Source organism: Nicotiana sylvestris, chromosome 10 (assembly GCF_000393655.2).
Source record: "Nicotiana sylvestris chromosome 10, ASM39365v2, whole genome shotgun sequence".
NCBI classification, from domain to species: Eukaryota; Viridiplantae; Streptophyta; class Magnoliopsida; order Solanales; family Solanaceae; genus Nicotiana; species Nicotiana sylvestris.
In genome coordinates, this window is record NC_091066.1 from 130,305,577 (window position 1) to 130,377,665 (window position 72,089).

At 38.7% G+C, this 72,089-nt stretch overlaps 1 protein-coding gene across 3 annotated transcripts; it reads right to left on the reverse strand.

The window, feature by feature from the left end:
• Nucleotides 1-50,035: 50,035 nt before the first annotated feature.
• On the reverse strand, nucleotides 50,036-56,047 carry LOC104239593 (serine/arginine-rich splicing factor RSZ21A-like). 3 transcript variants are annotated; one of them, XR_011403010.1, is made up of 9 exons: nucleotides 55,869-56,047; nucleotides 55,594-55,691; nucleotides 55,244-55,382; nucleotides 53,252-53,340; nucleotides 52,315-52,531; nucleotides 51,126-51,245; nucleotides 50,789-50,869; nucleotides 50,311-50,509; nucleotides 50,036-50,223 (listed from the first exon to the last, which is right to left on the reverse strand). XR_011403010.1 is itself a non-coding variant. In XM_070160424.1 (8 exons), the coding sequence occupies exons 3-8, from the start codon at nucleotides 55,342-55,344 to the stop codon at nucleotides 50,503-50,505; spliced, it is 615 nt and encodes a 204-aa protein (XP_070016525.1). In that variant the 5' UTR covers nucleotides 55,345-55,382; nucleotides 55,594-55,691; nucleotides 55,869-56,047; the 3' UTR covers nucleotides 50,231-50,502. The 3 variants fall into 3 exon arrangements, 2 of the variants coding, with proteins under 2 accessions (XP_070016525.1, XP_009792571.1); XM_070160424.1 differs by lacking the exon at nucleotides 50,036-50,223 and having other exon boundaries at nucleotides 50,231-50,509; XM_009794269.2 differs by lacking the exons at nucleotides 50,036-50,223; nucleotides 55,244-55,382 and having other exon boundaries at nucleotides 50,231-50,509; nucleotides 55,869-56,046.
• Nucleotides 56,048-72,089: the final 16,042 nt, after the last annotated feature.

The following is a 72,089-nucleotide window of genomic DNA, read 5'->3' on the forward strand; positions in this document are numbered from 1 at the left end:
AGGTTGAAAAAATATATAAAATGAGCTTAGTGTCGAAATTTCCCACTTTTACCCAGCTGTTGATATCACAATTGCGAACTCTTATTGGTAATTGCGATGTTCGTAAAAGCGAACTATTGTTTGCAAAAAGAACCACTGTTTGCAATAGCGAACAGCTGCCCAGCCCCTCTAATATCTTTTTTGCATTAAAATGGTCACATTTGCGATGAGCCCCTTAGTCGCAAAAGCGAGACAGCCTTTGCAAATGCGCAAATTGTCCAGCTCAATTTCTAGTCACATTTTTGGGCATTACCATCGCAAAAGCGAAGACCCACAGCTCGCATTTGCTACAGCCACTTCGCATATGCGAAGCTCACACTTCCCCCCAATTATCGCATTTGCGAGCCCGACTTTGCAAAAACGGGACTCGCAATTGCGAAGAGGTCATCGCATTTGCGAGACTTGTAAACCTGATGCACCAGATTTCCCATAGCAGTTCACAACTTAGCCACAACACATCCGAAACTCAAACTAGCTCCGGGTTCCAATCCGAATATCCACACAAGTATAATAACATCATACAAGCTCACGCTCTTCCTTCAATCATCAAAATAATATCAAATATCATGAATCGATCATCAAAACTCAAGATATTCAACTTTAAAACTCAATTTTAGCTAATTTTCACATAATGCGCCGAAACGCCCTCCGCGTAACTTGGGACCTCAATCAACCATGCGTACAAGTCTAAAACTTTATAAGGACATGCCGGAATCATCAAAATAGTGATCTGATATCGTTTACCAAAAATATTGATTGTGGTCAACTCAATCCCATTTTAACTCAAAAATCATATTTTCTTCAAAATTTTACGTAATCGCTTTTCCAAAAAACGACACGAACCACACATGTAATTTATAACCATAGAATAAAGTTACTGGAGTCTCGAAACATAGAAAAAATGAGCTAGTATCAAAAGTGACTTATCGGGTTGTCACATTTATCTTAGATGTAATGATAGAAATAGTTTATCTATTTATAGAATTAATTTTTTGTAAAGTCAATTCATTTTTTGGTAGTCATACGAATCTCTTTTCAGATTTAAATTAATATCAAAATTGTTCTTCCCAACACTATACATTTGTCGAACATATTTTCTACACATTTGGCGAAAATATTCTCTCTCTTCCCTCTCTCTCTATATATAGTAATCATTATTTTTATAAATTAAAACCAATATATGAATTTTTAGTACTTTATCTTTTTATATTAGAAAAAGCTCAAGATTATATACTATACGCTTAATAGTTACAAAAATTATTTAAAGTACTTTAAATTGGTAAGAGTAATAAAGATGAGATAAGAGTATACAATCTTACTTTTGTTCGCTTTATAATATATATTATTCAATAATTTTAAAATATTATTTTTTTAAAATATGTAGAAAGAAAAATAGGAGTAAAATTCCGCTTAAAATTTTTAAATTTATGTTAAAGTCACAATTATCTCGATTTCCTAATGAATATTTCTCATATATGGTTCATTCTTAATTGAATAATATGGATGTACTTCAACATGAAAATAAAAAAATGGTAGGCGAAGAATGTACTCAAGTATGGCGTTGAGGGATAATTTAATAAAATTTAAGGATGGTAGATAAAAAATGGATTTTATGGTAGTGTGTGGCTTTTGGAGAAACAAATGAATAATTTATTGACTTTTTATCTTAAAACGAAAAAAATAAAAAATTGCTAGGTAAAGTCATCAAGTCGAATAACTATTTGGGGAATTCACTCACAAATACGTTTCCATGATTTGATTCTTCCTAATGATTTAATTAGGATAACATCACAAATTTTAATCAGTAGAAGAAGTAATTAAACTAAAATAGTAGACACCCATTTCTAGCTTGTTCACCAAACTATTGGATTCTGAGCTCTTAAGTCTTAAAAATCTCATTTTTACCCTTCTTGATTTGTGTGCGCAATCCGGCCGTATTTTCGGAAAAATTTTATGTTGAAAGTTGATAAAAATAAGAATTTTTGCCTTAAAATTTGATTTTAGTTGACTTCGGTCAACGTTTTGAGTAAACGGTCCGGACCCATGTTTTGATGGTCCTAGTGGGTCCATAATGAAATATGGGACCTGGGCATATTCCCAGAATCTAATTCCAAGGTCCCTAGCTCGAAATATGAATTTTTGTTGAAAATTACAAGTTTGAAAATCTAATAGTCTTAAGGAATTGATTGATGTTTGGTCTTGTTAATACCGGGTCCGTATTTTGGTTCTGAAACCCGGTATAAGTCCAATATAATATTTATAACTTATCTGTGAAATTTGGTGAATCGAGTTGGTTTGACATGATTCAGATGTCCGGTTGAGAAAATAAAAAAATTAAAGTGTTCTTTTGAATTCCATTTGATTTGGTGCTAAATTCGTAGCTCTAGGTATTATTTTGGCAGCTTGATCGCGCGAGCAAGTTCGTATGATTTTTTAAGACTTGTGTGCATGTTTGGTTTGGAGCCTCGATGGCTCGGGTGTGTTTCGGATAGGTTACAGATTAAAAATGTGACTTAGAACACTGCTCGTGCATCAGATTTTGTTGCAGGCCTCTGACCTCGCAAATGTGAGGTAAATCATCGCATTTGCGATCTCTGAAGAGTTCGCATTTGCGGGTTTCTCATCGCAAATGCGAAGAGAAGCTGGGCCACCTTATGTTCGCATTTGCGAATTTTCCTCCTCAATTGCGATGGGGACAGGGGAGATAGTCTTCGCATTTGCGATCATTGGATCGCATTTGCGGTCAGCTCATCTCGCAATTGCGAGTATTTCTTCGCTTTTGTGAAGGAAACAGAAGTGTGAGAGACCTCGCAAATGCGATGGTTTTCTCGCATTTGCGGGTTTCGCATTTGCGAAGCCCAAGTCTCACAAATGCGACATCTGCAACTGATGAAAAGAGACTTAGACGGGATTTTTCTCCCATTCTTCAAATTTTCAAAACCTAAAACACAAATGACGATTTTTCAAAGAGTTTTTCTTTCCCAAATCATAGGTAAGTGAGTCTAAACTAGTTCCTTTCACTCTTTCACTTCATTTTACAAGATTTCAACCTAGAATCTAAGGTTTTCATGGTGGAACTGGGGGTATCTTGGTAGAAACTAGGGATTTCGAAATTTGGGGATTTACACCTCAAATTGAGGTTGGATTCCAAAACCAATTATATATCCGGGCTCAGGGGTGAATGGCTAATCGGGTTTTTTTATCCGAATTTCGGATTTGGACCAAGCGGGCCCGGATTAAGTTTTGTTGACTTTTTCAATAATGATCTAAATCGAATTGTTGTTATCGTGGGTAATTCCTAAGGCTTATTTTGAATCATTTGGTTGGCAATTTGCTAGATACTGTTGGTCCTAAGGCTAGTTTGAACGGCAAAGCCATGGTTGAGCTCTGAGTGGTCCTTGGAGCGAGGTAAATGTCGTGTCTAACTTTGACTCGAGGGATTAGAAACCCCTGACTTATGTGCTATATGAAATCCATGTGAGTGGCGCATAGGTGAGGTGACGAATACCTATGTGCCGCCAATTTATCTATTATTTCTTGTTTCTTTCCTGTTCTTCTCATATTGTCTCTTTCCCTATCATAACTACTGCATGCTCTACTTGTATTTCCATGCTTATTTGTTATCTGATAGATATTGTTTCTCCTTGTTGAAGGTATTGGTTATTTCGTAGTTTCGTTGCCTCCTATTATTTTCTTAGGCTGGTTATCAGTACTTTCATGATATATTCTGGATTGGTCTCGCTGAGTAGTATTACTTGTATAAAGTCTCATAGTGTATAAGCTTCCTAGTTGTTTTGGTTTAAAGTTGAGCCTTGTGAAGGGTTATGTGATTTAAATTGTGAAATTTCTATACTTGCTGAATAACTAATACTGATATGGTGAGATCATGTTGCACGCCGCAACATGAGGAATAAGGGTGATATATTGATGAGGAATAAAGGTGAAATGATATGTACGGTGGGATCGGGTTGCAAGCCGCAACAAGTGTAATAAAGGTAGATTGTGGTAAAATAAGGGTGAACTGTGATTGTGATTATTGTGATTTGGTGGGATCAGGTTGCACGCCGCAACACTCTTATATATATTCTGTTGTTTGTGTTAATAAGAGGAAATAAGGAAGGAATATGAGATGTACAGTGGGATCGGGTTTCACGCCGCAACAACCTATATATTCATATTTTCCTTGACTATGTTGGCTGAACGGTAGTCTTAAATTGCACTTGAGGATTGGTAATAGCTGAACACTGATGATATGCTTCGAGGACTGTATTCACTTCTTGCAAGTTACTACTCTATTTTATCCTGTCTTTCATTCTGCTTTTATTATACACTATATGCAGGTTATATTGTGATTTCCCCGTCGCAGCCTCATCATTACTTCGTCGAGGTTAGGCTCGGCACCTACCCGTACATGGGGTTGGTTGTACTGATACTGCACTCTGTACTTCCTGTACAGATTTTGGAGCACGTTCGAGCTGATCGAGAGGTTGGTAATAGGATTCATCAGCTAGGAGACCCAAGGTAGACATATAGGCGTCCACAGGCCCTGGCGTCCCCTTCTATATCTCATACTTTGCTGTTTTCCTTATTTGGTAAACAAATGCATTTTCTTTCGGACAAATACTTGTAGTAAAATCTTATAATGTTCGTGAATTGTGACTCCGGATTCTAGGTAGTAATAGTATATAATCAAAGTTGTTATTTACGTACTTTCTCGTTCATTTCGACTTGTTTTAGCTTGCTTATTGTAAATCAGTGAAACATAAAGGAATTGGCTAATAAACCTCTAAAGTTGGCTTGCCTAGCAAGTGTGATGTTAGGCGCCATCACAGTCCAGATAGTGGGGATTACGGGTTATGACAAGTTGGTATCAGATCACTAGGTTTCCTAAGTCTCACAATTCACGAGCAGGCTTAGTTGAGTCTGGGGGATCGGTACAGAGACATATGTACTTATCTATCGGAGGCTATAGAGTTTAGGAACAAGTTCACTTCTATTCTTCTTCGTCGTGCAATTTTCTTCTCTCAATGCTAATCGAACTCTTCTAATCTTGTTCTTCCACAGATGGGGAGAACCTGTACTATATCTTCAGCTGGGCAGTAGCCAGAGCCCCTAGTTACACCTTCTATGAGGGGTAGAGGACGAGGCCGAGGCCATGCTAGAGGCCGAGGTAGGGGTAGGGCTCAGCCCAAAGCTCGAGCAGCAGCACCAGCGGTGGAGCCTCAAGTAGAGTTTGATGAGGAGGCTCTAGCCCAGACCATTCCAGCAGGACCAACTCAAGTTCCAGAGGGGTTCATCACCACCCAGGTACTTCAGGATGCAATGGCCCGTTTAGTGGGACTCATGGAGAGGGTGGCACGAACCGGCACATTTCCTTTAGCACCAGCCGTCTCTCAGGCTGGGGGAGGAGCACAAACTCCCTCCACCCACACTCCGGAGCAAATGGATCCCTAGTTTCAAACTCTAGCAGCCTAGCCCATTGCGGTAGCTCAGCCGGGTGTTGCGGCACAGATCGGTGATGGATCAACTATGTTTTCTGAGGATTTGTGGAGATTGGATAGGTTTACCAAGCTTTTCCCAGTTCCCTCCAGTGGTGCATCTTTAGAGGATCCCCATGAGTATCTGGATAATTGTCATGAGGTATTACGGAACATGGGGATCGTTGAGACCAATGGGGTCGACTTTGCTACATTTCATTTATCGGGTTCTGCCAAGAAATGGTGGAGGGATTATATGTTGACTAGACCAGCTGGGTCGCCTGCTCTCACTTGGGACCAATTCTCTTAGCTATTTCTTGAGAAGTTCCTTCCTATCACTCAGAGAGTGGACTATCGGAGGTAGTCCGAGCATCTACAGTAGGGTTCTATGACTGTCACTCAGTACGAGACTCGATTTGTGGATCTGGCCCATCATGCTATTCTTCTACTTCCTACCGATAGAGAGAGGGTGAGGAGGCTTGTTGAGGGACTTACTCAGCCTATCAGATTGCAGATGGCTAAGGAGACTGAGACTGAGATTTCTTTTCAGGTGGCTGCCAATGTCGCCAGGCGAGTCGAGATGGTTCTAGCTCAGGGGAGTGGTCAAGGATCTGACGAGAGACCTCATCATTCAAGTAGTTTTAGTGATTCCTCTTCTGGAGGTAGGGGTACTTTTGTAGGGGACATCCTCTTAGGCCTATCATTCAGTGCTTTAGGCATCCCATAGTGCTTCAGGGAGTCGTGGTCCCTATGTGCCTCATTCTTGGCAGCCAGCCTACAGTGCACCTCCTATTCAAACTTATTATCGTGGTCATCCGGCCCGTTCGGGTTAGTCTAAGTTTCAGCAGCCCCAGCACCAGGATGGATGTTTTGAGTGTGGTAGTTTTGGGCATATCAGGAGGACTTGTCCGAGATTGTTGGGCGTTGCACCACAACAGAGTTCTCGTGCCATGATTCTGGCACTTGTTGCATCACCGCCCGCTCAGCCAACTAGAGGTAGGGGTTAAGGAGCCATAGGTAGAGGTCATGCCACTAGAGGTGGAGGCCAGGCCACTAGAGGTGAAGGCCAGGCCGCTAGAGGTCCAAGGGATATGATTTAGAGTGGTGGGGCCCAGCCTTGTTGTTATGCTTTTCCAGCCAGGACTGAGGCTAAGTCATCTGATGCTGTTATCATAGGTATTGTTTCAGTTTGCAATAGAGATGCTTCAGTTCTATTTGATCTAGGGTCTACCTACTCCTATGTGTCATCTTATTTTGCTTAATATTTGGTTGTGCCCCCTGATTCTTTGAGTGCCCCTGTATATGTGTCCATACCTGTGGGGGATTCTATTATCGTAGATCGTGTCTATCTTTCGTGTGTGGTTATATTGGGGGTCTTGAGACTAGCATAGATATTCTACTTCTCGATATGGTTGATTTTGATGTCATTTTAGGGATGGATTGGTTGTCACATTATCATGCTATATTGGATTATCACGCCAAGACGGTGACCTTAGCCTTGCTAGGGTCGCCTCAATTAGAGTGGAGAAGGACTCCAGGCCATTCTACCACCAGGGTTATCTAGTATGTGAAGGCTCGACATATGGTTGACAAGGGGTGTCTAGCTTATTTGTCTTACCCGTGATTCTAGTGAGGAGGTTCCTTCTATGGATTTTGTGCCAGTTGTTCATGAATTTCCAGAGGTGTTTCATGTAGACTTGCCAAGGATACAACCCGACAGAGACATCAACTTCTGTATTGATTTGTCTCCAGGAACTCAGCCCATTTCTATTTTGCCATACCGCATGGCCCCACCAGAGTTGAAAAAATTGAATGAGCATTTGCAAGATTTGCTTGATAAGGGCTTTATTAGACCTAGTGTCTCGCCATGAGGTGCGCCTGTTTTGTTTGTAAAGAAGAAGGATGGATCGATGAGGATGTGCATAGATTATCAGCAGTTGAACAAAGTCACCATCAAGAACAAGTATCCACTGCCAAGGATTGATGACTTATTTGATCACCTTCAGGGTGACAAAGTGTATTGAAAGATCGATTTGAGGTCTGGCTACATTCAGTTGAGGGTTAGGGCATCTGATGTCCCTAAGACAGCTTTTCGGACTCGGTATGGGTATTATGAGTTTCTAGTGATGTCATTTGGTATGACAAATGCCCCAGCAGCATTTATGGATTTGATAAACCGGGTGTTCAAGACTTACCTGGATTTCTTTGTAATTGTGTTTATTGATAATATCCTTATCTACTCCCGCAGCCGAGAGGAGCATGAGCAGCATCTTCGGATCGTACTTCAAATGCTGAGAGACAACTGTTGTATGCTATGTTTTCAAAATGCGAGTTCTAGTTGAACTCAGTCGCTTTCTTGGAGCACGTTGTTTCAGTAGAGGGTAGTCAGATGGATCCTAAGAAGATTGAGGCCATTCATAATTGGCTTAGGCCTACTTCAACCACTGAGATCTCTAGTTTCTTGGGATTGGCAGATTATTACTGTCGATTTGTGGAGGGGTTTTCATTCATAGCAGCCCAATTGACCAGGTTGACTCAGAAGGGTGCCTCGTTCAGATAGCCAGACGAGTATGAGGCGATCTTTCAAAAGCTTAAGACAGTTTTGACTATGGCACCAGTGTTGGTGTTGCCCACAGGTTCAAGGCCTTATACAGTATATTGTGGCGCATCTCGTATTGGACTTGGTGCAATATTCATACAGGGTGGCAAGGTTATTGCATATGCTTCACGACAGCTGAAGGTTCATAAGAAGAATTATCATGTTCATGAGTTGGAGCTGGCAGCCATTGTTCACGCGCTGAAGATTTGGAGGAACTATCTTTATGGCGTGTCGTGTGAGGTGTTCACGGATCATCGGAAGTTTGCAGTATTTGTTCAAGAAAAATGAGCTCAATTTGAGGCAGAGGAGGTGGTTAGAGTTATTGAAAGACTATGATACCACCATCTTGTAACATCCCGGGAAGGCCAATGCGGTGGCCGATGCTTTGAGTAGGAAGTCAGCTAGTACGGGCAGCCTTGCGTACATTCCAATCGGTAAGAGACCGATTGCATTAGATGTTCAAGCCTTAGCCAATCAGTTCATGAGGTTGGATGTTTTTGAGCCTAGTCATGTCTAAGCTTGCATAGTCTCTCGGTCTTCTTTATTTGAGCGCATCAAGGAGCGGCAGTATGATGACCATCATTTGCTTGTCCTTAGGGACACAGTGCATCACGGTGATTCCAAGAAGGTTACAGTTGGAGAATATGGAGTTTTGAGGATGCAGGGTTGTGTTTGTGTGCCTAACGTGGATGGACTTCATGAGTGGATTCTAGAGGAGGCCCACAGTTCCCTGTATTGTATTCTTCTAGGCACCGCCAAAATGTATCAAGACTTGTGCCAACATTATTGGTGGAGGAGGATGAAGAAGGATATAGTTGCATAAGTAGCTCAGTGTCTAAATTGTCAGCAAGCACATGCAACAACCCGACCGGTCATTTTGAGCTCTAGCGCGTCGTTCAGCGGTTTGCTCTAGCGCATGGTCGGAATAGAATTCCGGGAAGTTCGGAGTTGAATTGGAGAGAGAATTCTCATTTCGGAAGCTTTAAGTTGAAAGAATTGACTAAGATTGGATTTTTGAGTTAATGACCTCGAAATCGGGATTCGAAGGTTCTAGCAGGTTCGTATAATGATTTCGTACTTGGGCGTATGTGGAAGATCCAGGTACGTTTCAGCACCTATTGTGGAAGCTAGCATTTTTGGAAGAAATTCATAAGTTTGGGTTGAAGTGCATTTCAGTGTTATCGATGTCCGTTTGGGATTTTGAGTCTCGGAATAGCTCTGTATGGTGATTCTGGTATTGGGAGCGCGATATGAAGTGAATTCAGAGGTCCGTGGGTCATTTTGGAGTCATTTGGCTAAAGTTGGAAATTTGAAGGTTTTTGAGAAGTTTGACCAGAAGTGGACTTTTTGATATCGGGGTCGGATTCCAATTCCTAAAGTTGGAGTAGGTACGTAATGTCGAATATAACTTGTGTGCAAAATTTGAGGTCAATCGGACATGATTTATTAGGTTTAAACATCGAAAGTAGAAGTTTGAAATTTTAAAGTTCATTAAGCTTGAATCGGAGTGCAATTCATGGTTTTAGCATTGTTTGACATAATTTGAGGCTTCGAGCAGGTCCGTATTATGTTATGGGACTGAATTGTGTGATTGGACGGGGTGCCGGGGGCCTCGGGTGTGTTTCGAGTTGTATTGCGCTCTTATTTGAAGTTTCAACGTCGTTTCTTTGGGAATAAAGGGTAACATATTAAGCAAATGAGCTCCAAAATCAGTTTTTATTAAACCATTATATATGTATCATAATTACGGAGTCATAGTAGAAAGAATCATCAAATTTGGACATCGTATGAGGAAGTTATGCTCATTTTTGTGTCGAGAAAAAACTATTGGTTCTGGTGTGGTCGCAATTGCGAACATTTCCATCGCAATTGCTATACCTAATTCGATTTGGATTTGTTCGAGACTGAAACGTAATTGATGTTGTACGGAAAAATTGGCTAAATTTTCAACAACCACCTTGATTTACATGCTCTATGTATAATTGGAATTTAATTTCCGTACAATTCACTATACAAGCCTTTGTTCTCAAAATAGATTATTCTCATTTTTCCTCTTGAATTTAAGATCGAAATGGTTGTCCTTTAACTATTGATTCCTTACCGGTTTAATGTTGTTCGATTTTAATTTTCTTCTTTTATGTAGAAAATCCCAACGGCTAAATCCTAATTTATAGTAACTAGAAATTTTATGTTTAAAGTTCGAAAGCGGAAGAAGAGAGATGCCGGATTTAAAACTTAGGGTGTGTTTGGGATAACGAAAAATGTTTTCCGTAAAAAAAGTTTTTTAAGAAAATATTTTTTTGGAAAATAAGTAGTAATGTTATTCATTTTCTGGTATTTGACACGCAAATTAAGGAAAATGATTTCTCAAGAGTATTCATAAATAATTTAGATATAATAAACATGAAGCCATAAACTTTCAAACCAACAACCTTCCAAATCCACAAATTCATAAAACATTCGAACCGCTAAACTTTCAAAACAACGGAATTTCGAACCCGTAAACTTCCAAATACATAAATCTCCGAACTCATAATTTTGGAACTTGTAAAATTTTGAACCTTTAAACCGATAAATAAAAAAATTAAAATTAAAAAATATATTAAAAAAATATTTTTTTGGGGGGTTGGGCAGGAGTAAAACGAAGAAAAAAACAAAAAATTAAATTACAAAATAAAGTAAAAAAAAAATTATGCGGGGTGGGGGGAGGAGGGCAAGTGAGGGGGTTGGGGTGGGTGGTGCAGATAAACAAAAAAATAGAAATTTGAAATTGCAAAAAGAAATAATTAGGGTAAAAAAATAAATTTTTTTTTGCGGTGGGGAAGGGGGTGGGGGTAGTAGGGTGGGTAATAACGGAAAAATTAAAATTTGAAAAAAAAAGAAGCCTTTTTTGGAGAGGGGTGGTGTGTGTTGGTGAGGGTGGGGAAGGTTGAGAAGGAGTTTTGGAAAATGTTTTCCTTCTCTTGATAAGGAAAACATTTTCCTCCAATTGGAGGAAAATGAGTTCATAAAGAAAATGTTTTCCAAAACATTTAAGCCAACCAAACATGGGAAAATTAGAAAATATTTTTCGTCCTACCAAACACATCCTTAGTCGACTTTACAAAGTTATTCTGGTCCATCAACATTCAGATTTTTATACTTTTATAATATTATGTAACATAAAATACAGATAAAGTATTAATCATATTCATACTCTTGAAATACGGCTACAACAACAACAACAACAACAACGACCCAGTATAATCCCACAAGTGGGGTCTGGGGAGGGGTAATATGTACGCAGACCTTACCCCTACCCCGAAGGGTAGAGAGGCTGTTTCCAGGAGACCCTCGGCTCAAAAAAGCAACAGGAGCCGATATATTAGTACTATAAAAATGCATAATAAAATAATAGTAATATAAGAGATATGAAATACAAAATACGAAATACGAAATACGAAATAGATGACTGGTATAGTAAAACTAGCAGGTAAAGCCCTGCATCAATAGACGACCAATGACATTCTTAGTCTAACTCCTAACTGGCTAGTCTCACTCTATTGTGCTATAGGAATATTCAAAAGTTTCCCATAACCTACAACCTTAATGTTCGACCTCCATAATTTCCTGTCAAGGGCCATGTCCTCTGTAATCCTAAGTCGCGCCATGTCCTGTCTAATCACCTCTCCCCAATACTTCTTAGGTTGCACTCTACCTCTCCGCGTGCTCACTACAGCCAGTCGCTCACACCTCCTCACTGGTGCATCAGTGCTCCTCCTCTGAATGTGCCCGAACCATGTGAGTCTTACTTCCCGCATCTTGTCCTCCATGGGGGCCACGCTCACCTTCTCTCGAATATCTTCATTCCTAATATTATCCATCCTTGTATGCCCGCACATCCACCTCAACATCCTCATCTCTGCTACTTTCATCTTCTGGATGTGTGAGTTCTTTACCGGCCAACATTCAGTTCCATATAACATGGCAGGCCTAACCACTGCTCTATAAAACTTACCTTTTAGTAACGGTGGCACTTTCTTGTCACACAAGACTCCCGACGCTAACCTCCACTTCATCCACCCCACCCCTATACGGTGTGTGACATCCTCGTCAATCTCCTCGATCCCCTGAATAACCGATCCAAAGTACTTGAAACTACCCCTCTTGGGAATAACTTGAGAGTCAAGCCTCACTTCAACTCCCGTTTCCGTCAGCTCAACTCCAAATTTGCACTCGAGATATTCCATCTTCGTCCAGCTCAACTTGAAACCTTTAGACTCAAGAGCATGTCTCCATATCTCTAGCCTCTCGTTGACGCCGCCTCGTGTCTCGTCAATTAGAATAATGTCATCAGCAAATAGCATGCACCATGGCACCTCCCTTTGAATATGATGAGTCAGTGTATCCATCACCAGGGCAAATAGGAATGGGCTGAGCGCAGACCCTTGGTGCAACCCCGTAATAACTGGAAAGTGTTCAGAGTCTCCTCCTACTGTCCTAACCCGAGTCTTAGCTCCAGCATACATGTCTTTAATCACCCTAATATAGTCAACCGGGACTCCTTTATTCTCTAAGCAGCTCCATAAGACATCCCTAGGAACCCTATCGTACGCTTTCTCTAGGTCAATAAATCACGTATCTAATGTTTAATACGAACGTTCTACGTATGGAATCCTTTTATATGTCTATCAGAGTTTATAAGTTAAATTTTAGTCTCTCAAGTGAATTAGCGAAGAATTAACGTAACAAGTACAAGCGAAAAGCTGGTAAGAAATTATTAAAAATTAGTAATTATTAATAATTGGGGAATTGCATGCTTGGTTCAATGGAGTAGTTTTTATAATATTGATAAACTTCTCATTATTTCAAGATAATTTAGTCAAGTTAAGGTGTTGTCGGCCTGTCGCATGTGTTTATATATTTTAACTTTTTCTATAATATGATCAAAATTAAAGTAAAACTAAAGTGTGTTTACCTTGAAAATGGTAACGACAATTATATTTGATTTTATGGTTCTAAAAATACGTGATTTATTTCTACACTAGTTGTTAGGCAATAGATGTCAAGTGTAAGTAAAGAAAATAAGGAATGCAAACCAATAGGGTCACAAGGATGGGCCTCGAGTTGGCTGGAGCAGGGCCTCGAGGTCTAGATGGGGCTAATAGCAATGAACAATTTATGAAGAATCAATGATGATGAAGGCCTCAAAGATGGCCTTTTGCGGTTAATAATGAGCAATAAATGAAGAACAATAAATGAACAATGAGTGAACAATGAAAGAATAAGCAATAACTGTGTAGAACAATTATTTAAGCAAAGAGCTGAGAATATTGTATTGTATTCAATATGTTGTTTTTACAAAATGATAAGGGTCCCCTTTATATATGAGGGGTGAATCACAACACAGTACATGTCTAAAAAATGACGAAGAAAGGCTACTAGTACAACTGTATAACGGCTCAGCACGGATTTGCACTATTCTTGCAGACTCTGTCAGTCCTTGTCACACCACTTTTTTTACCTGCGCCCGCAGGGGCGTAGGGGGAGTTTTTCCAATTAAAGGACAATCGAAACGGAATTTATTTATTTATTTTAGAGTCGCCACTTGGGAGATTTATGGTTTCCCAAGTCACCGGTTGAATCCCGAATTGAGGAAAGGATTGACTCTGTATTACAGTCCGCGAACCAGAAATCCAGGTAAGGAATTCTGTTAACCCGGGAGAAGGTGTTAGGCATTCCCGAGTTCTGTGGTTCTAGCACGGTCGCTCAACTGTCATATTTGGCTTATTTATCTGATTTTAATACATGTTGAACCTATGTGCAAATTTTAACTGTTTACCGCTTTTATTATATTATTATTATTATTATTTAACGAGAATTGCGACGTCGTGAAAATACATCTCGAACCACGTCACATCAATGCACCCGTGGTTATTAACACATTTCAACTCTGTCGAGATTTGGATTTAGGTCACATAAATGTGCACCCGAGTTTAAGAAAGTAAATTATTAAAGGCGCGCCTAAAGTGACTAGCGTATTATTATTTTGGGTAAAGCCGTGAAATTTTGCTAAACGGCCCATCCTGAAATCTAAGTAATTTTACCAACACGTATAGAGGGCCCCGCACCTTGTGTACTTTTGCTTGTCGAGGCTCATCTCATTCATTATTTTTAAAAGGAATTTGCAACGTCGTGGAAATGCATCTCGAGCCACGTCACAATCAATGTACCGGTGATTAGCAACACATTTCGACTTTCGTTGAGATTTGGATTTGGGTCACATAAATGTGCACCCGGGTTCAAGAAGGTAATGTTATTTAAAGTACGTGCCTAAAGAGACTAACGCGGGGTTATTTTGGGAAATGGCCGTGAAATTCGCTAAACGGTCCTTCCGAAATCTAAGTATTTTAATATATACAATTATCGAGGGCCCCACAATCTATGCGTTTTATTTGGCGAGGCTCATCTCGTTTATTTTAAAAGGACGATCCTAATGTGACTACATCTTTTCTATTAAGTTCGTCTCTAAACACAAAATGAAGGTCCCAACCAATTGTTACTTAACTCTATTGTATGATTTTCAAGGATGGTCTTGTGATCGAGCCCGTTTCCTACGACCAGATTTCATGCGTTATTCGAGCCACGTTCAGCATTCTGCTCATAGAAGCGGATTCAAGTCTGATCTAACGTACACAGGCTATTGCCAATCGCTTTACATGATGAAGCCAAACCCAATATTTCAACTTTTGAGCAAGTGGACTGCCAACAATCATTATCCACCTACTGTTGACAACATTAAAACCCTCATAGCTAATGAACTAACAAATTTAAACAGGCGGGTTCAATAGAACAAACTCATGCTATCTTCATCTTACTCCACTTATTTAACTAAACAGTTTTGTCAATAATGGGCATGCTTAACTATTCGGGAAAAGCACAATTAACTTGGAAGTTTGATTTTTCAATTCTATGCTACTAAAGTTGGTATTAAACTACTAAATTTACAACTACGAAAGGCAAATTAATGGTCCAATACAATCCTTATCAGATATAAACTCCACAGTCCACATTCTTTATTGAGTTATAAAGATAGACTATACGACTTATTATTTATCTACTAAATTACAGATGCACTAAGTACTCCACTACTCGAGCATTTTATTTTCACTTTTACATCTCACAGCTACATCACAGTATGATTCGAAAGTATACCTGGTAATAGACAATAGAAGAAGATAAGGAGGATCAGTAGAGCAGTAGCAAACAGCAACAGCAACAACCAGCAACACAGTGACAGAACAACCCAATAACAGATTTAAAAGGGAACCAGCCAAATTCCAGCAACACCCAATGAAACAGTAGCAAATAATCAATAGCAAACTCAGGAAGAACCAATTGAAATCCCAGAAATACCAACCAGCAACACCAATGAAACAGCAACAGTACTAGTTCTGATATTCAGCAGTAAAAGAAAAGACCTCACTTTTCAGTTTCATAGCTCTCAAACACTGAACCTTTTAGGATTAAAATCAGTCTATTTTTTACTCTCCAATTACTGAACTTTTTTAAATATTAAAAATCCGGCCTAGACTCTCTGAGAAAAAAAAACTGAAAGAGAACTCGTTTTTTCTCCCCCCCCCCCAAAAAAAACCCCAAATCTGTCTTAAATGACTCTATTTATAACCCAAAAATAGGCCTGCTATTTCTGCCTTGAAACTATCAGATTCTAACTACCCATCCCCCTTTGAATCCCATTACTTAATGTCTTCTTGTTTGAAGTTATTTTGTTCCCCACACTTGCATGCCTTGTTCCCCACTATGTATTAAACAATGCCTTATTTTAATATTATTAGTTCTTAGTGGACAGAACACTCAAATTAATCATTTTTTAAAACTTTAAATCCCAAAATACCCCTGAAATTACCATTCTACCCCATCAGCTATATCCAATCCTCCTAATCAATTAACCAAACTATAGCAGCTATAACCAATCTTAAGTGAGAAATCCTAATAATTAACTAATCAAATCATATGAGACTAACTCCCAATTGACAACACTTAGGAATCAGTTCATCATGGTCATATTCATATCAACATTCCAAATCAGATTCATATCAGAACAACATTAAGATTCCTCAAACTCAAATCACAATTTAAGCTTGAAACTCAATTTAGACCAAATATCATCAAAATAAAGATTTAGTGATTAAACTAACACACTTCTAGATTAAACTTAAATAAGAACAAATGAACACTGTCAACATACTGAATGAAAACAAACTGACTTCATATGCAAGAAAGGATGAACAATGATAAGAAAAGAAACAACATAACATAACTAAGAAAAGATAGAAACTAGAACGAGGCAAGATAATTAAAACAAGCAAGAAGAACCACAGATTCATGAACTTGTACTGCTGCTCACTACGTTCGATCATGGAAATACGCAGCTCATTGATATCAGTTTAACCAAAAGACGATGAAAATTAAAAGGAAATGGACCTTCATTGTTGCCAAAATGGATTTCCCAAGTGATTGAATACAGAAAACTCTTTGAGCAGAGCTGTACAGCAAAGGCAAATACCGAACAAAAGCTTCAAGCTAATGTTCCAAGAAACTCGAGCAAATCTGGAATAAAGAACCCGTCGGAAACTTGAACTCACATACTGAAAATGAGTCATTTTTTAATAGAGGGTTTTGAAGGTTTTGAGCCAGAGTTTCATGGTTGCTCGAGCATGATGACTGACGGAGTGTTTGGTCGTTTCTATGAAGGCTGCTGGTCGACGACTATGGAGCTGGAGTGGCGGACTGTTGGTGACTGGTTGACGAGTGATGACGTTGGGTCTATTGGTGGCGTTGGACGTCGATGGAGAAGTTTGGCCAGTGGTCAGCAGTGCAGCGATGGGCGGACTGGCTGGAGCTCGCGACTAGAGGGTCGTTGGGCTGTAGGTTGTCGACGGGTTGATGGAGTCGACGGTGGTCATTGGTAGTAAGGCTGGCGTGAAGGGAGGTGGTCGTTTGGACGAAGATGGTGGTCTTTGGTTCGAAGAAGAAGAAGGAGGGAAGCCATGGATGTCGAGGGAGAAGGAGGGGTCGTTTGGAGAAGATGAAGAGAAGAGGAGGCAGGTGGTTTAGCGTTTTTTTGTTGGAAATGAAAATGAAAAATGGAAAAAATGGGGGGTGGTCGTTTGGGCTATGGGGCAGACCGGGTCGAGGATGGGGTATGGGCTGGGTATCTGGGCTGTCTTGGACGGGTTTCAATTTCAAGGAGAAGAAAATTGTTTGGGATGATGGACTTTAAATTGATTTGGCCCAAATATGACTCAACACTCTTTTATTTTGCTTTTCTTTTTCTGAAACTAATAAAACTAAAAATTCCAAAAATTCTAAATTAACTTATAGGACTAGATTAATTTATAAAAGTACTAATTAACTTTTAATAACAATTAACACACACAATTAAATAAAATTACACAACTTGGACATTAAATGCTAAAAATGCAAAATACATTATTTTTTGTGATTTTTTCATTTTTGTAAAACAAACTTAATTACTCCTAATTGTAGAATTAGATCCTAAATGCAAATGCGACATATATTTTGTATTTTCTTATTAATTAAAAAAAATAAACATGCATAGACAAATACAAATAACTATCCAAAAATGCCACGAAAATTCTCAAAATTGTACACAAAGGAAAATTGTTTTATTTTGAATTTCTTTTGGAGTAGTTTACGTGAAGCAAAAATCACGTTCTCACAACTGCCCCTCTTTGTACGAAAACACAAAGAGTTTTCGTGCAAAGATAAAGTGAGCAGATTCGAGCGATTGTTTTGCCCGTTGGAAATACTCCGTGTGAAGCATTTTCTGAAAGGCTTAACCGAACCTTTGCTTCAAAGGTTTCCTACATATCCCTGGCTAAAAGGGAATCAGGTTAATGTAGTTCGGGAAGTTTTGGTAGCTGGGACTACCATGAGACTGCATTTTTGCTGTTACTGCTGCTGCACGTTGTTGCTACTGCTTTTCGATCTCCTTATTCACCGTGCCAAAAGAAAATAAGAAGCTAGACTTAAACTAGGAATTACAAAATCTTATCTATCTCCGACTTGTTCTTGTAGTCTTCTTTCTGATTTCTGCGATGGGATTCATGCTGGGGGTATTTTGTTGTAACCCTCCACATTACTGACCTCTAATTTGATCTTGAAATGTATTCCTTTGTTCTGCAGGCGGGCTCCTGACTTTAACAACTTAAAAAGTAACGCCTCTGTTCTATAGGTGGGCTCCCGAATGCAACAACCTAAAATTATAACAACCTCCGTTCTACAGGCGGGCTCCTGACTTCATCAACTTAAAATTTAACAACCTCCATTCTACAGGCGGGCTCCTGACTTCATCAACTTAAAATTTAACAACCTCCATTCTACAGGCGGGCTCCTGACTTCTTCGACTTAAAATTATAACAACCTCCGTTCTACAGGCAGGCTCCTGACCTCAATCTTGAAATTTGTTCCTCTGTTCTACAAGTGGGCCCCTGACTTCGTTATGAAATGTACTCCTCTGTTCTACAGGCGGGCTCCTGACTCCAACTTGACTTTAAAAGATAATACGACCTCCATTCTCCAGGCGGGCTCCTAACTTCAACAACAACTTTTAAAATAAACACATCCATTCTACAAGCGGGCTCCTGACTCCTTTAACTTAAAACATGACAACCTCCGTTCTACAGGCGGGCTCCTGACTCCTTTAACTTAAAATATGACAACCTCCATTCTACAGGCGGGCTCCTGACTTCATTAACTTAAAATATAACAACCTCCGTTCTAACAGGCGGACTCCTGACTTCTTCGACTTAAAATTATAACAACCTCTGTTCTACAGGCGGGCTCCTGACTCCTTCAACTTAAAATATGACAACCTCCGTTCTACAGGCGGGCTCCTGACTTCTTCAACTTAAAACATACCAACCTCCGTTCTACAGGCGGGCTCCTGACTTCTTTACCTCAAAATATAACAACCTCTGTTCTAACAGGCGGGTTCCTGACCTCAATCTTGAAATATAATAACCTCTGTTCTGCAAGCGGGCTCCTGACTTCTTCAACTTAAAAATGTAACTCCTCCGTTCTCCAGGCGGGCTCCTGACTTCAACTACTTCTTAGAAATATAATACCTTCATTCTCCAGGCGGGTTCCTGACCTCAACAATTTCTTTTAAAACATAACACCTCCATTCTCCAGGCGGGCTCCTGACTTCAACTACTTCTAAGAAATGAGTTTTATTGTTGTTGCTCTTTCCTGCCTCCTGAACCATTTTCCTTCTAACTTGAAATTATCTTCTTTCAGAACTGCTTCCCTCAAAACTGGTGTTTCATCCCTCTGAAAACTTCTGGGGATAACACCGGTGTTTTATTCAAAAATATGTTGTTTTCCTCCTTCAAAGACTACTTCCCTTAAAGATGGTGCTTTCCTTCCACTGGAACTACTTCCCTTAAGACTTGTGTTATTTTCCTTGCGAAATTGCTTCCTTTAAAACTTGTTTGGCCTTCTTCCGAAAACTGCTGGGGATACCATTTTTCCCCAAACTTTTGTTTTCTTGCTTTTTCCCCAAGTGGGTACCGGTCTTCCAGAAAATTTTCTGCCCCAGTTTGACAATCTTTCTCGTATCATGATGTCTTTTCATCATCTATAACATTTCCTGTCCCTGTTTCAAATCAAAGAAAAAATTTTGTTAGTTTAAAACGTGGTGAATGGTCGTGCCACTCCTGCTGGGGATGGTTTTCTCTTTCTCCTTTCCCAGCTTTGTGTTCCATTACATTACCAAAGCTTGTTGGGGATGAGATTATTTGTTGGGGATGGTATTCCTGCTGGCAATCATATTCCTGTTGGGGATGGTTTTCCCCCTCTTCTTTCCCTGCTCCGTGTTGTCCGACCCTCTTGGAACTTGGTCGATAATCTGTCAGGGATGCTCTTGTTTCTTGACGATTCTTTATTCACCAATTGTTGCTTCCCACTTTTCTCCATACTCTCCCCGAAATCCTAGACCAATCCATCATTTGGTCTTGCAACGAACGTCTTTCTCGTTCCATTGCATTATCTTTGGCCCGTCCTATCCATATTGTGTTTTTGCACCATCTTGGCAACTGGTAATAAACTCTGAAAATCCTTTTCAAAAACAAACTGGCGGGAGATAAAGTCTTTAAAAATAAAAAATGATGAATTCAACAAAATAAGAGAAGAATAGTTTTCTGAATGGTACAACCGATCCCAATGATCATGTCGTGCATTTTGGATTAACCAACCCAGTCTATTTATATCAATCAATCTTTCTGGTGGCCTTACTTTGTTGGGGATATGTAAGCGCCCAATTCTTTTGTCGACTAAACATCTTTGCACTGCTTGATGTCTCGATGGGTCCTTTCCGTCAATCTTATCTTGTTTGCCTCTTTTGACCCCTTGTCGCCTCATAGTGCCCTTCGAGGGGTTTTCACTAATAAGACTCTTTCATTTCCCTCAACTCCCGTCGCCTTATGGTACCTGTGAAGGTTTTCACCGATAAGACTCTCTCATTTTATTTCTCTCAACTTACGTCGCCTTATGGTGCCTGTGGAGGTTTTCACCGATAAGACTCTCTCATTTTATTTTATTTTATTTTTAAGCTGGGGATTGGAGTGTTACTGATATGACTCTCTCTGCTGGGGATTCTTTCGGCTATCAATTCATTTCCAGCTTATGATCCTCTTCCCTGCTGGGGATCAGAGTGTTATTCCCGACTTCCATTTGCATGACTTGGCGCTTCTCGAATACTGATCGGGAGGTCTTTTTGGACATCAATATGGGTTTTTGTGTATGGCTAAAAGAAAAGGGGTATCAAAAGGTTCAAAATAATTTTGATAGGTAAAACATTACAACTCTTGGAATCAAACTTCCTTCCCAAAATTACAAACCCAACTTCTGCCCCAGTTTCTTGCTTGGGGATTTTAATTTTTTGTTATACTATGACCGAGCCATGAGACGCCTACGTATCCTTTTTGAGGAATCAGGTCAAACGTAGTTCCCAATTCCTTTGTTTTTCTTGTGACTTTTCTTTTGTCTTTATTATCATTATTTTTCTCTTCTTTTTTCTTTCATTTTCATTACTGATTCCAAAAGAGGGGTATGAAAGAATAAATAAGGCTCAAAAGGGGAAGCAAAGGTTGAAGTGTTTGGATGGAAGAACAAATTGCCTCCGTCATTTCATTCTCCGATACCATGCCAAATGCAAACAAACAACAATTACAATCAAAAGAAATCATACATAATATCTCTTAACTGCGTCAGAATTAATAGCCATGTCGACGCATTTCCCTTTGATATCTATTAAACATAAAGCGCCATTGGACAACACTCTGGTTACAATGAATGGCCCTTGCCAATTCGGGGCGAACTTGCCCTTTGCCTCAGCCTGATGTGGGAGGATGCGTTTCAGCACTTGCTGGCCCACTTCAAACTTTCGGGGACGCACCTTTTTGTTGTATGATCTTTCCATTCTCTTTTGATATAACTGGTCATGACACACAGCTGCCAATCTCTTTTCATCAATCAAGTTCAACTGCTCCAATCGAGTTTTGACCCACTCGTCATCATCAATCTCAGCCTCAGCGACAATCCGAAGGGATGGAATTTCAACTTCTGCCGGTATCACTGCTTCAGTTCCGTATACCAGCAAATAAGGAGTTGCACCTACTGAAGTACGAACAGTAGTGCGATAACCCAAAATGCCAATGGTAACTTCTGATGTCATTGTCTCGAACCTTCTACCATCTTCCGAAATATCTTCTTTATGTTTTTGTTGGCTGCCTCAACTGCTCCATTCGCCTTGGGACGATATGGGGTGAAATTGTGGTGTGTAATCTTAAACTGTTGACATACCTCTTTCATCAAATTGTTGTTAATATTAGCACCATTATCCGTGATGACCACCTTTGGGATTCCAAATCGACAGATGACATTTGAGTGAACAAAATCGACCACTGCTTTCTTGGTCACAGACTTGAAAGTTTTGGCCTCAACCCATTTGGTGAAATAATCAATGGCTACCAGGATGAACCTATGCCCGTTGGATGCTGCTGGCTCAATTGGTCCAATGATATCCATGCCCCAGGCAACAAATGGCCATGGTGCTGACATTGTATGTAATTCTGTCGGCGGAGAATGAATCATATCTCCGTGTATCTGACACTGATGGCATTTCCGCACGAAATTGATACAATCACGCTCCATAGTGAGCCAATAATACCCCGCTCGAAGAATCTTCTTTGCCAATACATATCCACTCATATGTGTCCCACAAACTCCCGCATGTACCTCTGTCATCATTGTCCTGGCTTGACCAACATCTATACATCTCAACAATCCAAGGTCTGGAGTTCTTTTATACAAAATTCCTCCACTCAAGAAAAATCCGCTTGCCAACCGTCGAATTGTTCTCTTTTGATCCCTCGTGGCTTGCACTGGGTATATCCCCATTCTGATGTACTGCTTGATATCATTGAACCACGGTTCACCATCAAGTTCTTCTTCAATCATGTTGCAGTAAGCATGCTGATCTCGTACTTTAATATGCAAAGGATCGACACAGGCTTTGTCTGGATGGTGCAACATTGACGCTAAGGTAGCCAAAGCATCGGCGACCTCGTTATGGACCCTAGGAATATGCCTAAACTCCACTGATCGAAACCGTTGACAAAGATCATGCAAACATTGTCGGTATGGTATGAGCTTCAAATCTCGTGTTTCCCATTCTCCTTGAATTTGGTGTACCAGAAGATCCGAGTCTCCCAAGACCAAGATTTCCTGGACATCCATGTCTGCAGCTAGCCTTAAACCTAAAATGCATGCTTTGTATTCAGCCAAATTGTTGGTACAATAGAAACGAAGTTGTGCCGTAACAGGATAGTGATGCCGTGTTTCAGAAATAAGCACAACTCCTATTCTGACTCCTTTCATGTTAGCAGCCCCATCAAAGAAAAGTTTCTCCCAGCGGAGTGAATGTTCTCTGTCTTTGCACCCTTTCATTCCTGAAAGTCTGATTCCTATGGAAACCTGGTCCCGAAGGATTCTTGTAGGCCCTTGGTGGTGGATATGTGTTTTGTAGAGGTGTATATGTGTTTTGTGGAGGTGGATATGTATTCGGGGGAGGTAGATATGTATTCTGGGGAGCTAGCACACGCCATTGCGGGCGAGCCGGAGGCTGGGTGTAAGTTTAGGCGTGATGGACAGAGAAATGTTGCTCTTGTGGTAGGTAGTAGGGCTGTGGAGGGCCGTACGGAATGAGTGGGTAATTTGAGTGATGGGGTCTAGGTTGGTAGTGAGGGGGGACCTCTGGATCTGGACCAAGTACCTGCCTCGACTGTTGCGACATCTTCCCTTTTCTTCTTTCCGAGCGCACCTCCCGTGCCGCTCTGGATGGCCTGAGTGGTTGCTTTAATCGATGAATAGCTCAGGATTTTGTTGGACTTAAGTCCCTCTTCAATCATACCGTCCATTTTTACTACTTCATTGAAAGATTTGCCAACTGATGTCACCAAGTGACCGAAGTAAGTTGGCTCCAGAATCTGCAGAAAGTAGTCCACCATCTCCCCCTCTCTCATCGGAGGATCGACTCTTGCCTCCTGCTCTCTCCAGCGGAACCCAAATTCTCGGAAGCTTTCCCCGGGCTTCTTCTCAAGTTTCAGCAATGTGAGACGGTCAGGGACGATCTCAAGGTTGTACTGGAAGTGGCCTGCAAAGGCTTGTGCCAGATCGTCCCAAGTGTACCACCTGCTAGGATCTTGTCTTGTGTACCATTCCAGTGCAGACCCGCTTAGACTATGACCAAAATTAGCTATCAACAGCTCGTCTTTTCCCCTGGCCCCTCTCATCTTACTGCAAAAACCTCACAGATGTGTCATTGGATCACCGTGCCCCTCGTATAGATCAAACTTTGGCATCTTGAACCCTGCCGGCAATTGAATGTTGGGGAATGGGCACAGATCTTTATAGGCCACACTGACTTGGTTGCCTAACCCATGAATATTCCTGAAGGACTGCTCCAGGCTTTTAAACTTTCGGAGTATTTCGTCTTGCTCTGGGCTCTTAGCTCGCTTTTCAGTCTCTACCGGGATATCGAAGTGAGTATTATAAGCATGAGGCTCGGGTGCTTTGAAGGTTGGTTCAGGGGGTAATATTGGTTATCGTGAGCCTGAAACAACGACTCACTGGATGATCTTTGCAGCGTGGCTGGTGGGGGTGCCACGAAAATAGGAACATTTGGTGGAGGAGGGTTCTGATTGGGTTGTGAAGCTTGGGGATCATAGGCATTTCTTCCCTAATAGTATTGGTGACTGGGGAAGCTTGTCGAAGGGCCGGGGGAGGGTATTCCAGCGGGTGTCCTGGTGGGAGAGTGGGAGTAACGGGAGGGTCAGGCACTTTTTGTACCCTAGCTAAGGCCAGCTGCATTTCTTACATCTCCTGTCTCATCTTATCTATTTCCTCCTTCAGCATTTGATTCTCCGTCTTTTCATATTCGACACTTTGGTCTGAACTAGTCATGCTTTTTAGTATGGGCCCTTTGGATCTTGTTTGGTAATGGTAATCTGCCAGAATGTTCTAACAAACTAACTAGTTCGAAATCTCTGGAAATCAACAAACTAGTTAGCGTTAGAGTTTAACACATATTGCAATTTCACGTTGGGGGATGCAATGTCCTAGGTAGTTTAACCATTTCTAACATGTCTTTGCTTCGACCGCATGCGTCATTCCGGCTTACTTTGTTTGTGCCTCGTTTAAGTGTTTCTGAAACTTTCTTTATCTCTCTTTTTATTTCTTTCTTTTCCTTTCTTTTATTCACTTTGCCTTTTCTCTTTTCTTTTTAGTGGTGGTCGAATCTTATGTGGATTGCCTAGGAATCATGTCCCTGCATGAAACAGACCGAGCGTAGTTCTACCACAAGTGCGGAAAATAAAGACACCATTTTTTTTGGATTTTTCAAACTTTACTAGCAAAACGTTTAATTACAAGGCAAAACATTTTTGAAAGGAATTTGACAGAATTGATACAGACTACAGACTTTATGCCAAAAAGGAAAATACAAACTCCGACGGACAACAAACTCCGAAGACAAGGAAAATACAGACTCAAACTATGAATGTTTCAGAGTTTTGAATTTTAGCGCCCGCGGGGCGTCGTTTGGCCTCGCCGTGGGTTTAGGTGTAAGGTTCCTTTCCAGCTGTTCCAATTCATACATGATCTGCTTCACAAATATCATCACCGCCGAGAAGAAGGTAGTGTGGGTCATCTTTTCAAACTCCCGACATTTCCTGGTAATAGCATGAGCAATAGTCAGGATCTTGTTCCTGGTTCGGTCTTTCTCTAGGAGTAGGAGTTTTGTCTGAGCCTCTCTAGCTTTCAAAACCCGAGAATCATGCAGATGTTGTTTCCGTAACAGCTGTATTTCATCTTCCATCGAAGCCATCAGATTATAGCAGTGTTTACTCTCGGTTTCAAAAGCCTTGGCTTGTTTAGCCGCCTTGCTCTCTAGGGTGGTCACCTTCCCTTTTAGACTGACAATGATCTTTTCATAATCTTTTCTCGCCTGCTGTAAGTACTGTGTGCGCTCTTTCGTTCTCTTTGCCCATTTTGCATGGAGTTGTGCTATGGTATCCTCAGATTTCTTCAAATCATCCCAGCACTCACCGATTTCCTTTTTCAATCCTTTTATTAACAGCTCATCCGACCGACTCCTTTATTGTTTGTCAGCATCTCTCCTCATTTGTTGGATTTGGGCTTTCAGCGCCTCTTTTCTTGGGACAATTTGCTCTTTTCTCCCCGATCGGCATCAACTTGCAGGCTATTTTCAAATTCCAGGTCTCTAATCTGTTGCCTCAGCTTGCCTATTTCTGCCTGTAACTCTCTTCTTTAGCCAACCAATCCCACTGTTCTTGCGACGCCTTGACGAATTCCTGGAGATGGGGTCTTTTAGCCGGCCTTTCGTACTCAAGTTCTCTCATGTACCAAGCAAGGTATCCTGGCGCCACTTCGCCTTTGGCCTGATACTGCATGCAAGTATCTGCTTTTAAATATTCGCATTCACTCCAGATCTGACGGATTCTTGCTTCAGGGAACTGTCCGTCAAGGCTAATCTCAATTACTTGAGCACTAAGATCTTCCTCCCATGGCACTGTTTGGCATCTCCCGAGTTGTCTCAAAACCCGATATGGTGCGTAAGGCTGAATGCTCTTGATCCCCATCAATAGAAAGTGGGTCCTAGCTGTCGGCATATGGATGACCTCGTCAACGGGCAACCATCCTAGTGTCCACTATATTTGGCTGGCGGTGAGGGTCCTAAAGAATGATGTCCACGCCGTAACTCCCTCAGGTAGACTGAGCCCCTTGATTCTTGTGTAGGGGTTTTCGTTCATAGCAGCCCAATTGACCAGGTTGACCGAGAAGGGTGCCTCGTTCAGATAGCCAGACGAGTATGAGGCGAGCTTTCAAAAGCTTAAGACAGTTTTGACTATGGCACCATTGTTGGTGTTGCCCACAGGTTCAAGGCCTTATACAATATATTATGGCGCATCTCATATTGGACTTGGTGCGATATTGATATAGGGTGGCAAGGTTATTGCATATGCTTCACGACAGCTGAAGGTTCATAAGAAGAATTATCATGTTCATGAGTTGGAGCTGGCAGCCATTGTTCACGCGCTGAAGATTTGGAGGAACTATCTTTATGGCGTGTCGTGTGAGGTGTTCACGGATCATCGGAAGTTTGCAATATTTGTTCAAGAAAAATGAGCTCAATTTGAGGCAGAGGAGGTGGTTAGAGCTATTGAAAGACTATGATACCACCATCTTGTAACATCCCGGGAAGGCCAATGCGGTGACCGATGCTTTGAGTAAGAAGTCAGCTAGTACGGGCATCCTTGCGTACATTCCAATCGGTGAGAGACCGATTGCATTAGATGTTCAAGCCTTAGCCAATCAGTTCATGAGGTTGGATGTTTTTGAGCCTAGTCGTGTCTTAGCTTGCATAGTCTCTCGGACTTCTTTATTTGAGCGCATCAAGGAGCGGCAATATGATGACCATCATTTGCTTGTCCTTAGGGACACAGTGCAGCACGGTGATGCCAAGAAGGTTACAGTTGGAGAATATGGAGTTTTAAGGATGCGGGGTTGTGTTGTGTGCCTAACGTGGATGGACTTCGTGAGTGGATTCTAGAGGAGGCCCACAGTTCCCTGTATTGTATTCTTCTAGGCACCGCCAAAATGTATCAAGACTTGCGCTAGCATTATTGGTGGAGGAGGATGAAGAAGGATATAGTTGCATAAGTAGCTCGGTGTCTAAATTGTCAGCAAGTACATGCAACAACCCGACCGGTCATTTTGATCTCTAGCGTGTCGTTCATCGGTTTGCTCTAGCGTATTGTCGGAATAGAATTCCGGGAAGTTCGGAGTTGAATTGGAGAGATAATTCTCATTTCGGAAGCTTTAAGTTGAAAGAATTGACTAAGATTGGATTTTTGAGTTAATGACCTCGAAATCGGGATTCGAAGGTTCTAGCAAGTTCGTATAATGATTTCGTACTTGGGCGTATGTGGAAGATCCGGGTACGTTTCGGCACCTATTGTGGAAGCTAGCATTTTTGGAAGAAATTCATAAGTTTGGATTGAAGTGCATTTCAGTGTTATCGATGTCCATTTGGGATTTCGAGTCTCGGAATAGCTCCGTATGGTGATTCTGGTATTGGGAGCGCGGTCGGAAGTGAATTCAGAGGTCCGTGGGTCATTTTGGAGTCATTTGGCTAAAGTTGGAAATTTGAAGGTTTTTGAAAAGTTTGACCAGAAGTGGACTTTTTGATATCGGGGTCGGATACCAATTCCGAATGTTGGAGTAGGTACGTAATGTCGAATATAACTTGTGTGCAAAATTTGAGGTCAATCGGACGTGATTTATCAGGTTTAAACATCGAAAGTAGAAGTTTGAAATTTTAAAGTTCATTAAGCTTGAATCGGAGTGCAATTCATAGTTTTAGCATTGTTTGACATAATTTGAGGCTTCGAGCAGGTCCATATTATGTTATGGGACTGAATTGTGTGATTGGACGGGGTGTCGGGGGCCTCGGGTGTGTTTCGAGTTGTATTGCGCTCTTATTTGAAGTTTCAACATCGTTTCTTTGGGAATAAAGGGTAACATATTAAGCAAATGAGCTCCAAATTTAGATTTTATTAAAACATTAGATATGTATCATAATTACGGAGTCATAGTAGAAAGAATCATCAAATTTGGACATCGTATGAGGAAGTTATGCTCATTTTTGTGTCGGGAAAAAACTGTTGGTTCTGGTGTGGTCACAATTGCGAACATTTCCATCGCAATTGCTATGCCCAGTTCGCAATTGCAAACTTTTTGTCGCAAATGCGACCTTTTCCAGCCCTTCCTTGTTTGCAATTGCGAAGGCTTTCTTTGCTTTTGCGAGGGTTCGCATCTACGAATCCTAGATCGTAAATGCGACATCTACAGCTTGTTTTCAGCTATGTAACTTGGGTTTTTGCTTCATTTTATCATATTTTGAACCATAGGTCCGAAAGTGGGCGATTTTGAGAGAGGAATTTCGTATAAAATCATTGGGTAAGTGCCTCTAACCATTTTTTAATTATATTTTGTGATTATACCTTAGATTTAATATCAAAATTCATGAGAATCTAAAGGAAACTTTGAGGTTTTTAAAGAAAAACCTAGAAATTGAGATTTTTTGGATTTTGACCACGATTTTGGAATCTGTGCACGTGGGCCAGAGGGCAATTTTGTCAACTTCTCGACCGGGGTTAGGAAATGTTATAAATTGGACTATAATGAGTAATTGAACATATATTAATGGGTTTACAATTATTGGCTAGTTTTTGAGCATTTTGCATTGATTTGAGTCTTCGGAAGGGCGTGGAATGCCGGTTATGGAACTTCGGAACGAGGTGAGTCTCCTTTCTAACCTTGTAAGAGGGAATTAACCCTATAGGTGAACCAAATTAATATGTGCCTCTATTTGTGGGGGCTACATATGCAAGAGATGATGAGAGTCCATATGTAGCTACTAGCTATGCTTATGTCGGGGTAGTTTTAGGTTTACACCATATCTTGTTGATATTATTGTTGATTTATGTTTATTGTTTGTGTTTAGAAGAAGCGAGATTGAGTTTGCTTAGTAACTCTCTTGAAAAGAGTTAAAATTGAGGAATTTGAGATATTAAAAGTTTTTATTTGAACTTCGTATTTTTGAAATGAATTGAAGGAATATTATAATAGCTTAAGAAATCTATGTGTAACCGCGTCGCATGTATGTTTCGCAAGCGGGGTAATTTCTTTAAAAAGCTACAAGCTAAATTTCCTTATTTTGAAAAGAATCAAGAAAGAGATATGATTTTAATGTTAAATTTATATTTGACCGCGTTGCAAATATGATCTGCGAGCGGGGTGATTCCTTAAAATTATATTTTATCGCGTCGCACGTATGATTCGCGAGCAGAGTATTTCCTTCTACTACTCTTATGGGATCAGGCTGTTCGCCTCGGTAGGATTTATGTACCACACTTTCATGGGAGCGGGTCGTTCGCCTTGGTAGGTTAATAGATGCATCTATGATTCGCGGCGTTCGACCCATGGCAGTGCACATTTTACTTTTATGTTGGATCGGGTCGTACGCCTTGGCATTTCCTACATATATATATATATATATATATATATATATATATATATATATATATATATATATATATATATATATATATCATTCTTATGGGACTCGTGCTTAATATTTGGCTAGCAGCCAGTGTACCTGAGGATCTTTCCCTGATTTGAAATTGTAACAACCATATTATGAAAGCCACTATACCTTTATGTATATGTTCCGGTTACGGAGGGAACATTCTAGTTGAGAGCTTGAGTATAGTAGTAAAGAAGGGAATTGTTTCACGTATTTTATACATGTTTGTTTAATATGTCTACTCTGCTTCATATTTATTCACTTCTTTACTGTATTTGATATCATTGGACCACTAGTAAGTGTCGAAGTCGACCTCTCGTCATTACCTCTTCGAGGTTAGGTGAGATACTTACTGGGTACACGTTATTTTTGTACTCGTGCTACACTTGATGTGCATTTTTGTTTCTAACGTTGGCTTACCTAACAAGTGTGATGTTAGACGTCATCACGGTCCCGATGGTGGGGATTCCGGGTCATGACATTTGGAAAATTAAAAGCGATTATTTTCAACAAACAAAAAAATAATTTTATAATTTTGTTGCAATAATATTTAGTAGAATGACACCCCGTGAAATAAATCCTACATTTCACGGGCTAACATTTTGAACTATTCATGTCAAAACAAGTTATAAAAGGCTAGGACTCCTTTGTAAAGTAAATAATAGTTATTATTGTTTAAAGATCATGCTTATATTCATAAATGATTTATTCATAATGTACGAAATCCAGTTAGTCCTCATACATATAATAAACTAATTAATCTTTTCCTGTCAAAATAAGTTACAAAAGGGTAAGACTATTTTGTAAAGTTATAATTATTACATTAATTTATAGATTTCTATATTGGTTAATGATTAATCAGCAAATACGAAATCCAGTCAATCCTCCTAGATATAGTATTAATCTTATTAATCTTTTCCTGTCAAAACAAGTACAAAAGGCTAAGACTCCTTTGTAAAATAATTAATAAATACAATTGTTATAGATCATTGTTATATTCATATATGGTTAGTGATCAAACGCCAAATCCAGATAATCCTCATACATATAGTAATCTAATTAATATAAAGTAATCTACCAAAAATGCAGTGATCTTATTGACAGAGAAACAAGTATAAAATGGAATGCCAAATCAAGAGTTCTTGATCAATTGTAACCTTTGAAGCAAAACTTGAAAATGGTAAAGTTCCTCACTTCACTTTTCTATGTTGTCCTCTTCGTTGCTATTGCATCAGGTCCCAACTCGATCAATATCTTGGCTTTACAATAATTACAATGATTAATTATGTTTTTCTTGCTAATTGTAGTATTTTGATTTTATTGTGAATGCAGATGAGAGAATTGTTCCAATGGTATATGGAAAGGTATGCGTAGTTGATATTGGTTTTAACATTTGCAGCACTCTTAATGATCGATGTAAGAAGCTATGCATTCAAGCAACTTTCTCGTATGTTCACGTAGCAACGTGTCAAATACGAAGCGATGGTTCTACATTTTGCGAATGTGCATATGATTGCGACGATGACAAACACATACATCAAGAAAAGATGAAGATGTCATCACCTGCACCTGCACCTGCACCTGCACCTGCACCTTATTGATGTTTCGATTTGGATTTGTTCGAGACTGAAACGTAATTGATGTTGTACGGAAAAACTGGCTAAATTTTCAACAACCACCTTGATTTACATGCTCTATGTATAATTGGAATTTAATTTCCGTACAATTCACTATACAAGCCTTTGTTCTCAAAATAGATTATTCTCATTTTTCCTCTTGAATTTAAGATCGAAATGGTTGTCCTTTAACTATTGATTCCTTACCGGTTTAATGTTGTTCGATTTTAATTTTCTTCTTTTATGTAGAAAATCCCAACGGCTAAATCCTAATTTATAGTAACTAGAAATTTTATGTTTAAAGTTCGAAAGCGGAAGAAGAGAAATGCCGGATTTAAAACTTAGGGTGTGTTTGGGATAACGGAAAATGTATTCCGTAAAAAAGGTTTTTTAAGAAAATATTTTTTTGGAAAATAAGTAGTAATCTTATTCATTTTCTGGTATTTGACACGCAAATTAAAGAAAATGACTTCTCAAGAGTATTCATAAATAAACCTCCGAACTCATAATTTTGGAACTTGTAAAATTTTGAACCTTTAAACCGATAAATAAAAAAATTAAAACTGAAAAATATATTTAAAAAATATTTTTTTTGGGGGGTTGGGCAGGAGTAAAACGAAAAAAAAACAAAAAATTAAATTACTAAAAAAACTAAAAAAAAAATTGTGCGGGGTGGGGGGAGGGGGAGTGAGGGGGTTGGGGTGGGTGGTGCAGAAAAACGAAAAAATAGAAATTTGAAATTGCAAAAAAAAATAATTAGGATAAAAAAAATAATTTTTTTTTGCGGTGGGGAAAGGGGTAGAGGGGTAGTAGGGTGGGTAATAGCGGTAAATTAAAATTTGAAAAAAAAAGAAGCCTTTTTTGGAGAGGGGTGGTGTGTGTTGGTGAGGGTGGGGAAGGTTGAGAAGGAGTTTTGGAAAATGTTTTCCCTTCTCTTGATAAGGAAAACATTTTCCTCCAATTGGAGGAAAATGAGTTCATAAGGAAAATGTTTTCCAAAACATTTAAGCCAACCAAACATGGAAAAATTAGAAAATATTTTTTGTCCTACCAAACACATCCTTAGTCGACTTTACAAAGTTATTCTGGTCCATCAACATTCAGATTTTTATACTTTTATAATATTATGTAACATAAAATACAGATAAAGTATTAATCATATTCATACTCTTGAAATACGGCTACAACAACAACAACAACGACCCAGTATAATCCCACAAGTGGGGTCTGGGGAGGGTAATATGTACGCAGACCTTACCCCTACCCCGAAGGGTAGAGAGGCTGTTTCCAGGAGACCTTCGACTCAAAAAAGCAACAGGAGCCGATATATTAGTACCATAAAAATGCATAATAAAATAACAATAATATAAGAGATATAAAATACAGAATACGAAATACGAAATAGATGGCTGGTATAGTAAAACTAGCAGGTAAAGCCCTGCATCAATAGACGACCAATGACATTCTTAGTCTAACTCCTAACTGGCTAGTCTCACTCTATTGTGCTGTAGAAATATTCACAACTTTCCCCTAACCTACAACCTTAATGCTCGACCTCCATAATTCCCTGTCAAGGGCCATGTCCTCAGTAATCCTAAGTCGCGCCATGTCCTGTCTGATCACCTCTCCCCAATACTTCTTAGGTCGCCCTCTACCTCTCCGCGTGCCCACTACAGCCAGTCGCTCACACCTCCTTACCGGTGCATCAGTGCTCCTCCTCTGAATGTGCCCGAATCATCTGAGTCTTACTTCCCGCATCTTGCCCTCCATAGGGGCCACGCCCACCTTCTCTCGAATATCTTCATTCCTAATCTTATCCATCCTTGTATGCCCGCACATCCACCTCAACATCCTCATCTCTGCTACTTTCATCTTCTGGATATGTGAGTTCTTTACCGGCCAACATTCAGTTTCATATAACATGGCAGGCCTAACCACTGCTCTATAAAACTTACCTTTTAGTAACGGTGGCACTTTCTTGTCACACAAGACTCCCGACGCTAACCTCCACTTCATCCACCCCACCCCTATACGGTGTGTGACATCCTCGTCAATCTCCCCGATCCCCTGAATAACCGATCCAAGGTACTTGAAACTACCCCTCTTGGGAATGACTTGAGAGTCAAGCCTCACTTCAACTCCCGCTTCCGTCGGCTCAACTCCAAATTTGCACTCGAGGTATTCCGTCTTCGTCCTGCTCAACTTGAAACCTTTAGACTCAAGAGCATGTCTCCAAATCTCTAGCCTCTCGTTGACGCCGCCTCGTGTCTCGTCAATTAGAATAATGTCATCAGCAAATAGCATGCACCATGGCACCTCCCTTTGAATATGATGAGTCAGTGCATCCATCACCAGGACAAACAGGAATGGGCTGACTGCAGACCCTTGGTGCAACCCCGTAATAACTGGAAAGTGTTCAGAGTCTCCTCCTACTGTCCTAACCCGAGTCTTAGCTCCAGCATACATGTCTTTAATCACCCTAATATAGTCAACCGGGACCCCTTTATTCTCTAAGCAGCTCCATAAGACCTCCCTAGGAACTCTATCCTACGCTTTCTCTAGATCAATAAATCACGTATCTAATGTTTAATACGAACGTTCTACGTATGGAATCCTTTTATATGTCTATCAGAGTTTATAAGTTAAATTTTATTCTCTCAAGTGAATTAGCGAAGAATTAACGTAACAAGTACAAGCGAAAAGCTGGTAAGAAATTATTAAAAATTAGTAATTATTAATAATTGGGGAATTGCATGCTTGGTTCAATGGAGTAGTTTTTATAATATTGATAAACTTCTCATTATTTCAAGATAATTTAGTCAAGTTAAGGTGTTGTCGGCCTGTCGCATGTGTTTATATATTTTAACTTTTTCTATAATATGATCAAATTAAAGTGAAACTAAAGTGTGTTTACCTTGAAAATGGTAACTACAATTATATTTAATTTTATGGTTCTAAAAATACGTGATTTATTTCTACACTAGTTGTTAGGCAATAGATGTCAAGTGTAAGTAAAGAAAATAAGGAATGCAGACCAATAGGGTCACAAGGATAGGCCTCGAGTTGGCTGGAGCAGGGCCTCGAGGTCTAGATGGGGCTAATAGCAATGAACAATTTATGAAGAATCAATGATGATGGAGGCCTCAAAGATGGCCTTTTGCGGTTAATAATGAGCAATAAATGAAGAATAATAAATGAAAAATGAGTGAACAATGAAAAAATAAACAATAAATGTGTAGAACAATTATTTAAGCAAAGAGCAGAGAATATTGTATTGCATTCAATATGTTGTTTTTACAAAATGACAAGGGCCCCCTTTATATATGAGGGGTGAATCCCAACACAGTACATGTCTAAAAAATGATGAAGAAAGGCTACTAGTACTTCTGTATAACGGCTCAGCACGGATTTGTACTATTCTTGCAGACTCTGTCAGTCCTTGTCACACCTCTTTTTTCACCTGCACCCGCAGGGGCGTAGGGAAAATTTTTCCAATTAAAGGACAATCGAAGCGAGATTTATTTATTTATTTTAGAGTCGCCACTTGGGAGATTTATGGTTTCCCAAGTCACCGGTTGAATCTCGAATCGAGGAAAGGATTGACTCTGTATTACAGTCCGTGAACCAGAAATCCGGGTAAGGAATTCTATTAACCTGGGAGAAGGTGTTAGGCATTCCCGAGTTCCGTGGTTCTAGAACGGTCGCTCAACTGTCATATTTGGCTTATTTATCTGATTTTAATACATGTTGAACCTATGTGCAAATTTTAACTGTTTACCGCTTTTATTATTATTATTTTTTAACGAGAATTGTGACGTCGTGAAAATACATCTCGAACCACATCACATCAATGCACCCGTGGTTATTAACACATTTCAATTCTGTCGAGATTTGGATTTGGGTCACATAAATGTGCACCCGAGTTTAAGAAAGTAAATTATTAAAAGCGCACCTAAAGTGACTAGCGTATTATTATTTTGGGCAAAGCCGTGAAATTTTGCTAAATGGCCCATCCTGAAATCTAAGTAATTTTACCAACACGTATAGAGGGCCCCGCACCTTGTGTACTTTTGCTTGTCGAGGCTCATCTCATTTATTATTTTTAAAAGGAATTTGCAACATCGTGAAAATGCATCTCGAACCACATCACAATCAATGTACCCGTGATTAGCAACACATTTCGACTTTCGTTGAGATTTGGATTTGGGTCACATAAATGTGCACCCGGGTTCAAGAAGGTAATGTTATTTAAAGTACGTGCCTAAAGAGATTAACGCGGGGTTATTTTGGGAAATGGCCGTGAAATTCGCTAAACGGCCCGTCCCGAAATCTAAGTATTTTAATATATACAATTATCGAGGGCCCCACAATCTATGCGTTTTATTTGGCGATGTTCATCTCGTTTATTTTAAAAGGACGATCCTAATGTGGCTACATCTTTTCTATTAAGTTCGGTCGGGATGCATGGTGCGCGGAGTTTGAGCAACTGCAACATGGTACTATGTTAGTGTCAGAGTATGCTATTAGGTTCAGTGATTTCTCCAGGCATGCACTTTTGTTTCTATAGTTAGAGAGCGAGTCCGTAGGTTCATTGAGGGGCTTAGTAATGGTATTTGATTCAGCATGGCTCGAGTTGAGATAGAACACTTGCACAAGCATACACGTAATTAATCACTCATAATAGTTAAGAAGATTAATCATGTTATTGTTATTATTGACACGTGAGTTGTCCATGTGGTTATGAGTTATTTACTATTGTTTCCACGTGAGTTGTCCATGCGGTGATGAGTTATTATTATTGTTGATACGTATGTTGTTCGTGCATATATGAGGTATTAATAGTATTGGTGTGTGAGATGTCAGTGTAGCACATGAGTTGTCCGTACGCTTGTGATTGTCATGTGGGCACAAGATGCCAAGTGATGAGGGTTTATGAGTTGGGATTCATGATTTGTGATTATGTGATGTGGTACCTCGGGGGAATTCTTGAATATTTTTTGAGTGAAAGTGATTCTTCCTATTGAGTTGTTAATTGTTTTTGCTTACATGGTTTCACCAAACCTTGACTATATTCAATTTACCCTACGATGTTATTACCTGTTTGTTCCTTGTTGTTAATTAATTATTTTAATTTTCTATTGCAAGTATTGTTGTCGTTTTACCATTCTTAGCTTTATATTGATATTGTTCCTTGTTAGTTTCACATTTATACTTGTACAGGTTATTATGTCTCGTAGGTGTATTGACTGTTTCTCGTCATTACTCCACTGATGTTAGCCTTGATATTTACTGGGTGCTGCTGTGGTGCACTCATGCTATGCTTTCTGCACATTTTTGTGCAGATCTAGGTACTTTTGAGCTTGTTGATGATTGGATAGCTGATCGAGTCACCTTCTGAAGTTATTTGTACAGTTTATTTCTATTCCGTAACAGTTGTACTTAGAAATTTCATAGTGAACTTAGTAGAGCTTATGACTTGTGTCATGCCCCAAACCTTAAGAGGCATAGTTAGCACCTGGTGCCATACTCGACCTGATTGTACCACTCTGTAATTGTGAATTATAGAGGGGTAACCCTCAGCTTAGGGTGATGAGGCCATATTTTGAATCATCTGAAAATAACGCCTCTCTCTTCTATGGGGTAAACATACCTAAAAGTTGATATATATATATATATATATATATATATATATAACTATGCTAGCTGAGGAAGCTGCCATGAACATCTACCAATATAACTGAACTGTACCATGGTCAGAATAAGGCCTCGACCTACCCATCAAACATGTATATATATATAATGGAATCCAAAGTCTAGACCTGGTAACTTCGAGGAAGTGGAGCTTACCAACCAAGCTGATGTTTGACTCTATCTGCTGGAAGGGTCTGTCCAACTGTCAATCAGGACCTGTAGGCTTCATGCAGCATCCCCGGCAAAAGGGACGTCAGTACGAAATAATGTACCGATTATGTAAGGCAACAAAATAACTAAAAGATGAAACATAACTGATAATATAATAACTGAAAGTAATTGGGAGTCAAAGATAATCTGAAGATATGCCTACCTGCTGATATTGATTCAACTCTCTCAATATAGTAAGTAAAATAGTTGTCCGACCTTATAAGGCTCGGTGTGTATACCTGATGTGCTGTAGTAGGATCTCTCATAGGCACTCGGCCAAACTAGGCTCTATATCTCGGCCATTTTGGGTTCGCTCATAGGTGCTCGGCCACAGTAGGCTCGGTATATAACTTACCAACTGATCAAAGGTTGCCCAATAGGGTCCTGCCCATCCTGCCCATCGATTATAGTTCGATTGTAGTGAAAATACTGTAATACTTTATATATATAGACTATCTGCTCTCTTGGCCGAAAGAAGACAAAACAAAACTGAATATGAAGTCCCGATAAGGGAGAGTATTTTAGCTTATGAGACTAGGATAATGTACATAAATTCAGGAATAAGAACTTCTCTTTATGCCTTGTTATCAAATGCACGTAGTTACGGGATCATGCCAAAATGAAGGAAAGGTTTAGCCTTAATGTCACACCTCCTTTTTCCTACCCCCCGAGAAGGGTGTAAGGGAGTTTTTTCCAATTTAAGTGACAATCAAAATGAGATTATTTATTTTAAAAATCAGAGCTGCCACTTGGGATAATTTACGGTGTCCCAAATCACCGGTTTAAAAAATCCCGAACTGAGGAAATTGACTCTATTTACGATCTACGAACACAGAAATCCGGGTAAGGAATTATGTTAACCCATGAGAAGGTGTTAGGCATTCCCGAGTTTTGTGGTTCTAGCACGGTCGCTTTGATCATACTTGGCTTATTAAATTGTTTAATTACTCATTTTAGAACCTATGTGCATTTACCTTTTACCGCTTTTTAATTAAGAAAATTATCTTGAAATGGGACACGCGTACGTGTACCCATTTGTTTGGCGCGTCAAAAATTATGTACGCGAACGTGTCCACAATTAGTAACGCTTTATTATTATTAAAAAAGTTTGGCCAAAGTTGCGCGAATGCATACTTCGGTTTTGTTTTTAGGATCGTAGTTATGTCACGTGAACGTGTCCACAACCACGATAGTATTTTAAACGTACCTAAAGCAAACTACGAACGTTTGTCGATTTTTATATCTGAATCATAAGATTAATACGAGGGCCATGGGTGATTAAATTGGATGGCACACCTCGGTCTATTTTTAAGAAATATATTTAATTTAAGCGAACTATTAATAACAATTTATTACTAAGAAAGTTTGATCGAAGTTGCACGAACGCATACTCCGAATTATTTTAGAAATCGCAATTATGTCACGCGAATGTGTACACAATCACGATGATAGATTAAGAGTGTAGCCAGGAGAATACTAACGATATAATTACTTGTAAAACAACAGAAGAAAAGCATACTTCCTCATCTCAAATAGCGTCGAATACTATCACATAATTAAAAATCCTACGGCAGCAAACTTATCATGATCCAAACTACAAAGCTCGGAAATTAAAACTTGGAAATTAGTAAAAGCAATGGTATTTTCAGTTCAAGAGACAATACTGGAAAGCAAATATCCACATGATAACATAAATAAAGCAATTCACGTATAAAATGAGATTGATGCTGCTTAATAAGAAAATAAGCTCTAATTTTTGAATTGAAGAGATCAACTCTATTTTACTTATTTTTGAATCGTTGATCTAGCTAGATCATGGACTGTATTTCCATCAACAATATTGAGGAATGTTCTTTATTTAGTTGAGAACTCCAAACCAATTGACACAGAAATCAACCAACAGTCCAAAACGCTGAAATGCACTGCTGACCCAAGGATGTTTCTGTACGTGCAAATCTTCAAGAATGCCTTAGCGTTCCATATCTTTCTTTTTGACTTTAATTTAATAAAATGGGAATACAAAGCCACACTAAACATAAGCAATTCAGTTATTACCATTATCCATGAGCAATGACAAGAATAGCAAAACTAGGTAAAATTAACTTCTTCATATAAGAATAGCAAAGTTTGAAGCTCCAGAAACAAAACTAGGTAATATTCACAAAGAATAACAATTCCAAAAGCTACAGAGCAATATTTAAAAGGGAATCGAACAACTGTAGAAGCTACAAAAAGCAGATTTGAAAAAGAAGTGTGAAATCGACAAACTTAGCACCGGCACCAATGACTGAGCATGGTAGGACTCAACGTCGACTTCCAAAGCCTCAACGACGACCTCTAACTCGAAAATGTACAACGACTTCAACAAAGAACTGATGGAAACAGTCATCCAAACTCCATTGGGAATACTCGAAACTCGCCGGAAGAGGACTCGAAATGAGCTTTTGGACACTTACTGCTTTCAGCTTTTGCTTATTTTGTTTTCTTTACTGTTCTCGATTTGTTTTTCATTTTGGAGTGAAGGTCGTCGGATCCAAAATTAAGAAGCCATGGTCTGTCGGTATGGTCGTGATGGAGAAGGTGAAGGTTTCAGGCGGTGAGGGAGCGGTGGATTAAGCTTCAGGGGTGTTGGAATGGAGGAGTTCTCTTTCGAGTTCTTTCGTGTGAAAGCTGAAGAAGAAGACATTATGGGGGGTCCCTGTATTTCGGCGCCTGATCTCTCTTTGTGAACTTTTTAGGCATTTTTTTCTTTGTTTTAATGAAAAAAAATTACACGTGCTCACACTTAGCATACCTTGTCACAACCTTTCCAATCACCAAGTTGAACTCGCCTCTTCGCACCTTAATCTACAATAATGATAATTATACTATCATTAAGTTACGAAAGGTACAACTATCGCACAACGAACGACAAGCTTATTTTGTATAAAATGGGCAGCATCTCCCCTATAATCCTTACTTCCGCCAAATACAAGATAACACCAACAAAACAAAAACACAACAATATCAACATATATATATTATTTTCCAACCATATATACACCACAAAATAGTACAAAATAGCCCAACACACCCCAATCTCTTCATACACAAAACGACCACCGTTGTAGTGTCAAACATCCTGAATATAGCACGACGAACGACCAGCCCTCTGCCCTATATTTATGTGGTGTTTCTCCACTCTCTTCCTCCTCAAAAACTCCAGAAAAGAGTAGTAAAACATGCAAACTGACATCAATACAAAAATAGTCCACAAATCTGCTACAAGTGAATAACTCGAACTCACGACTTCCGATCACCATACCGTGGTTCTTACAATTATAGAAAGATTTTACATACATCTCCAGCAGATAAAATGGATGAAAGAGAGCAGTAAATATACCTTATTTGTTGAATAACTCATCTCCTATCTTGGTTCTTCAAACTCTAGGATTTACCTCCAACAAGAACTTGAAAAGCAGAGAAAATCAATTAGAGTTCGTGGGCAATTTTTGGGAGGATGTTTGAAGGAGTTTAGGCATGGTTATTGTGTTAAGTGGTTTCTTCGGCCAACCCGAAATAGCCCCTTTTTGGACTCTCATTTAAGCAAGTAAGTGACACACCTAGCAGTTTACGTAGTTTCGCAGAAACACACATAGCTCTCTACTCCAATGTCGTATTGACAAACGGTTTAATGGGTTAGAAAATAGAATTATATATATTCAATTTGGTAGGTATATCATCCCTTAATTCCAATTATATTGGGAGAAAATCGCATCTACATTTGACCTAATATTCAGCATATTTATGAATGCAACTTGTGATGACCTTTGCCAACTTTTGTTCCACAAGTTGCTTGACTTAAAAGCATAACACAGGACTATCATACGACTAAAATAACTCATAACATAACCTCTTTATCTTGTTAATCACCCTAGTCTCATCACAAAAGTACACTTATAACATTCCCAACTTGTCGACATGCGACAAAATTTATTTTCTTCAATATGTTTAGCTTCTTAGCCTTTCAACCTTTTGGTACTTGTTATCCATGATCTTAAAGATTTGTAATCTCCAAGGTAGCATGATTAAATTACTTGTTGTATTCTAAAAGATGATCTCATTTCTAAGCTTACATCAATTGACTTGAGAATACTCTTTGGTACGAAGATATAGGGTGTGACATTATTCCCTCTTGGAACATTCGTCCTCGAATGTTGACTAATGCGCTTATCAGTATCATAAAATATAGCTCTTGCAAATACTTTAATGTTTCCCTTTCCATATAGGCAACTGTTCTTCGAATAAATCCAAATGCCAGGGCATTCCCCCCTTTAGGTCTCGTTCTCATAACATGACTTGTGGTCGGAATTCTTCTAATCCCGTAATTATTGCTATCTTATGTCATGCAGCTTGTATGACTCTGTCCTTATATGTGCGCCTATGTGACTCTTCTCTCCTTTTTCCTTTAGATTTTATCCAATATATAGGTCTCACTTTGTGAACATATACAGAACTATGACAAGATGTCCCTCTGAGAATCTATAGGTGTACTGAAGTTTTTCGCTCGGTACTTTGTCGAACATACGACTTTTGTTATATCTTGTTTCATAGCCTTGGTTTGCGATGATTATGGCTTTACTTATTGTGGCCAAGGTCTGCTACCCAACTCTAGGTTACTCTCTCGCTACTTATCCTATATGTATAAATTAAAGTCCTTTAATGCTTCCTCATTACTATTCATCTTAAGAATGACAGCCTAATCCCATCTCACACTTTGAAACATTCATCCATCTATTGTTGATTCACCTTAATGTTGATCTATAATCTACCACTGATGACTTGAAACCTCTTATGTAATATATCGTCACTAAGGTTCACGTCTTATCGGGGAACATCAGGAGTTATTTGCCTGATCCACTTAGGGTCAATACTATACTTCAATAACCGTTTTTCATAGAATCCCAACGTGATTCGCCTTATGGGGTATTTTAATACTATACAATTCATGAAATCCCTTTTCTTTTGAATCATTACCCAATCAAAGGCCTAAACGTCATCCTCTTATCTATTACAATTACACCATTATTCTATCACTAGGGCAACATTCTATCTCTTCTAAATTCTCTTAATCTTTAACTCCTTTGAGTTCACCCATGCTATACTGTGCTTTTTATAACTTATGGAAACCATCGGTTCTCTTGTTGTAATGGGTTTAATCCCGAGGACTTACCTATTCTCGTCATCTTCTCACTCACCTTTCCTTATCCTTACTCCTATCTACCTAAAACCTTGTCGCTCTACCATACTTTAGCTTACGACCTACATATATCTATTTACACTACTCGCAGCCTTCCTTTAACTTGTTAGCACCATAGATTTCCTTATGTTATTTTGGAACCTTAAGCAAGACATCATATTACCTATAACTTTTTTGTACTCTCTTAATTGGAACTCTCTGTACCTGGAAACCATAGGCTGGAAGATATGCCACTAACGACCACGCTATCATTTTTTGATATAGAATTACGACACTTCTACCCCCTTATCTAATATATGGATTATTTGTAACCTTCTGTACTTGGGCATCTTGTATCTTCTTCACTTGTACCTTACTTACCTTTAAATTTTCACTGTATCTTCTGTCTCTTTCATAACCTCCCTTCCACATAGTTGGAATCCACATCCACAGCTTAAAGCTCTACTATAATACTTGCACATCATGTGCATACACATTTCGGCGAAGGCTTCATACTGACTTCTTATGAGGTTGGTACTATTCTAACTAGATTTATCGTAGAGCCATCATAGAATATGGTCGTTGTACTATCTCTTTTTTACCTATGATATTTAGAGTGATTCTACAATGTTCTGAATCACAATTTCTATACTCATCGGGGTCTAATAATCAGACTGCTGATTCACTTTTCTGATGTAACTCTTTAGTTTCCTCTTCTATCTTAGCCTTTAAGTAGGCTTACTTTATCTTCTAATCTACAGCTCAAGGTATTAGTTATTACTTTAGCCTCTTACCGACGCTATGAAACATCCATGATATAACCTTCTAGCAACTCAAGCTTTTGTCTATGACGTGGAGCCAATTCTTTCTTTTAACTTATACTGGAGTCTCCTATAGCTGTATCGTTGTCAACATATATGCTACATGGATAACACTCCGAAATCTTATGTTTTTCATAACATAACTAACTCTAGGTCATAGATCGAATAATTCCTTTCGTACCTTCTCAACTTTCGTTAAAAGTAGGCAATTACTTTTCTTGGTCGTTCTGCCACTTGTTGCATGAATACTTGGCTTATCTTAGTGCCCACATATATTGGAATTTTTTGCAACTCATATGATCTCAAATATTACTTTGGATTTTACTTCATATTCCTTAGTCACGATAAGTGCCATTTTCTTATGGAGTGCATACACTATTATAGTAAGACTGTTTTTACAAGATCATTTCTTCTTTAGGTTACTATGCTTATATTGAAGCCTTGTTCCTTATTTTCTCAGCTAGTCTTTCGTTGTAGCACTTAGGGGAGAACCTTTAACTCATGTAAAACTGCGAGCTTATTACATCGTATACCTTAAGGAATTTTTAATGTTCTTTCTCGCCGATAATTATACTTAGTTACTTACCTTCGCGCTCTTGTGCTCATAGGGTTACTTCATAACTGAAATTTTGACTATCTCCCCAAGGGCACTCTCTTTTATATTCGTAATACTTATACGATACCTTTAACTATGCCAGCTCATATCTGAATATTTTTCAAGGATTAAAATGTCATATATGTGAGACTGAATTCCCTATGTTGGGATTCACTATGTTTATCTTGCACGATCTGCTGATTTATCTGTAATATCTTGTCTAGCCATAAGTAGGCTCTTCCTAAATCAACTACTAACTACTTATTGGTCTATTCTCATATCTATATTCTGCGTAATCTCTCTTAGGTTATGTCCTTTATCATAACTTAACTCTCGCACTGGCTCTTTATGTATCAAGTTTCCATCCACACTTATTTATCAATAACATCTTGGCCGGGAACCTTTACTGCCTCTCCTCGGCATCGTTCTTGCTTATTGTTCTGGTCATAACATATCTGTAGGATCTGAATAAATGCAATCTTATTCCTTTCACCCTTTTTACAGTATTCTTTCTTTACTATTCCATACTTGAACCACTAACTCCGACTTAATACCATATCACACCATCTTCCTCCCTTTATGGGAGTACTAACATTTAATGCTATGAAGATTTACTTATAAATATTTTTTCTCTTTATCTTTGGTATCTTTTCACGTCTTCACTGACTCTTACTCGCCTTGTAGTAACCCTTCTATACTAGGGATAACTGAATTTCTTACATGCGAGGGTGACTCCTAGTGTAACTGGCACACTTAGTCCCTTAAGCATAACTCTACTCACATTGCTTGCTTTAGGGAAGCGTCTTCCCGAATGACCTTGGAAAGTTATTCTTCCATTGTCCATTCTATCATTTCTGGAACAAGATTTTTGAAATTCTTACGATGCCGACTATTATCAAATCCTTTGGTCCCTAAATCATGTTTGATTTTTTTCTTATTTACTAGCCTATGTTGATTTCTATTACTCCGGGGGGTCTAACTTAGCCTTCTTATAATTACGTTGCAGTCGCCAACTTATTTTCTCAAAATAAGGATATGACTTATACTCTTTTATAGTCTCAAGGGTTGTCACCTCTTGTCCTTTTCTTTACTTGACTATAGAGTATGTCATCCTGTCATATTATGATTTACCGTTACCACTCGTTCATCAAATCTTATTCGTAATGCTTCATTTACTCTCTCTTATTCTCCTGCTAATATCTCTGTTTATTACCTTACTATGAAAACTTCAAGAAAACATTCTTTCACTTTTATCTCCTCTTTCTCTATCTCACTGGCTCTTCGAGTCGCCTATTTTTCTCTTTTTACTAGGGGCAGGAGTCACACTAAAGAAAATATTTATCACTTATAGGATGCCACTACATGTCTTCTGATATTTTTTAACGTTCTAGTATTCATATTTGACTATACTATTCCAGAGTGCACCATCTGGTATGCACGATCTAATAGGGCCTCAAACAGGCCACGTCGTCAAGAATTCTCTCTCTACTAATGCCCTTACCTGCTGTTGTATTAGTGCTCAGGCTAGCTGTAATTTTTTAAATTGCAAGCATCTCTATAATTAGCAAACATAAGTCATGGCTCGAACTCTTATGACTCAACTCTACAGCACGATGTGGATATGAAAGAAGGGTAACAAACTCCTAAATACCTTGTAGCTTCCTATTTATAAATGTGGTGCACAACACATCTATAAACAAGGCTCTACTAGACATAACTTGTAGACTCCCTAGGACAAAACTGCTCTGATACCAAGTTTGTCACGCCTCAAACCTGAAGAGGCATGTCGCCACCGGCCCGAGCATACCATACTGTAACTGTAAACTCTAGAGGGGTAACCCTCAGCTTAGGCCGATGAGGCCATATTCCGAATCGTTTGAAATTAATGCCTCTCTCATCTGTGGGGTAAACATACTCAAAAGCTGATATGTATAACTGTGCAGGCCAACGAAGCCGCTATGAACATCTACTGATATACAAAATATACAGGACTCGTTTACAAGCCTCTAGAGATAACTGAACTGTACCATGGTCGGGACAAGGCTTCGACCTACCCATCAAACATGTATATATAAAATGGACTCCAAGGTCTAGACCTGGTAACTCCGAGAAAGTGGAGCTTACAAACCAAACTGATGTTTTACTCTGTTTGTTGGGAGGGTCTGTCAAACTGTCAATCAGGACCTACAGGCATGAAATGCAACATTCCCTGCAAAAAGGGACGTCAGTACGAAATAATGTACCAAGTTGTAAGGAAACAAAATAACTGAAAGATGAAGCAAAACTAATAAGATAACAACTTGTTACATCCCATGTTTTCGTACGTGAGAGTACGTCGTAAGCCAATTGATGCAAGCTCGAAAATGAGATCATTTTTGAAAGTAAATAACGTAAGTTCATCATGTTATCTTAGAGGTTACAAATCTTTAAGATCATGAATAACAAGTACCAAAAGGGTTGGAAAGCTTAGACGCTAAACGAATTGAAGAAAATAAGTTTCGTCGAAAGTCGACAAGTTTAGAATGTTATAACATATACTTTTGGGGGAGACTAGGGTGATTAACATGATTTGGAGATTAAGTTATGAGTCATTTTAGTTGTATGATAGTCGTGTATTATGTTTTTAAGTCAAGCGAGTTGTGCAAAAAAAGTTGTCAAAGGTCATCACAAGTTGCATTCATAATGTGCTGAAATTTAGCTCAAATGTAGCTGCACTTTTCTCCCAATATACTTGGAATCAAGGGATGATATACATATCAAATTGAAGATCTACGAGTCTAGTTTCTAATGCATTAAACCGTTTGTCAATATGGCATCGGACTAGAGAGATATTCGTATTTTTGCGAGACTGCGCAAACAGCTCCCATGGGACCCACAAAGTCGGTTTAAAGTTCAGCTTGTATTTAAGTCATTGATAGGTCGTTTTAACTCATTTTTCTCATCCAAAATAGTTCCTAAACCCTCCTAAATTCTCTCCAATAGTTCCTCCATGATTTTAGAGTGAAAACCTAAGATAAAAACATGAATCCAATGCTAGAAATCCTGTGGTGCTTGCTAGATCGTAGTTCTTCATCTTGTAGCTGTTTTGGAGGGTTCTTCAAAGGTAAATAACCTCAAATTTCGTGTTATTCTTTATGATTATGCTATGAATCAGTACCTCCTTCATGTATATTAGAGTTTCAAGGCGAAATACAAGTGTTTACACACCAACATGAACACAAAAGTTGATTCAAGAAGAGAATACAACTCCTATAGTGTTGTGGTGTGATTGAGGGTTGTTGTGAGCTACATCAGCTGGGGATTTCAAGTTGTATCTACTGACTAAGGTTATTAAATCATGTTCTTGGTTGTGCTTAAGGTCAATCATGTGTTGGTTGAGTTGTTTGAGTGAAAATCTACAAGATAGTAATTGACATGGCATAAGGAATCGCTATCTTTTTTTGTGGGTTGTATTGAAGCTATATATATGGTTTGTTGTGGCTGAAAATTGTTATAAATAGTTTTATTATGTTTGTGGATGTTGTTGTTAAGCTTATCTATGTGCTAATTCAGTGGATTGAAGAATATAACATGAAAAATAAGATGTTGATTTTTTATTTTACAACTTTATCCGATGTAAAATATAGTTTTAAAGGGTAAAAAAGGCGAATGACATTTCGCTAAGGGTCTTTGTGCTTTTAATATAGTATAGATAGATAGATAGATATTGTGCATCTCACCTTAAGTAGATAACATATATTTCCTACCTTGACGGTACATAACTAAGTTTTTTAAACTATGGTATATTTTAACGAGAGAAAAAAAAAATGGTTCTTCCTATGAATTACTGGTATATGTTACTCAAACCATAAATAAATAAATATTTTGTCTCAGGTATGCTATAGTTCTGATAACAATGTATATTGCATGGGATCTGATATTAAGATACATTACACTCATCAAGATGAATTCGCGAAAAGGCCTCATATAATCATAGAGTTATGGCTTGAAATCTGCAGTTTGTGACATCGGGTTCTGGTTTCAGCTTCTAGCAAGATGGTGGAGTATAGAGAATGATTAAATTGCCATCTATTCTGGTTAAATTACTTTCTGGTTTCTATGAACTATATATATTAAGCAACTCTTAACAAGAAAATCCTGAAGTTACACAGTAACATCTTTTGTCCTCAGTGTTATTACTTTATTCCAGTTAGCTAAAGTCCTTGAACGCTTCGCCGAAATCATGCTCAAACAGCTCTTCAACCACTAGCAGCTAGGGGTGGCAAAATGGTTAAAAGAAACAGTTAACCAACCATATTATTCACTAAAAAATGAGTTGAATAATAAACTTTTTAAAAACGGGTCAAATATGGATAAGAACCATATTATCCATTTAGAAAATGGATTCTAAATGGATAATTAATTAGTCTAACTTTTACATTTGTAAATTAAAGCCTCAACTTGGGGGCTCCTCAAATTAAGGAGACTAAGAATTCTCTCAAAAGTGATCATATGCAAGAAGTCATGGATAATACGATTACTCATATTATCCGCCAGTTAACCCCTTTTTTGTCCGTATTAAATATGGGTCGGGTCGGATAATTTATCCATTTTTTCATTACTCGTTTTCGACCCGAACCATATCCGACCCGACCTGCCCGTTTGTCGCTCCTACTTGCGGCCATACTATGACATATGGGCCCGCATGGTTGACCTTCAATTGAATTGAATGCGCAATTCGGTCTCACCCATGATAAGCATAGGTTCCATAAAATTTGTCCACCTCCACTGTCACGTCATTTTGTCTAGACTTCTGGGAAAACATATTCAATTTGGCAAAGAAGTTCTCATTTGACAGTCAAGAAAGGAGAACAAAAAGTTAAAACTATCAATCAATTTCTGGCAATTTATTTCTTCGATTAGGACTTCTGGTGTTGCTTCCTCTGGTACTTCCCTATCGTGGAATTTCAAGAAGGCTATTTGATGCATGTCATAGCAAAAGTAAATGAAAAGAGAACAGGTAAATCATCCGATATAACTTCACATTTCCATCACTGTCTTTGCTCAATTTAATGTTTAGAAGCAGACAATAATGAAAGAATGGAGACTAGAAGTCCTCTAACCTAAATCTTGTCAGTGCTCCCCAACCCCATTCGTTATCTCATGTGAACGGCGATATCAACGGATCAGTTGACCAACCAAAGTGGAAGAATCCAAGTCCAAAGCTGAAGGTATGAGGCAAAGGTTAGAGGAGGAGATTACTGAGGTGGCGTAGAAAACCAAAATTGTCCTAGTGTAACGTTAGCTCCGTTAAGCTTGTCAATAGAAGGTCGAACTTGTTTTGTCAGACATAAGGCTTAAAATTTAAAATTTTAATAAAGCAATAATACAGAGACCAAAAGGGTTGTTTCCCCTACATATTAAGTGGGTGCTCTCTGATCAACTTTTTCTTATGTACAAGAACCATCTCAACTGCTCTTTCAGAAATCTTCAAGTATAGCGTGGGATTCATGCCACCAGCCTGGTTAAGAAAATTCAATCCCCAAGTGACTAGCCAAATGCAAGGAGTTTTGACTTGACATTTGCATATGCGACATCGAATTTATAACGCAGTATTAAAGGTCCAACTACATGTCAAGGCCAAGTCAATAACATGACATATCGAAGATGTATGTACATGCCCTGCAGCCACATTTCTTGACTACAAACACGGTAGGTATAAAATGCAGAACGCGGAAACAAAGGTAACTTTCCTTCTCCGAGCCACCACATGGAAGTTCCATTAATGAAGGTAATGAATTTCCTCCAAAAGTAATGTGTTGCCACACTATCTGATAATGAAGAAGAATACGGTCCAAGCAGGAAAACGAAAATTGAAGTGCAGCAACCTTTTGTAGTCTACCAGTGGGAAGAGAAGCAGATGAGAGATAGAAACTTTGTTGACCATGGAGCAGTTCAAGCTGGCAAATGAAGATTTAAGGCAGCAGACAGCTATCATTGTCCCACCCCCCCCCCCCCCCCAGAAAAGCAAAAAACTTTACCTGCCTAAAAAAGCTTTGTTGCAGAAGGAGCCGCTTGGCCATTTTACAGTTTTCAGTAGGAAAAAACTCATACAAGATGATGATTTGATGTAGAGAAGCACTGGTGCTAAACAATGTCAACAAAAGAAGCATGTCGCGAAATGATGCAGTCTCAGCTGGAAATCATACCTCAAAGAAGAAAACCTAGATATTTTACGAAAAGGTGACTTTATGATAATAGTCATAGCAATTAAGAGCACACATTAAACAATAATGAAGTATAAAAGAGACCTCCAAAGTTTGCTGAACTGAGAAAAGCCGGCACAAGAATGAAGTCCGGAGGTGGCTATGGAGAGCAGAAGCCTCCCATAATCCAGTTCGAACACACCATTTATCACAGAAACAAACTACATAATGCTACTCTTTTGACAAGCCTATCAGACTACAAACGAAGAGCCTCAGTTGTATTTCCCGCTCAGACCATCAAGCTCTGCACAAAACATCAATTCCAAGTGCCCGTGTGAGTATTGTGCAAAGAAATTGCAAAATAAAAGTTCATAACTTTAACAATACAAGGAAGCACTGCTCATGCGAAATTGATAAGCACAAAGTAGAATAATATTATTTCTTAATGTGCTTTATTTGAAGCCCTAATACCCACCCAAACCACAAAAAAGTAAAAAGATACTCAACTCTGCGTTGATAGGCAGTAATGGGAGAAAAAGCTAGCTTAATGATGAAACCACTAGGAGGCAGCAAACAAACATACCCGCTTGCATAAGGAGAATCACGATGACGACGATATGCTGGGGATCTGCTATAGCTGCCACGGCCACGACAAGGTGATAAACTGTTCAAGTAAAAGATAGTCAATAAGGGTCTGTTGCTGCAGGGGCTCCCAGAAAAAAGCAGCAGATCTAATGCTCTCATCCAATTCCAAATCCACAAAATTAACATGGAGGCCTTGGAAAGTTTTATAGAAAATTTCCACCTAAAGATTGTTTCAGACTTCTACCTAAAGATTGTTTCAGACTCAGTTTTAAGGCGAAACTCAAGAATTGCCCCAGTAAATGCGTATGCCGTAAATATGTTCATCAATTACTTACCCGTCGGCATAAGGTGACACATAGCGGCCCCGGTGATTGGGGGGTGACTTGCTGTAGCTGCGTCCACGACGAGGAGATAGGCTACGACCTCGAGGAGATTTTCCATGAGGGCTATAACTCCTGCAAAGCCACATCACTATGTTCCTCAAAATGTAAAATTTCGAAGAAATTGTTATATGGACAAGAACTCTACCCTGAATTCAAAACCAAGTGACTTATTATATTCAGAAGTAAAGCAGTACTAAAATAGAACTTGTCACTGCCACCCAAGTTATAGGCCATCAACTAAGATGATGAAGCACCACCTTTTGATATTATGAAGCCCATCTGATAGAAGTACTCAAGAAAAACTAAATAACATACCCAATGTGATACCACAAGTGGGGTCGGGGGAGGGTGGGGTGTATGCAGACCTTACCCCTACCTTGTGTGAGGTAGAAAGGTTGTTTCCAATAGAGCCTTGGCTCAAGAAAAGGGTTTTCCAAACAGGTTTGGAAAGTACAAGAGTAAAAAAGCTAAGATGAAAAGAAAAGAAAAGTATTGACACCAAAAATAGTAAAGATAACCAAAGTAAAAGACAACAGCAATACTCTGGAAAAACTAAAATTGTATATATCCAAAACAATATCTCTGTAGCTGCAACGTCACGACCATCGAGAACCATGATATATAGGATATATACGCATGCATATGAATAATGCAACTGGCTAAGCTGGTGACCAGGAAGTAGACAAATCCACTCTCCTCGGACCTCTATGTGTTACCATTTAGGTAATGAATAGAATGTACAAAAAGCAAATTAAAGAGTGGCCTAATTTGCAAAGAGGAAAAAGAAAAAGAAGGTTATAAACAGCCAAGTGTTCACATATATTTCTTACGTCATACACCAAGTGAAGACACTGACATAGCTGTGATGTTATATCTGCCATCGAGACAAAAGAACCCACCAGAAGGATGACTATGTAGGCATTATTTTGTAGTGTAACATCACCCTAACTTGCATGGCTCTGACAAGGTTCTATGACAAATGAAATATTTTCTTCTTCACAGTCAAGTAGCATAAAACTAGAGTTCAAGAAGCTCCGCAATGTGAGTTGATTGAATAATGTGCATCAGTACATTGCACATAAACTAGGAGATAAGCCCCATTTGATTAAAATCAAAGAAAGAGAGAGAGAGAGAGAGAGACCTTCTCCCATAACTGGGACTTCTACGATATTGAGGACTAGGACTTCGACGTCGCCCACTTCCAAGTCCTCGTGAACCAATGCACAAGCGGCACTCTCGAGCAAAATGACCTGGCTCACCACACTCGTAACATTTCGTATCATCACCTCCACGACCACCACGGCCTCCACCACGACCGCTTGAATTGTGTGAGAGCTCCACACGCCAACCATTTTTCCCTGTTATACAGATTTCCCCAAAGGTTCACCAGGGATGGATGTAGCACAGTTACTATCCAAGAAGAGATAAAAATAAAGTCTTACAGGCAAGAAGTTTTCTGAATGAACCTGTATCACACTCATCTATTATTAAAACTGAAATGTCAGCAGATTCTGTTCCACTGGACTTATTTTTCAGATTAGTATCACACATTTTTTTTCAGGAAGTATCACATATTGTGAACAAAGCTACAACACACTCAAGTAATATTACATCTGAATGTTCAGCAGTAGTTATATGTATGATCACTATCTATTCCATTGGACGTTTCTTAAGAGATTATTACGAGAAGACACACAACTTAGAAGGCAGGCAAGAATTACATCACAGAGGAAAAGTCCAGAAGTACGAGGTACGCCGAAAACAAAAATGAATCGTTCTATGAAAACATGCACTAGACAGAATGAAACTGGTGATAATTAGCAAGATCTGCATGTTTTAAACTACACTAACCATATCATTACTTGAAGGAAAGCCTGGTAAAACGAAGTTCAACATAAGATATCAGTTGTGGACCATAAAGGGGCATGCTACAGTCTTCTCATAGAAAAGATAAGAACCAAAATGGAAGGTTATACTGATAACCTGAACTTGCATGTTATTATTACTAAAAAAGGGTCAACTACAATCACCATACTCAGCTAGCTATTGATGTATGGTGCCCAACACTCGGTTCATACCATCTAGCTCGCGAATAGCATCTAGAGCATCCCTGCGATCGTCGAACTCAATGAATGCATAACCTGGCGGTTGTCTTGCAACCCAAACACTGCACCAAATTAATAACACTTTAATTATGTGCAAAACAATAATATCACACCCAAAACATATAAAGAGGGCCGAAACAGACAACAAAGACGCCCAAAAATGCAATCTTTGTCATCGGTCTTATGGAATATGAGAAGAAAACAAGATATACTATGAAACTTTAGGCAAAAGGAAGTAGCTCAACACAAAGGGATGTAAAAACAATGATAGAAAATGCAGTAGCTATTGCAACACATTAGGTTGTATAGCCATAGGCTTGTTCATCAGACAGTGTAAGCTATTTTCATAAAGTCAGATAGGTATAAACTACATGCATCTCATTAGGGTAAAAGAGCTTCTTTTTTTATGATAAGTTCAATAGGGTAAAAGACCTTTTAAACACCACCTAGACCAAGTAGTCATTCATGGACTAGACCAAAGAACCAATGCAGACTGCTGAAGCCACTAGCTTCTGTTTTGAGATTTGTTCCTTCAGGGAGGTGGAGCTCATCATCTTAAGTCGTTTAACTTCTGCGAGTTCTGACAACATCTTCACACAATGTGTAATCCATACATAGGACATTTAAAGCAGTAAAAGAGACATAACAAAACACAATCGAAGTAGTATGAGAAAAAATTCACCAGCCAAATAAAGCTTCCCAAATATTGAAACTAACTGAGGTGCTCCACTTAACACTCGACTTATTTATATACCTAAAACATACATCCTCCATTCCATTTTATGTGGCGGGTCCAGGCCACAAGGGTCAAAGTACTTAATTTTCGGTGTGAAGTCGAACATAAATCCTTCAAGTTTTTTGAAATAAACTTCACATATTTGGAAATTACAATAAGTCACAATAGTTAATAATTCAGAACATTTTTAAAAAGTACTTGAACAATGATGGTCGAAGAAGAATCTCTTTGACTCAGAGGCGAATTCAGGATTTGGAACTTCCAGGTGCCACATAGCTTTGAACGTCCATGTGTCACTATTTATACATTGAGATATAGTAAATATTTTGTCCGTTTGAGCAACTTTGGACTTCGATTCGAGTTACTTGTCTTTTTTGTATACAATATATAAATCAATTGTACGGAAAAAATATGGTACTGCAGTTATGATAGAGCGAAGATTTGCAAAAGAAAATGTTATTTTAACTTTGTGCGAAAAAAGCAAATACTTAACTAATAAGAGACACCAAAAGAAAGTCAAAAATTAACAAATAAAGTATGATATTGAACAATAATTACACTAGAAGAAAAAAGAGAATGACATGTATAGAATGATAGAAAGCTCAACGTGATGTAGCAAGCCAAAAAGTACAAAAACTATTGCCAGTAGGATTTGATCATTCACAATCAAGGTGGAATCTCCTGCTCTTTGGCACTGGCACCTTTGTATCATTTGGTGCTATGGGTGGCGCTTTCAATATATATACGGTTTCTTAAATATATATACAGAGTTTCTACCGAAGGTTGCGGGTGGCGTACCACTCCCTCCGCCCTTACTAGATCCGCCCCTGCTTTGACTTACCAAATGGTCATATTGCCACATAAAATGGAACAAAGTGAGTAACAAATACGATCCTTTGAGATGTCCTTTTTCATTTAACAACTCCTCATTTTCACCTCCCCCCCCCCAAAAAACAACCCCAAGGCAAAAGTGGGGTTTACCCGGTCCCTCACCGGTGACTCGAACCCCACCTAATGGTGTAAGGCAGCAATCTCTACTGCTAGAGCAACCTCTCTCATCCTCTCACGATGCTTCAGATTTCAAGTTCCACTCCAATTTCTAAACCCAATCTCATTTTCATGAAGGTCAAATTTTTTTTTTTTTTTTTTTTTTTTGTGTTGAGAATATCTTGAATTGAATTTCTTTTTTGAGCTAATTCAAAAGAAAGAGAAACACGAGAAAACAATACCAAGAATGTGGCCTAGGTGTCGATGAAGCTGAAATGAAGACCATGAGAGACCAAAGTTCGATTGTCAACAGAGGCAAAGAAGTCAGGTGATTTCTCCCCATCTGTCAAACTTTGGTGAAATAGTGGAGGTGCGCGCAAGCTGGTCCGCCCAGGCACCATCGTTATTTAAACAAACAAGAAAAACAATAAAACATGAGCTTATAATAACTACAAAAACTAATTTATCCCAAAAGATCCTTCATTTTTTTCCGAAAAATACGACTTGGACCATCCAACGAAAGATGAACTGATAAATTGAACGAGGAACTTTAAAACCTAATTCCATCTAAAAATACATAGGAAAAATTTACCTTCGAAGAACGCCGTAGATACGAAACTCATCCTCAAGGTCTCTCTCAGTTACCCGAGGATCCAAATTACCAACGTAAACCCTCGACATTGCTCTCTCCTGATAATTCAAAAAAAAAAGTTCAAAATCGCCGTCTTTCAAATTAAAAAAGAAATGCATAAAACCACGTTTGAAGAAAGAGGAAAATATTTGAAAGAAATTGATTGATACAAAACATAGGGTTTTAATACATTGAAATAATGGGTGAAAAAAGGAGAAGAGAAATAAGGAATTTACCGGGAGACTATCAAGCGTTATTGTGAGCTCTATCAATGGCTTTTCACAGTATTGGTGAGCTTTTGATAGGTAAACTTTTTTTTCCTTTTGTTTTGTTGGGGGAGAGTGGCGCTGAATAGAGAGTTCCAGAGAGTTCTTTTTTGCTTTTTGTAAGAGAAAAGAGGACGCGTGTTTGCATGTGACATGGAGATGTTTTTGTTGAGCCCCCATTTAAGTGGAGCTGGAAATGTATTACAGCCCAGTTAACTGAGCATCTTTTCCGAAGATTACCTTAAAATTTCTTAAAAATTTTACATTCTTATGAAATTATATTATCCTCTCTACTCAACAAGTTTTAATATAATTATATTTTATTTATATACCCAATTATCATTTATGTACATTTTAAGAGAATTAATGATAATAATTAGTGTCCTAAAATCACTCTAACGTATCTTCCACTCCCCACGTTTCTCTCTCCACATCTCACTCCTTCTCCCCTACGTATCTTGCACAAGAGAGCAGCAATTCCACCATTGATAACCATTAAAAAGCTTTGAGGCTCTGAATTCGAATTTGGGTTTTCAAAAAACATTATTTGTTTGAATTGGATGTTGTTGCAAAGAATTGGGAATTCTCTCTACGTCTCTCTATCTCTCAATCCCTAATTCCAGTAATGTAAAGCAAAGGAAAAGAGAATAGCAATTCCACCATTGACAGCCATTAAAAAACTTTGAAGCTTTATTTAACTATTGTATGAAAGTTGAACAACATTATATAAAAATTATATTTAAGTTGTATGATATTGTAGTTGTATATAACTAAGTAAAAATAATGTATAAAAATTGTAGATAAGTTGTATAATATATAATTAGTTGTATGAAATTTATTTTTACTATGTATAAATCAGATACCAAATATATAAAAGACATATTGTAAAAAATTTGTATTAAGTTGTATGTTATTATAGTTGTATTTAACTGGATAGAAATAACGTGTGAAAGTTGTAGATAAGTTGTAGATAAACTATATAATATATAATTAGTTGTATGAAATTTGTTTTTATTTTGTATAAATCAGATACATAATATACAAAAGACATATTGTATAAATGTCACGATCCGGATTTTCCACCCTCGGGAGTCGTGATGGCGCCTACTAGTGAAAGCTAGGCAAGCCAACCAACTAAACTATTTACCTTGTTTCTATTTTTAATCAGTTAACAGTTAAGAGCCAACAATTAGATAACAACATAATTGAATAAGCGGAAGGCTGCATTGTAATGTTTTAATAATACTGCTAATACCAATCCATAACAAATCTACTCAAGACTGGTGTCACAACTTCACAGACTATTTAGAAGTACTACAAATAAAGGTCTGAAAGAAATAAATACAACACTGTCTTTGGAAATACATGGAAGAAACAGGAATAGTAGATAGATGGAGACGCCAAGGCCTGCGAACGCCTTTAAAACTACCTCGGGTCGCCTGATGAACAAGACAACAATCTCATTGCGGTCCGAAGTCTATAGCACTGGGATCTGCACAAAAGGATGCATAGTGTAGTATCAGCACAACCGACCCTATGTACTGGTAAGTGCCTAGCCTAACCTCGGCAAAGTAGTGACGAGGTTATGACCAGACTACCAAATAAACCTGTGCAGTTAAATCATAAACAGCAGAAAAGAAGAACAGTAATGTATAGTTAAGCATGGGAGGGGTAACATGCTGCGGGGATATCGAATAATAACAGAAGAGCAACAAATAAATATGAGGATCACCACAATTCAATTAAAAATAGGAAGGGGGAATCATGTTGCGGGGTACAACAAGTATCAACAGGAAACCAACAATTAAATGTAGAGAAACCGTAACTCATTTATCAATAAAAATCAGGAAATCAAAGACAACTACACGGCATCACCCTCCGTGCTTTAACACTCTCTCACCAAAATAATACACGACATCACCCTTCGTGCTTTAATACTCTCTCACCAAAACAATACACGGCATCACCCTTCGTGTTTTACACTCTTCCTCACCCAAGCAACAATCACAGGGCAAAAGGGTAAGGGAATCTATAACATCGAAATAAAATTAAGTAACAACAGGAAATCAGTAAATAAACGTAAAGGACAACATAACTCAATTATCAGCAAGAATCAGGAAAGTCAAGGACAAGTGCACGACATTACCCTTCGTGTTTTTACTCTCGTTCTTACCATAAGAATCAATATAAACTGCACGGCATCACCCTTCGTGCTTTTACTCTAATCTGTACCAAGAATCAATATAATCGACATGGAATTGTACATCGTGCGGCACGACATCACCCTTCGTGCTTTACACTCTTCCTCACAAAATCATACACGGCATCACCCGCCGTGCTTTATCACTCTTCCTCACCCAAACAACAATCATAAGAAATGAGGGCAAGGAAATAAATGAAATTGCAATAAAAAATCTCGGCAAGGGAACAACATTAAAAGGAACATCAACATCCCGGCAAGGGAGATAACATCAAAGGCAACAATATCCCGGCAAGGGAGATAATATAATCATTCTCTTCTCTTTTTCACTTTTACTTCTCAACTCACTTCACAACTTGAGCCAATGCTCTAAAAGGTTCAATTTCCACTTATACTTTCACATTTTATTGTACAACTTGAGCCAACGCTCCTCAATGTTTAAATGTCTCAATTACTTCCACAAACTTTGCCCAACAATAGAAATCATTATCAAAGCATGAATAGTACAACGAAGTCATAATAATCACAATATAAGACTCACGGGCATGCTTGACACCAATGTATAGATACTTGTCACCATGCCTATACGTCATACTCGACAAATACCACATAGCAAATAGGACTCGACTCTTAATCCCTCAAGCTAAGGTTAGGCCAAACACTTACCTCGATGCCACAAACACAATTCAAGTCTCTACTATCGCTTTACCTCTTGATTCTACCGCCAATTCGTTCGTATCTAGCCACAAGATACTTAATTACATCAATAAACGCTAAATGAATCAATTCCAATACATGAAAATAGGTTTTCCAAAGTTTTACCCAAAAAGTCAAAAATTGTCCCCGGGCCCACATGGTCAAAACCCTAGGTTCAAATCAAAACCCGATTACCCATTCCCCCACGAACCCAAATATATAATTTGTTTTGAAATCGAACCTCAAATCGAGGTCCAAATTCCCAATTTTTGAAAAACCTAGGCTCTACCCAAAACACCCAATTTCTCCCATGAAAATCATTGATTTTGAATTGAAATCATGTGAAAAGATGTTAATAATTGAAGGAAACGAGTTAAAATTAACTTACAATCAATTTGGAAGAAGAGTTGTCTTTAAAAAATCGCCCAAGAGTGTTTTGGTTTTGAAAGAGTGTGAAAAATGGGAGATTTTCGGCTAAGTTATAAAATTGCAGGTTGCAGATATGGGAATTGCGACCAGGGTTCGCAATTGCGAATGAAATGTCACATTTGAGAATGAAATGTCGCATTTGTGACTGAAGTCTCGCATTTGCGACCAAGGGGCATTCCAGGCAGTTATCGCATTTGCGGCAGTCACTTCGCATTTGCGAAGAAGGCAGCCCAGGCCACATCTCGCATTTGCGACACATGGCTTACATTTGCGAGCTCGCATTTGCGAGATAGGCTTCGCAAATGCAAAGCCTGCAGGCCTGAAGCATACCAGATATTCCTTAAGTTAAATTTCACTGTGTGACCTATCCAAAACTCACCCGAGCCCTCGGGGCTCCAAACCAAACATGCAAACCAACCTAAAAACATCATACGGATTCGCTCGTGCATTCAAATCACTAAAATAACATCAACAACTATTAAGTTAGCATCAAAATCATTAAATTTCTTAAGAATTTCAAATTTTCCAATTTTCTCAAAAACGATCCGATTCACGTCATTTCAAATCCGTTTCTTACCAATTTTCACAAGCTCTACTCAAATCATATATAAGACCTGTACTGGGCTCCGGAACCAGTATACAGGCCCGATACCAATGGTTTCAAACACATTTCACTTTCAAAAACTCATAATTAATTCAGCAAAATAATTTCTTTCAAAAATTCATTTCTCGGGCTTGGGACCTCGGAATTCGATTCAGGACATACACCCAAGTTCTATATTTTCCTACAGACTCTCCAGGACCCACGGGTCCGGGTCCGTTTACCCAAAATTTTGACCGAAGTCAACTTAAACTTATTTTAAAGGCAAAATTCTTTATTTTTCACAGATTTTCATGAAATGGCTTTCCAGCTACGCGCCCTGACTGTGCACACAAATCGAGGTGATTTTAAAACAAGTGATGATGACCTTTTGGGTCATCACATCCTCCACCTCTAAAACAACCGTTCATCCTCGAACATACAGAAGAAGGAAGTACCTGAGTCGGGGAAAAGAATGGCATAACGGCTTCGCATATCGAACTCGGACTCTTAGGTCGATGCCTCAGCGGGATGACCTCTCCACTGAACACGAACAGAAGGAAAACTCTTCGATATCAACTGACGAACCAGTCGGTCAAGAATATCTACCGGCTCCTCCTCATAAGACAAGTCCTTGTCCAATTGGACAGTGCTGAAATCTAACACGTGGGATGGATCGTCGTGATATTTCCGCAGCATGGACACATGAAACACTAGATGCATGGCTGATAAGCTCGGTGGCAACGCAAGTCTGTAAGTCACCTCTCCCACTCGATCAAGAATCTCAAACGGGCCAATGAACCTAGGGCTAAGCTTGCCCTTCATCCTAATCTCATCACGCCCTTCATAGGGGACACTCGAAGCAATACCCGCTCACCGACCATGAATGCCAAATCTCAAACCCTACAGTCGGCATAACTCTTTTGCCTGGACTGAGCTGTACGAAGCCTATCCTGAATAATCCTGACCTTGTCCAAGGCATCCTGAACCAGATCCGTACCCAACAACCGAGCCTCTCCCGGCTCAAACCATCCAACCGGCGACCAACACCGCCTACCATACAAAGCCTCATAAGGAGCTATCTGGATACTCGACTGGTAGTTATTGTTGTAGGTAAACTCTGCTAAAGGCAAAAAAATTGATCCCACGAGCCTCCAAAGTCAATGACACAAGCTCGGAGCATATCCTCCAAAATTTGAATGGTCCGCTCGGACTGCCCGTCCATCTGAGGATGAAACGATGTGCTTAACTCAACCCGTGTGCCTAACTCTCGCTGAACTGCTCTCCAGAAATGGAAGGTAAACTACGTACCTCGATCCGAAATGATAGACTCGGGCACACCATGAAGACGAACAATCTCCCGGATATATATCTCAGCTAACCTCTCGGAAGAATAGGAGACTGCCACAGGAAAGAAATGTGCTGACTTGGTCAGCCTATCAATAATAACCCACACTACATCGAACTTCCTCTGAGTCTGTGGGAGTCCAACAACGAAGTCCATAGTAATACGCTCCCACTTCTACTCAGGAATCTCAATCTTCTAAAATGAACCACTGGGCCTCTGATGCTCGTACTTAACCTGCTAACAATTCAAACACCAAGCCATATATACAACGATATCCTTCTTCATCCTTCTCCACCAATAATGCTGCTGCAAATCCTGATACATCTTAGCGGCGCCCGAATGAACAAAGTACCGGGAACTATGGGCCTCCTCTAAAATCAACTCTCGAAGCCCATCCACATTAGGCACACAAACTCGACCCTCCAACCTCAAAACTCCATCATCTCCTAAGGTGACCTGTTTGGCACCTTCGTGCTGCACCATGTCTCTAAGGACACACAAATGAGGATCATCATACTGCCGATCTTGGATACGCTCCAATAATGAAGAACGAGTGATTGTGCAAGCTAACACACGGCTGGGCTCAGAAACATCCAACCTCACGAACTGATTGGCCAAAGCCTGAACATCCAAAGCAAGCGGTCTCTCACCGATCGGAATACAAGCAAGACTGCCCATACTGGCTGACTTCCTACTAAAAGCATCGGCCACCACATTGGCCTTTCCCGGATGATATAAGATGGTGATATCATAGTTCTTTAATAGCTCTAACCACCTTCTCTGCCTCAAATTTAGCTCTTTCTGCTTGAACAAATACCGCAGACTCTTGTGATCCGTGAACACCTCACATGCCACACCATACAAATAATGCCTCCAAATCTTCAACGCATGAACAATGGCTGCTAACTCCAAATAATGAACCAGATAATTCTTCTCATGAATCTTCAACTGCCGCGAAGCATAGGCAATGACCTTGCTATCCTGCATCAACATCGCACCAAGTCCAATACGAGATACATCACAATAAACTGTATAAGGCCCTAAACTTGTGGGCAAAACCAACACTGGTGCCGTAGTTAGAGCTGTCTTGAGCTTCTGAAAGCTCGCCTCACACTCGTCTGACCATATGAACTAGGCACTCTTCTGGGTCAACCTGGTCATCGGGGCTACGATAGATGAAAACCCCTCCATGAACTGACGATAGTATCCTGCCAATCCCAAGAAACTTCGGATCTCTATAGCTGATGCTAGTCTAGGCCAGTTCTTGACTGCCTCAATCTTCTTCGGATAAACCTGAATACCCTCTGCTGATACAACATGACCCAGGAATGCAACTGAACTCAACTAGAACTCACACTTCGAAAGCTTAGCATATAATTGACTATCCCTCAAAGTCTGATGAACTACTCTAAGATGATGCTCGTGCTCTTCCCGGCTGCAAGAATATATCAAAATATCATCAATGAAGACTATCACGAATAAATCCAAGTAAGGCATGCACACTCGGTTCATCAAATCCATAAAAGCTGCTGGGGCATTTGTCAACCCGAATGACATCACCAAGAACTCATAATACCCGTACCCAGTGCGGAAAGCTGTCTTAGGGACATCGGATGCCCTAATTCCCAACTGATGGTAGCCAGATCTAAAAATCAATCTTCGTAAATACCTTGGCACCCTGAAACTGATTAAACAAATCATCAATCCTCGGCAACAACTACTTATTCTTGATTGTAACCTTGTTCAACTACCGATAATCAATACACATTCTCATTGATCTGTCCTTCTTCTTAACAAACAATACTGGCGTACCCCAAGGCAAAACACTCGGTCTAATGAAACCTTTCTCAAGCAAGTCTTGCAACTGCTCCTTCAACTCTTTCAACTCAAGCGGGGCCATATGATACGGCAGGATAAAAATAGGTTGAGTGCCCAGAGCCAAATAAATGCAAAATTCGATATCCTTATCGGGTGGCATACCCAGCAGGTCTGAAGGAAATACCTCAGGAAACTCATGAACAATGGGTACAGAATCAATAGAAGGAACCTCAACACTAGAATCACGGACATAGGCCAAATAGGACAAACACCCCTTCTCGACCATACGCCGAGCCTTCATATATGAGATAACACTATGGGTAGAATGACCAGCAGTCCCTCTCCACTCTAAACGAGGTAAACTCGGCAAGGATAAGGTCACAGTCTTGGCATGACAGTCCAAGATAGTATGATAAGGTGATAACCAGTCCATCCCCAATATGACATCAAAATCGACCATGTGCAGAAGAAACAAATCTACACGAGTCTCAAGACCCCCAATCACGACTATACAAGAATGATAGACTCGATCTACCACAATAGAATCACCCACCAGTGTAGATACATAAACAAGAGCACTTAGAGAATCACTAAGCATGACCAAATACGGTGCAAAATAAGATGACACATAGGAGTATGTAGATCCTGGATCAAATAAAATCGAAACATCTCTACTACAAACAAGAACAGTACCTGTACCTTCACCTCTAAGACCTCTGCTTCCACCTCTAACACTTCTGCCTCTACCTCTAGCTGACTAAGCGGGCTAAACGAGTCCCTCAATGAACCTCCTCACCCTCTCTCTCTCTCTCTCTCTCTCAGTGGGAAGTATGATAAGAGCATGACGAGTCAAGTCGATGATTCTGGTCTCACATTGAGTAACAGTCATAGAAGCCTGCTGGAGATGCTCAAACTGCCTCCGATAGATCTCTCTCCAAGTGATAGGGAGAAACTTCTCCAGAAATAGCTGAGTAAACAGCTCCCAAGTCAAAGCTGGTGATCCGGCTGGTCTAGCCAAACAATAATCTCTCCACCAAGTCTTGGCGGACTCAGACAAGCGAAAAGTAGCAAAATCGACCCCATTGGTCTCCACTATCCCCATGTTCCTGGGAACCTCGTGACAGCTGCCTAAGTAATCCTGGGGATCCTCAGAAGATGCACCACTGAAAGTGGTAGTGAAGAGCTCGATAAAACTTATCCAACCTCCTCAAAGCCTCCGAAGACGTAGCTAATCTATCATCAGTCTGTGTTGTTGCTCGGCTGAAGAAGCGGTACGTGACCTCGCCATTCGCGAAAGAACAAGAGTTGAGGTTTCAATTTTGCATTGAGAGAACAAAATCGCACGACATAGAGGAATAGAAGTGAAACTTTTCCTAACTCTATAGCCTCTAGGGCATAAATACAGACGTCTCCGTACCGATCCCTCAGACTCTACTAAGCTTGTTTATGAATTGTGAGACCTATGTAACCTAGAGCTATGATGCCAACTTGTCAAGACCCGGATTTCCCACCCTCATGAGTCATGATGGCGCCTACTAGTGAAAGCTAGGCAAGCCAACCAACTGAACTATTTACATTGTTTCAATTTTTAATCTGTTAACAGTTAAGAGCCAACAATTAGATAACAACAGAATTGAATAAGCGAAAGGTTGCATTGTAATATTTTAATAATACTTCTAATACCAATCCATAAGAAATCTACACAAGACTGGTGTCACAACTTCACAGACTGTCTAGAGTACTATAAATAAAGGTCTAAAAGAAATAAATACAACACTGTCTCTGGAAATACATGAAAGAAACAGGAATAGTAGATAGAAAGGACGCCAAGGCATGCGGACGCCTGTAGTACTACCTCGGGTCGCCTGATGAACAAGAAACAACAATCTCACTGCGGTCCGAAGTCTACTGCACTGGGATCTGCACAAAATAATGCAGAGTGTAGTATCAGCACAACTGACCCCATGTGCTGGTAAGTGCCTAGCTTAACCACTGTGAAGTAGTGATGAGGCTAGGACCAGACTACCAAATAAATCTATGCAGTTAAATCATATACATCGGAAAAGAAGAACAATAATGTACAGTTAAGCATGAGAGGGGGTAACATGCTGCGGGGACATCGGCTAATAACAGAAGAGCAACAAATAAATATGAGGATCACCACAGTTCAATTGAAAATAGGAAGGGGGAATCATGTTGCGGGGTACAATAAGTATCAACAAGAAACCAACTATTAAATGTAGAGAAATCGTAACTCAGTTATCAATAAAAATCAGGAAATCAAAGACAAGTGCACGGCATCACACTTCGTGCTTTAACACTCTCTCACCAAAACAATACACGGCATCACCCTTCGTGCTTTACACTCTTCCTCACACAAGCAACAATCACAAGGCAAATAGGTCAAGGGAATCTATATCATCGAAATAAAATCATGTACAACAAAGTCATAATAATCATAATATAAGACTCACGAGCATGCTTGACACCAACGTATAGATACTCGTCACCATGCCTATACGTCGTACTGGACAAATACCACATAGCAAATAGGACTCGACTCCTAATCCCTCAAGCTAAGGTTAGGCCAAACACTTACCTCGATGCCACGAACACAATTCAAGTCTCTACTATCGCTTTACCTCTTGATTCCACCACTAATTCGCTCGTAGCTAGCCACAAGTTACTTAATTACATCAATAAACGCTAAATAAATCAATTCCAAAGCATGAAAATAAGTTTTCCAAAGTTATACCCAAAAAGTCAGAAATTGCCCCCGGGCTCACATGGTCAAAACCCAAGGTTCGAACCAAAACTCGATTACTCATTCCCCCATGAACCCAAATATATAATTTGTTTTGAAATTGGACCTCAAATCGAGGTCCAAATCCCCAATTTTTGAAAAACCTAGGTTCTACCCAAAACACCCAATTTTTCCCATGAAAATCATTGATTTTGAGTTGAAATCATGTGAAAAGATGTTAATAATTGAAGGAAACGAGTTAACATTGACTTACAATCGATTTGGAAGAAGAGTTGTCTTTGAAAAATTGCCCAAGAGTGTTTTGGTTTTGAAAGAGTGTGAAAAATGGGAGATTTTCGGCTAAGTTATAAAATTCCAGGTTGCAGATATGGGAATTGCGACCAGGGTTCGCAATTGCGAATGAAATGTCGCATTTGCGACTGAAGTCTCGCATTTGTGACCAAGGGGGATTCCAGGCAGTTGTCGCATTTGCGGCAGTCACTTCGCATTTGCGAAGAAGACAGCCCAGACCACATCTTGCATTTGCGACACATGGCTCGCATTTTTTTTTTGGCAATCCACTAGGCAAGCGCCTAGGGCTAGTTTTTTATTAATAAGAGAAAAGAAAAATACAACAATTAGGAAAAGTACAAATAAGGGGGACAATAACACCGGTATTGTTACCCATATGTCTTGGCTATATAATCCCTCCTCTGCGCCTCACATTGCGTTATGATGGCAGCCTCATGTAGAGGATTCATGGTGTAGCTACCGGCAAAGTCTCATGAGGGCATATAATCTCATAGCTGTGTGAATAATTTCCATAGGCATAGGACCAAGGTAACACAAACGGGGCTAAACCTTACCTTACTAATCCTATTGAGGCAAAAAATAGCCTCACCTACTAGCATGCATGTAAAAAATAAGAGCTGGAAAGTACCAAATATTCAATGATCATCACAAAGTTTATAACATACTCTGTGATGATATTACAAATGAGTGTACTAACATAATGGTAGAATAAAATGAAGATGAAATTAAATTGTTGTCCCTTCTTGCCCAAACTTGTAATTTCTTCAATTTGTAATTCTTTGACATCTTCATCAACCCTTTTCAATATGCCTTCAAAATTCATGCTTTCTTTTTTGACCGATTGGACTTTGTAGATGTAGTTTGAGTGACCTGTTTTTGTTTAGAAACTCTCATTGGGAGTTGTCTGAGTGTTATTGCTTGATCCCCCTTCTTTTTTTAAGTATGTGTATGAGATAAATCTCCTCTTGTAGCCACCTCTTCTGGACAAGATTCAATTAATTCATCTTCTTTTGCTTTGTCGGAAATGGCAACACGTAAGTTGGCCTCTAGTTTTTTATTAGCTTCTTCTTGTATAACCATCCATAATGGTTCATGCCTCTTCATTCTCTTTGCACTACATGGTTCATGTCTCTTTGCCACTGAAACTTTCAGCTTTTGTGAAGTCGTTTTTGAGCCAGCTGAATATGCACATCTATGAGGTTTTGGACTGTCCAAAACATCCAAGTCTACTGCTGCATCGCTTGAAGTGATTGCATTGTGATGTTGTTTTTGTAGTGGACTGCCTGTAATCTGTTGCTGCTGTCCAGCCATGAAGCTTGTAGGAAAATCTTGTTGTTGTCCTGCATTTGGATGCAGTAATGCATCACATTGAGTGCATGCACGCTGGTGTTGCTGCCCTGGAGTGCCTGCATTTGGATGCAGTAGTGCATCGCATTTGTGAGACAGGCTTCGCATTAAGCATACTAGCAATTTCCTAAGTTAAAATTTCACTCTGTGGCCTATCCAAAACTCACCCGAGCCCTCGGGGCTCCAAACCAAACATGCACACCAACCTAAAAACATCATACGGACTCGCTCGTGCATTCAAATCACTAAAATAACATCAACAACTATGAAGTTAGCATCAAAATCATGAAATTTCTTAAGAACTTCAAATTTTCAAATTTTCTCAAAAACGATGCGATTCACATCATTTCAAATCCGTTTCTTACCAATTTTCACAGGCTCGACTCAAATCATATATAAGACCTGTATCGGGTTCCGGAACAAAAATACGGGCCCGATACCAATGGTTTCAAACACATTTCACTTTCAAAAACTCATAATTAATTCAGCAAAATAATTTCTTTCAAAAATTCATTTCTCGGGCTTAGGACCTCGGAATTCAATTTCGGGCATACGCCCAAGTTTCACATTTTCCTACGGACCCTACGAGACCGTCAAACCACGGGTACGGGTCCGTTTACTCAAAATGTTGGCCAAAGTCAACTTAAACGCATTTTAAAGGCAAAATTCATCATTTTCACAGATTTTCACAAAATGGCTTTCCGGCTATGTGCCCGGACTGTGCACGCAAATCGAGGTGATGCCAAAAGAGGGTTTTAAAGCCTCAAAATGCAGGATTTACTTTTAAAATAAGTGATGACACAATAAATTTTGTATAAAATTTGCATTTAAGTTGTATGTTATTTAACTATTTTTAGAATAATTTGCCAAATACATAAGTGGCACCCTAACATTGTCATTATTTATTAAATATCGAAGAAGTTTCATTCATATAGACGTAGACGGTGAGATTATATGAATGTTATTATATTAAAATTAGAGTTTAACCAACATAAATAAAATAATACTTAAGGGTCATTATTGATTAAATATGATAGAAGTTTGTAATATCACTTAGAATGATGGTGAGAAAATTTGAATGTTATTATATAAAATTAGAGTTTGACCCAGATTAATTATATAATACTCAAGGATACACAGATGATTAGAGCGACGGACCAACACATTTTAGCAAAAAATTTAGTCGGCTAATATGTGGTCATTTTGACGATTGTAAATACTTATTAGATCGAGTGTTTACATTTTATTAAATAAAAATGCATATCATTTAACCATGATTAACCGTTGAATTAGGGATTGTGCTCTTCTACGAATATCTAGGATCATTTCATTAAGGATCTTAGTGATGAATTACCAAGTATATTTTTTTAAAATTACAAATGCTTGCAATAGAAATAGAAAGCTTAAAATGAATTGAATTAATGAAAGAAAATGAGTGCATTGAACATAAGAAAAAAATATCTATAGTTATGGACCAGCCATTAAGAGACTTAAACTAATTTCTTATTATCCTTTATATTGCTCTATCAGCTAATTGTCCAACTTCACGTTGATGAGTTGAAATTTCCTGTTCGTGCAATTAACCTTGAGGTATTTAACTAAAAATAATAATTTGACAAAATTATTGTAGTTGTAAATTACAAAGGAGATGAGCAAAATCTTAGGCTGAAGAAATAGTGATTACCATTGGTGAAGTCTAGCATCAAGAACAGATTAGTATAGTGCATCAGAAAAATAAGGAAAAAGAAGAAGAGAAAAAAAAGGTAAAGGGTGTAACTAAATTCCTTACATGAAGGCACTAATAATGGATTGAGAGTCTTTTAAGGTGGAATGTATATATTTTGTAAACAAAACTTGTGTAGGTAGAGTAATTTACTAAACATGAACATTTAGGGTAATAAAGTTTCCAATGGTGTATAGGAATGAAAAAATCCCAAATTTTAATAGCCATGTTTTTACCCATTTACATAAAATGGCCTTTCGGCCCAATTTATTTGCAACTTGTAGCCATTATCTATTTCCAATGCATTTATCTTCCCAAGACAACATTTAATCCTAGCCTTTTTATCTTACTTTCATTCTATCCAATTCACGTCTTTTTATCTATCTTTCATTCTATCCAATGCACAAATTTTTTTTCCCATTACCATTTTCATTCCTATCCTCTTTCTTTCTCTGTGTCTTCTTCGTCTTCCTTTTATATTTTTTTGGTTATTTTTTTTCATTTGTCTTCCCTTCTCTATCTCCCATTTCAGATCTATATTTTTTCTCTTTATTTTTTTACTTCTCACTGAAAAAATTTGTTTGAGTACCTAGAAAAATCACAATTTTTTTAATTCAATTATTAAAAAGATTTACTCAATTACAATGCATGATACAAGAGTGACAGCAAAAAGAGTGGGGTTTTCTAGTCAAGCTTCTTCTTCTTCTTCTTCTTCTTCTTCTTCTTCTTCTTCTTCTTCTTCTTCTTCTTCTTCTTCTTCTTCTTCTTCTTCTTCTTCTTCTTCTTCTTCTTCTGTCATAATAGTATTTTGTGAGTGAAGAACTTTTAGAGTGAGTATCGATGATGGCCTGGATTTAATGGAGTAGTTGGATGATACTTATATATAACTATATATATATATATATATATATATATATATATATATATATATATATATATATATATATATATATATATATATATATATATATAGTTATACAATGTATTAAATATTTTATATACACATTGTATAAATTTTGTATATAAGTCTATCTTGTATTTTTCTATATTTTAAAAATTATATATAAATTATTATAAAATGTATAAAAATTGTATATATACTATTACATTGTAATAATTTATATATAAAGTGTATCCACTATATTTTAGTGTATCCCTAATGTATTATTAGTGTATATTCATTGTATAGTGACAGATCATTTTGTATATATTTTGTATAGTGACAATTATAAAATGTATAAAAATTGTATATATACTATTACATTGTATAAATTTTGTACATAAAGTGTGTATCCCTAATGTATCATTAGTGTATAGTTATTGTATAATGACAGTCTGTTTTGTATATATTTTGTGTATTGACAATCTATTGTATATATTTTATATAGTGAGAGTATATTGTATATAAATTGTACAATGACAGTCTATTTTGTATATAAATTGTATAGTGATAGTCTATTTTATATATTTTTTGTATCTTGGTCTATCGAACGTGTATAAACTGTTGTATGATGTATAAAAGTGTATCTATTTTTTTTACCTCTATCTATGGCAACTGAATCTGCATTACTATTAGTTGAAGATCAAGTTGCACAATCCTGGCTACTGAAATTTCTCAATCTTAGTCCCTTTTTATTTGTTAATATTCATGTTAACAAAGCGGTGTGTATTCATGAGTTATCCAACCAGATACTGTACTTCTGTATTTTCCTTTTTTCTTGTGGATCAAAGGCTACTTTACACCATGGCGCATTGGTAGAACTGGCGCCATGCGATGTGGAAGTTACATTGTTAAATGTGAAAATAGATTCTTGTGAAAATGCAAGGTATAATTGACCCAAAAGAAGAAGGTGAGGAGAAGGATGACGAGTAAGAAAATTGGGAATGCAGTTGAAATATTTTTGGATGAAAAAGCAGAGTAAATTGGAAGATAGAGAAAAGAGAGAGAGAGAAAAAGATTGAATCTATGTTGGATGAAAAACAGAGTAAATGTCAAGATAGAGAGAAAAAGAGAAAAAAAAATTAAACAAATACTGCCAATTGAATCTCCACATTTGCCAACAGAGCTCAAGAAGAAGATTGACAATATAGATATTCAAAATTTCTGAAGTGAAAAGGCAATTCAGAAAGTTCTCAAGTGAGAAATAAAAATTTCTTGACACCACAACAGAAAATGGACTATACTTTGGATTTTCAGTAATTTGCGGCGAGGGATCGGAGGAGCAGAAAAAAATAGCCCTTATTATTGTTTTTAGGCTATGACTTGTATAAGGTCATTTTGTGGCTACCAGGTGATATAAGTTCTGACCGAGTGGCTACAAATAGATTTTGCTCTCTTTTCTGTGGGATTGTTACACAAATAGCATGTTAGATTTTGTGGATATGAGGCCCATGGTAATAGGAAGAAGAGTTAAAAGTAAAAATTTTAGGGGATCTTTTTAAATATCCACCCACCACAAACTATTTACCCACTACCCATAAAGTTTTTTCCCTACCCATTTTTTTATTCAAGCCAAGCTAAGCCAAGCCGAATCAAGCCAAATCAAGTTAAGCTAGGTTAGGTAATTAGTTTTAACTTGATAGGTATATATCTTAAATAGTTTTCAAATGGGTAGAGAAGGGTAATTATTTTAAGCTCAATGAGTATTTTGCATAAATTGCTCAAAATTTTACTGGGACAACTTATTTGGCTACTTTCATTTAATCTATGTCCATTTTTGCTAAAATTTTTAACTCGTGTATTTGATGGTAGGCTATAATCTCATGTTTTGGTCGATTATTACTGCACTTTAGTCGACTTTGAGCTTTAATCGCTAGTATTTTTGCACTAATTGTGTGTTGTATGCCTCGTATGAGTGATTTTGGGCTATGTAGATGTTATGGAATAAGTTCAAGTAATTTGAAACTTTGAATTCTGAGTAAAAGCCCAAGAAATTAAGCCAAAATTATATTCGAGGATCAACGGATGATAGTGCAACGAAAAGAAGAATCGAGT

Bases quoted from the DNA above. Each gene is read 5' to 3' on its own strand.
- LOC104239593 (XM_070160424.1), bottom strand. From the start codon at position 55,344: ATGGGGAGAAATCACCTGACTTCTTTGCCTCTGTTGACAATCGAACTT. The intron at 53,341-55,243 runs GTATTGTTTTCT...AATTTGGTGCAG, and splicing joins ACACCTAGGCCACATTCTTG to TGTTTGGGTTGCAAGACAAC. The intron at 50,870-51,125 runs GTAAGTAATTGA...TTACTTGAACAG, and splicing joins GTGTCACCTTATGCCGACGG to TTTATCACCTTGTCGTGGCC.